The sequence below is a fragment of the Cuculus canorus genome, chromosome 1, assembly GCF_017976375.1.
Source record: "Cuculus canorus isolate bCucCan1 chromosome 1, bCucCan1.pri, whole genome shotgun sequence".
Classification (NCBI taxonomy): domain Eukaryota; kingdom Metazoa; phylum Chordata; class Aves; order Cuculiformes; family Cuculidae; genus Cuculus; species Cuculus canorus.
This window is the reverse complement of record NC_071401.1, coordinates 79,941,553-80,006,797: the sequence shown is the minus strand read 5'-3', so window position 1 is coordinate 80,006,797 and position 65,245 is coordinate 79,941,553. Positions and strand designations below refer to the sequence as shown.

The following is a 65,245-nucleotide window of genomic DNA, read 5'->3' as shown; positions in this document are numbered from 1 at the left end:
AGTAAAGGGATCTGATGAAGCCACAGAAGAACCATTTGGAAGTAGGACAGCTCAAAAGCGAAGTCCTCAGTACTAGAATCCCTGATCCCTAGTGAATATGTACCCTCATTTTTTAGCAAGCAGACAAACATTTTTGAACACTCTTGTACTTTCCATATAGTTTAAATAATATACATTTGTCAAGTCCTGCTTTCTCTAAAACCATGGATAGCTTAAGGAAGGAACATTTCCAGCATATCTTTTATAGTTGAATGTGTACTTACTCAAATTGATTTGAAGGAGTAAAGATTGCTCAGAGGGGTTCTGGGGTTTTTCTTCTTTTTTGCTGCTAATTTATTTTTCTTTTGCTCATTGAGGGTAAACAAGACAAATTTTTGTGAAATCTATATCCTAGTGCAGTTACAGATGAGTGTATTAATTTCTAGAAAAGTTTGTGCTATTGGTGTCAAATTTATTAAATAGCAATATTGGGATAAAGCAATATGAGAAACTTCATTAAGTATGAAGATCTACAGTCAAAGTCAGAATAGGGCTATCCTGAGTTTTCAGGGTAATTTTACTGTGTTTTGTAGCATAATTTATTCTTTGTTGTGCTAACTCTCACTGCATAAACACAGTCAGGGTCAGGTCATTCCATACCCTGGAGGGCAGACCACTTTTTACATACTTAACTTTAAAATCCACGAAAGAATAATGAATTTACAGGGATCTACACACAGTTGCAAAGTTAAGTGTGTGCAGGATAATTACTGCAAAATGGATAGCACTGCAAAATGGATAGCACTGTAAAGATTTGCAATAAATGAGTGTGCCAGATGACACTGGATCTCAAAAATTAAAATACAGTTTTCTATTTCAGTGAATTGTCATTGAAGCTTTAATGGAAGAGTGGATCTTTATGAAGGACCTAAACGAAAAGTCATCATCTAAAAAGTCAAACAACTTTCCTAGTTAGAAGAAATGTCATGGAAAGAAAATTAAATACAAAGAAAAGATAAAGCTAGGAAGAAGAGCTAAGCAGGATGAGTGGGTATGAGTTTTGCAAAATCCTTCAAGATTTAAAAATATGTGAGGATTTAAAAATATGAAGGAATTTATCAGCTTTCAGACAAATGCATTTCTTCTAAGTTATTCATATTATAAACATTTCAGCAAAGGGAGCAAAGGTGCTGATATTGCATGGTAATATTAGAGATGCTTGAAATTTGCAGTACAAAACCAATCTCTCCAGGACATTCAGAGAACAGATGTTCAGAGGCAATGTGCTGCTTGGAGTACTTACAAATCAAAAGCGTATGAGAAATGTTATATCTGCTGATGTTCACAAGAAGCACAGATTCTCTTTTGTGGATTTTTTTTTTATGTCAGCTCTAGTAATCCTTGATGATCCTATAGATAAAATCCTAATAACTTATTCTGAGAAAACTCAGAAGAGATATGCAGCTGGAAAGTAATTTAGTTATCAGCATTTCCTAATGAAAAAAGAAAAAATGTGAGAAGCAGGGCTTCTGAAGTGTAGTTTCCTCACAGTTCTCTCTTGTCCAGATACTTGTGTGCCCACAAGGGGTTGAAGAAAGACCTTAGACTGTCCCCAGTAAGAATGCTGTCTTGGTCTTTCTCTACCTTTACAACACTGGCAGAAAGCCTTAGTCAAAAGGTTCTTTCCTTCTGGAGACTTGAAGGCACTGGTATTAACTTTCACCTAATGCAGTCACTCAAGCCAGTGCACAGCAAACTCAAAACATCTTTATTGAAATATTTTTTTCTTCCTTGATAGATCCTTCTGTTTTCTCTTGCTTTCTTCAGTCCAGATGACTACTGACGGACTGTTGATCCTTATTCCCTTTCCTCAAGTTCTGTCCTACAAGCTGGGCAGGTGAGTGTTGTGTAAATTGAAGAACTTGCATGAAGCTTCTCCTGGAAATTTAGCATCATATGTAACCGGGAGAAAAAGCAGTATAACTGCCATAGCAGCTATTAGCCAAATCTTACGTTATCAGTTAAATTAAAACTGAGAAACAACTTAATGCTCAGACGGAAGAAATTAGCATCCAGTTGGCAAGGCAGCTATATTAAACCAGATACCAATCTCAGCACCACCAGAATTAATTAGGAGTAATTGCAGTCTACTTCTGCACTGAAAAGAGTAATTTTTTTTATGATGGTGTATTTTCTTATCTTTGTGTTTGATCCTTTAAGATTATAATCACAATTTTAAATGTTACTTTCGTTTGATTACTGAAGATGGTATCTGAGGATAGACACCATTGTATTAGGACTGTTCTAGATAAAACATCCTACACAAAAATAAATACTGAGATTAAAAGATCAAGTGCCCCAAAATTAGGAACTATCACAAGTAAAATAGCCTACACAATGTTATTCCTGTCCCGTTATGGGCACAAAGGCTAATGAATCAAAGGTAAAAATGAATTCTTTCATATTCAGCTGTATTTGCTAAATAGTGATGGAACACAACAGATTATCCACTCTTTGGTAGATGTGACCTTACTGTGTGAAAATATACATAGGCACAAAAGTGCACTTTCTTTATGATTATGAGAAAATACTTAGCAATAAAATTGCAAAGAAGAAGTAAAAGTAAAGCATTGTAACTTCTCTTTAAACCAAAATTCTTTCCACAAGGTCAAAATAAAGGGCAAAAGCTTGAAGTGTGTGTGCTCTCACAAACCTCACAGTGTTATAATACATTTAGCAAGCTGCTTCTGATCTGACTTCTAAAGGTATGGTGATTTTTAGCCATATTTCTGAATATAGCACACTTATACTTCTGTAATGATAAAATACCAGCAAGAAAAAAAAAATATCTTCTTTTCTTTTGCAATTCTTTTGCACATCTGTGCAAGTTTAAATAACTAAGTAGCCACTGGAATAAGAATAAGGCCCACAGTTGCTGCAGTGAATTAGGACTGTAATTGAATTAGTGTATGCGCATCTCAGATCAGAAAATAGATGAAATGCAAAGGCTGTTGAGCTCGCGTAGAGCCTTGCTGACTATATTCCTCATGAGTAAAGATACATATCAACACACTGCACTAATGACAGGGCTGGTCTGTAATGAAGTACCTCACAGTAAACAACAGCCATATGCTAAAGAAAGGGGAACGCGGGGTGGGGGGGATTTTGCTGTTTCATTTTTTCAATACTGCTCAAGACATTAACTGCAGAAAATAAAGCACCTTAAAAGTATCAATATAAATTTCCTCACAGTGCTGATATTATCAGCTATCGTCTTTCCTCTCCAATGTATTTGTTTGCCCAATTCTGCTGGCCTTTTCCTTCTGCTGTTTGACAGCAGAAGCTGAGGATGCTACTGTCTACCAGTATTAGTTGGTAAACAGATGCTTTTCAGAGCAACAGCTGCACTTCCACAAAAAAAACACTTTAGTTTTCTTTTACAATTTTACAATGAGATGAAGCAGTTAGAATGCTTTGGAGATAAAGGAGCTCATGAATAATTTACTTGGCACCTTTATGCTGAAGTATGGCTGTCTTCATTAAATAAAATTGCCCCCTGTCAAGGGCAGTGAGAGGGTTTTGGGAGGAAGGCAAAGTTATTTCCTTTTGAAGCCCCAGATATTGACAGTTGGTGGCAAGGTGGAAATTAATATCAGTATTATTTGGCAACTTTTTATTTATTGTTACCATTTAGACCATTTCAATGTAAAACTCACCTGGGCTCTGTACTCTGCGAATTAATGCAAAGGAAAAAAAACTTCAGCAGGTACATAGGTTGCAGATGTCTATGTCCAGAGAAAAGGAACAGATTGTGCGTGTGTTTACACAGATGGCTAAAATCATATACTGCAGTACATGAAGTATTCTATCCATTTTTTAGTATGAAGTGGAGCTGGCTTAGCAGGGCCAGTGCCCCGAAGTGGTACAGCTCTTGAGCTGCTTTGTGAGCACCGGCCTCAGCAGGGCTTTGTTAGGATCCAGCCAGATCCTTGACCTTCCTGTTCTTTGTGAGGCAGAGCATAAACTGCAGGCATTTATCACTCTTGCTGCTGTCTCACTGGCAGCACTGTGAGAGGCGTCACTTTGGTTCACTGCAGCAGAGCACGAATGCCAATCTGGCTCTGAGTATCACAGGACGAGGATGGAAGGTGCAGTCTTTCTCTGGAGGTTGAGAAGGCTGTGGGGAACTGAAGTAAGACAAGAGCCTGTTGCTCTCCCCCAAAATACCTGTGTGCTTGGACCCAGAAATGTTTCAGCCCTCAAGCATGCCCATAAAGCTCATACAGCACAGAAAAGTTACAGCTGGCAGGTGCAAGGGAACAGGCAAATATCGTAATTGGGTAGCCAATTATGTATTTAATAAACTGCTCAGACAGAGAAGCTGGAACAAGGACCACAGCAAAGAATGGTCCTAAATTGCCAGCAGAAGCAGCACATCTCTTCAGTCAGGGTCTGCCAGGAGGGAGATAATATGGAGAAAGCCATAGCAAGGTATTGTGAAGAAATAAGTCTTTCTTATTTTCCTTCTATTAAGTTTTAAAAAACATTTTTGGGGAGCTGGTTGAAAAGTAACAGTGAGCCTTCCAGCCAGGGAACCTGCAAACAACTCTGAAGTAAGACAGGGTGAGAATCTGCAGACTACCTCTTCAGAAGAACTCCACATGCAGATGACTACTACAGAATTACAGATGCCTTGCTAATGTTGTATTACTCACCAGCAAAGTTGATTATACTAACGCAGAAAAAGGCACTAATATTCCACACATCATTTCAGAATAATCCTGTGTCAGTAGAGCCCCCTGGAGAGAGGATACACAATCCTCATTAACAAATTGTTTCTGCTTTCCAGTCAACTCTGATGTATGCATAGATAGCTTGACCACTATAGGTACTGAGTAAAAGAGAATACGTGCCCATACTGCAATCAATATGTGACTGCAGATTGCAGGGACAGTCTGGAGTTAATTTCTGGGAAGATGATTTGGAGAAAGATCTTGCAGCAGCTTGGTGTGGCCAGCTATGCAAATGTTTACCTGGATGGTTAAAAGGGCTTTGGAGCAAGACCTTCTATGCTATCTTTAACTGGTGTTCAGTGTATCTACTCAAATTATACTTACGTCTTTGGCTTCAGGGTAGAGATGCCATGAGCTATGTTACCTGACCACGCTCCCACGGCTGGTGAAGAAAAGGTGGAACTATAAGTCACAGAGAAGTCACTATAAGTCACTAGAAGTCTCCCACTGGATATTTTTTTTCCAGTTTCCACCTTTGATGGTATGTACTTGTGCATATTTCAAATAACTGCAGCCTTCTAGAAAAACCTAATCCATTGAAAAGAAAACTCTACTTAAGTCTACCCCGGCTAGATAAAAGAAGCATAGCTGTTCACACTGAGCAGCTTTTGACCAGCTTTAATGGTCTCTCTTCTACTTGCAGACACTTTTTGATGACGGTGCATCACTGCTATTTTGAGTACTCTTGAGCTTGACGCACTACAAAGAATTTTAGTCATGATGATTCAGCTGCATTGTTGTTAGCAGCTTTAGTATGGACAGTGTTGCCAACAGAAACCTCAGGGGAAAGGAGAATGGACACGATACTGAGAGAAATGGAAAGCTGTTGACAAATACAGCTCTTAGGAGAATTAACTGTGCTAAGCAAGGATGGAAAACTTCCTGCAGCTCCCTTGGTATGGGCAAAGTCATTCCCTGGGTTTTCAGATTGTCTGGTTGAAGCAAAGAACGCTATGGGAAGCTGCTGAGTGATAGTGTCTGGCAATGTTTCCACAGGAAAAATACAGCGGAAAATAACTGCAATTTCTTCCATGAGAATTTTCATCCTCAGTGTTCTGTGTATTTTATGCTGTTCATCTATAGCAGGGAATGGGAAGTGCAGCACTGCTTTTTTCACTCAAGCTCAGAACTTCTTTGGTCTAGTGCCTTTTTGCTGGTGAATGGTTTTCCTCCCAGCTACATTTCCGTTAAGGTGTTCCATGGCCTTTGCATACTCTCAATTACAATTTATTAAATCCTAGGGAGGCCTTTCTTTTACCTCTCACTGAAAACAACTCATAATTTGCAAGAGAAAAAAGTGGCACCTGCTAAATTATGGAATTGGTGAACTTCTAGTTTTGCATTCTTGACGCAGATTTCCTAACTCAACATTTTGAAAGTCACATTTCAAGGCAAACATCAAATAGTATCTCCTTTTTGATACAGTGGAAAGGACAAAATTTTTCTTAAGCTGGTAATGGGTAACTAATGGCTATACTTCTGGAAAGAATGTATGTGAGCAGCCTATCTATTCTGAACACCCTTATCAGAACTTCCAAGGGGCTTGTAAAGTATGACAAAAAGCCGTGGTTCAGTAATTACTGTGATGACAGACTAGAATTCCAAGGCTTGTGTGCTTTTTCATTTAAGAAACAGTTGCAGTGATTTAAGATGTTGCCAATTCTTACTCCTCTCCCTGCCCAGCCACAGTTATTTTTTCCAAACTTCTCAGAAGTGATGTTTAATTGTTCCTAAGCCAATATCATATGAAATCTGGAAGTTCAGCATCAACTGCCTCTCATAATAATTTGGGGTCTGTTACTAGACTACTAGATTTCACATCAAACCGCCTGAAGGGCCATTTTGCTTTACTGACTCAACAGGGGAAGGTGTGGAAAAATGTGGTTATGTTCATGTCTGGCCAAACGACAACAACAAAGACTTGGTGAATAACAATCTATATTGTTGCAGCTATTTATTTATTGAACGTGTACCTAAGACCTAAACTACAGTTTCGCAAAACCAAAGGGAATACGTGTAAAGTTCACAGCTAATCACCACATTCATTACTACATCAACATTTTTTAAAGTGCTATGTAATTTTAGTGACTACTAACTGTTCGCAAGCCATCTTAGTAAACCTAATCAAATAAACCAATCATTCGTAAGCATCATAAAACAAAAAAATACTCCTTTTGGCTTCATAGCCTTTCACTACTTGGCTAGATGTATTTGCTGAAGATGAAGCTCCTCTAGATTGATTCAAGCCAGGATGACAAATTCCGTATTCCAGATGATAAAATATTTTCCATCAGGCAAAGATTAAAACCCAGAATTATTATCTTTCAGAGACAAATCGCTCTCTCATATTGGCAAATCCTGTCTTGTGACTAAAATTTGTTGGAATTTGAACTGAATACCCTTTATTTTCAGACATAATGATTGTCAGTTTGAGCTTGTCAATAACTTAGAATAACTTAAAAAGTGTCAAAACCTAGTGTGCTCAATGTTAGGAGAAAATAATAAGGCATAGATTTTACAAGGTCATTAACAAAATTTCTTCACATGCACTAACAATCGACAACTTAGAAAAAGGTATGAAGGACTTCATTTTATTCTGCAGCTGACCTACCATGGTATATCTTCATCCCTGAATAAATGCATCAAGAGGAAACAGCTTGGAATATGTATTTGCAAGGGTTACAATAGTCATCGTTAAAGTGGTTTTGTACTCTGAATGATCTGCTGAAAGAACTTTGAGCTTGAATGCTTGTCTTTTTATTCCAGTTATGCTACTAAAAATTTTTACTTCTTTGTATAAGCTTTGTATGTTCATGTAAGCTGTGAGGCATTCCCCCACCTTCTTCTCTGTAATATTGGGAGAAATAGTGGTTGAAAAACAGGAGTTGCAGCCTTGGGCCAAAGGAAATTATCAAGGCATGTGAAATGACTTTCAGTTGACTTCATTGCAGAGTGATAATTATTTACACTCAAATGATGAGCCTTCAGGTAATACACTTGAATGTAAAACTTGCACGCAGCACCAAGATTTCCGGGGCCATACCCCCAGAATCTCAGTACTCTAGCAAGCTATGAGTTTTTTTCCAGTGAATGGTTTGCCATCACAGGTTGTAAAGATATGTAATAGAAATACTAGAATTGGTCTGGATGGAAATGTGAGTGCAAAAGCATCAGAAGAAAGAACGGAGCAAGTGACAAAGCTACATCACACTGGAAGAGCCATTTCTCTTTCTATTATCTCAACATTAAGATAGACTACAATCATAAAGAAGCAAAGAGAATGGGCAAACAGCCTTTCTGTAGAATCATGGAGTATAAAATAAACAAGGCTCTAAGGCAAAGATATAGCTGTTGACTTCGGAGGCTATAAAAACCTGTCCAAGCCTGTTTTATTGTCACTAATGAAGAGGAACACAAGAGACATAGTGAGGACCTGACAGCTATTTGCTGTTGACATCCATATGACATATAGGTGATCCTGGCAAAACTGCTCGGGCATGCACATGTCTTAGTGCTTGCAAGTCAGTGAGCATGAGAGTGTGAATAAGCAGAATCTACTTGCTTAGAGGACTGTAAATTAAAATCATGTTCTGCCTGCCTATGGTCTTGCATCATCTTTTGTTGCACTAACAGCCTATAAGGACCATGCGTCTCCTGTTGTATAGTACTATGTTACGGGCTTACTTAATGGATTTGCTATTCCTTGAGCAGAATGGCTCAGAAATTCTGTTTCTGTTCTCATGACACTCCATTCAGCAATTTCAAATTCAGGTAATTCTGCAAGAATGGAAGTTTTCCAATATAAATAGCAAGACAAACTTAGTTGATGGTCTTGAAAGTGAATTCTGATAAATTTGGAAGGAAATGTATGGCAAGATTGCCTATGCAGAGCAAGAGCTGGCTCTATTAACTCTGTTGGTCCCTTGCAAACCAATATCTTGAATTGCAGTGACCAGTTTAGCTGATGTTATCATACAGCTGTGTATGGCCAAATGGCTGTATGCATAGCTGACGACATGAATTCCTGCAAGATTTATGCTTTTCTTTTTGCTCGGTCAGACCACTTGAGTTAAAAGTTTCAGCACAACTAGAAGTAACTATTCTTGTGTGAACAGGAACTTTAAGGCAATATTCAATAAAGTGATGCACAGGAGATTTTGTTTAGAGAGGGTGCGGCCACTTTGTGGCACTCAGTGGTACAGAATGGACAGAGATGCCGCTGTCACAGTACTGATTCTAGTGATACTGTAACTGATCAAAGCTGTTATAGCGTATATTTAAGATGAAAAGATTGCACCTGATTTAACTTATGGGAAGTATAAATTTCACCTTTTTAGACTAATTCTTCATTTCACTTGTCTTTGCTTTGTCAAAACAAGGAGTAACTTCATCTGCATGTCTCTGAGTAAAAGAACACCTCTTAACATCTAGGTAAAGGAGCTGAAGGATAGGGACTCTACAGATGTACACGACCACCCCTGCCAGAACCTGAGAAGGAAAAGTCATTACTGAAAGGGATGTAGAGAAGAACAAGAACAGAAGACCAACAGAAAATTAACGAACTCTATGAATTGCTGACAACCTGACAGCAGCATCTGCAGAGGATATAATTTGCTTTAACATTAGACTCCCAGTACCACTAGTTCCTGTTGCAGAATCAATCATAAAGAGGATAACCATCACTGGCCTTAAAGCTACCAACAAGACGCCTGGGAAAAACAGAGTGATTACATCAGTCTCTCAGCTCATCTTTCTGCTACACTGCTTTCCTCCCTCTGCTTGCTAATCAAAATGCTGGTAGGAAGCATCACTATCTTGTGCAATACTGTGTTATGGACTTATTTAATGGGTTTGTCTTTTTCTTGAGCAAAATGGCACAGAAATTCTCTCACAGTTCACCCTTCAGCAAACAAACCTTATCTCAGGATATCACATGAGACAGCATCTTTTAGCTAAGGGAGCTGTGTTTCTTCCACGTCCCATTGCTTGTCCTTTCCACATCTGCTTCTTTTTAGGGAAAACTGGACGGTTTTGCTGGAAATCAATGCACACACGAACTCAGATACTTCATATCTTAAAAAATAATCTAGAAATACACCCACTTATCCACTTCCACAGAACTCCACAGCACTCACTGGTGTAAAACTTGGTTAGGTATGTCTTCACCAAGGTCCAGGCATGGATATACTCTGAGTGCTTCTAGCTTTCACTTTCCCACGAGGAAAATTAGTTCACAGCATGCTGTAACCCCTACATGTATTATGTTAGTTGCTATGTATCATATTCACTAACATTTGTAAGAAGTTGCCTTCTCTTTCTTTTCTCTTAGCTCAGGAACAATAACTGTTCCGAAAGGGGTTTCATTTTTATTCGTTTCTTTTAGCACAACTTCTTTTTGCTGGTTAGAGTTTCTGAAGCGATGCAACATGACCCTGTTAGCATCTTAACATGACCCTGCTGGAAATCTGTGCCTTCCACTGGAAGTCTGTGTCTTTTGCAGAAAGAAAATATAGTGCGCATTTTGAAGGCCCTACTGCATTGTGAACTCAGAGAAACAAGAATCCTGAATAGTATTGGACCTTTCTGTACAGCAACAAGTCCCAAACCAGCTTGCTGCCCAGCACTTGCAATACTTTGGTGGCAGCAGCTGATCACTTGCTCTCCTCTGAGACAGTAGGTACTACAGCACTCCTTCAAGCTTCCTGCAAGCTACTGTTGTCCCAGAAAGAAGGGGCAAGCTGCTATCTGAAAAAAAAATGGCATATGGCATATTGCCACATGTTGCCCTACCCACTCGGAACCGATCTTTACATAGACTTAATTTTGTATTGTTATGTGAACAACACAATGCCATTATCAGTTGCTTAGAAAAACATTACTCAAACATTATGTATTTAGAGGATTCTATTCTACTAAAACAGTTTCATTGTCTTTGTACCACATTTTTTAAGCCCTTTGAAGAATGATTTACAAGTGTGACCTGACACTTGTAACATGCGGTTTAGTGTTCTTTTAGCCATTCTCAGGAGGAGGGTTCTGTGCTTTTAATTTTAGCATGACTTTGTTTTATTTCTTGCTATTAAGTGCCTATGCTGCCTTTATATTGTATTACAAAGGCTTTGCTGAATAAATGTGCCTGGGGTTTGTGGTGAAGTTTATTGTCCTTAATTCTTGCAGACGCTCAGTCCAAATGAAACTGGGATTCTTCTGTGACCACCCTCTCTGACCACCATCTCATACGTGTCAGAGCACTACAGGAGAGGCTGTCGGTAGCTGTACCAGTCCAAGTCAAGCCTGAGTGAAGAACCAGGTTTTATGTCTCCAGCACCCTCCTCTTCCCTGTGGTTAATCGTGAGAGTGTGTTGCATTATCCCTTAACAACTTGTGGTAAATTCTTCCCTTCCCCTCAGCATATGGAGATGGGAACGTTTCCATATTTCTGCCGACCACCTCATCTCTTTGTGTTCCACATGTTACCAGAATATTTCTTTTCTGAACTCTTCTGTAGGATTTGAAAATGTTCTAGGCCTCCCTTAATAAAGCACATACAAGATCAAGAGTATAATGCCCTAGATATTTCCATTGCAGAGCCAAGTAAGTGGGGAGGAGGGACTGATGAATGACTCTGTGGCTACATAGGGGAAAGAAGTAAAAGTGTTTCCAAATGTTCTGTTAATATCTGTAACGTATTTTCAAAAATTCTCACATTTCAATCAAAATCCCCTGAATTTCTGACCTTCACTATCTTTAACTCTTTGTTTTCACATGCGGCACTGCCAAAATGCTGAGTAAGCATTTGAGATTTCCCTTCAATAAGCCATTCCAACTTACAAGATGATTATTGTGAATCTAGAAACTTTATCCTGAAACAGGTGCAATTTCACTGCAAATACTAAGCAAAGCATATAACGCTTCCTGAGTCACTGAGGCATAACAGATGATAGGATACCAGCATACGTAAGACAAACAAGCAAAGAACACGTGAAAATCTATAAAAAAAAAGCTGTATTCCTTTAAAAAAAAAAAAAAAAACCAAGATTGTGTCTATAAAAGAAGCAGTACCATGCTATAGGAGTGGATCTGTAGAGCAGAGCAATTTGCTTTGAGGACCTTGATACCATGATAAACATATTGGCAGGGGGAGGGTTAAATTAGTTCAGATTATCTCTTGTTCTGTACATGTGTCCCCTCAGTAGCAGATGGAACATATTTCTGATTTAGTTTCACTCAAAAATAATCCAATTCACATGCTCTGTGACCAATCTACAGTGTAAATTAATGTGCACTAAGTAGGGACAACCAACAGGTTTTACTTTGAAAGTTCCTGGTGCAAACTAAAATGCTAATGTTAAGACCAGAAGACTTACAATCAGGGTTCTGGTGCAACTCTTTTGGAAGGTAACCTAAATTAACCAAAAAAGTGTTATCTGAAAAGTTATCTATCCCTTTTTCCCCCTACTTGCTTGTTTCTCCTGGCCAGAGCTCTACCATAAGCATAAACAGTGCCACTTTGCGTGTCTTTCAAACTCTCTTTCTATATTATCTCTGCTAACCGGGAGGTTGGAAGCATGATGAGAACTGTACAGTCCCATATTCCTGTATTCAGCTGTCTTAGTCTCAAAATCTGAGTAAGACAGATCTTCAGGACACCAACTCTTGTCTTCCTATGGTATCTGCAGAGTGGTGACAGAATCAGGTACTGACCTGTGACTGTTGTATGCACATGGAATGGTAGCACATAACTAATAACAAAGCAATCCTGGCATCCGATGTATAACCACGTCACTCTTCCGAAAATGAAACCAGGTTATTCACACTCTCCTCAATCACCCATGTGCAAAGATTTTTAAAGTGAGAGGTACTAAAAAATGTCTTCTCGCCCAGAAATACATTGTCACTTAGTCTGCGTTTGTATCCCTAAGCCTTGCCAAAAAAAACAGGTCCTTCTTAAGAAAGAGGGCAGAGATGTTATGTTGACAACCATCACTACCCTACTGTTCCCCCAATGTACCTCACAGCATAGACTAAAGGAAAAACACAAAACAATAAAGCCAAATGTTAGCATTCCGGGCATATGGCTAGAAACCTGAGATAGGATTAGTAGTCAGCAGTTCTGATTCCCTAAATTACTTTAGCTAAGTTGCTTAGACCCTGTTTACATTAGATTTCCAGCTGTATGGAGAAATAGTTCAAATATGAAAGCTTAGATTTTTTTCTAAAGCCCCTAGTGTTAGGGATTTCCTCGGTTGATGGATGTTCAGTCTCAGACACCTTTTAAAGAGGCTTTCTGCAGTATCTCAAATCACAAGATGCTTTTAAAATTCAGCTTTTATTTAATTGAATCCAGTTGTGCTGCCTCTCAGCAAAGCAGTAATATTGTTAAAACCTTTCTCCTTTAAAATAAACTCTTTGAAGAATATTTTAAATGCATGTCAAATAAGGTGTCAACAGTGTTCCATGATACTGGGAGTCCCTGTTCACATATTCGGCTCAGAGTCTTCCACTGAAGTCCTAGTCACACAACCCATTTATACCAGTAACTAAGTAGAAATTTTAAAGCTTTCCTCCCATGTCAGCAAATGAAAGCAGGTAAATGGAGTTTTCACCTTCTTTCTCAGTTTCCTCTTCTGCAGAAGGCAGACAAAGGGCAGAGAGACAAGACTACGGCCATTCAGAGAACGGAACACTTCAGATACAGCAGGAAATGAGCAAAAAAAAGCTAACATTATTGACTTGAATGGCCTGTGGTGCAATCTCACAATTGGTACAAACTACTCTGAAACCTGACCCTGAATGGAGCCATCCCTGCTCTTGGGCTTGCCTCTTGCCATGTGCTCCCCATGGTGCCAGGTTTAGGACGAGGAAGACATGGAGTCAGTATGCTTAACTTAATCATCTGGCTGAAAACCAACTTTACTAAAAAAAAAAATGAATCAACTAGACTAAGGACCTCATTCAGGTCCCCATCAACCATGTGAATGTTAGTGCTGACACAATGGCAGGTGCAGAAGAGTTGCTACCAAAAGGGGAGATGAGACCTACTCCTTTTAGCATTATTATGGTCTCAGATTGGGTTAAGCTGTTCATAAAAGCGTATTCTGAAACTTACCACAAAATGGCATTAACAGCACAATGAACTTTGATCCAGCCCACTGGGAATGCAAGACAGATTGCTAATTGTGGAACATGTTCAAGTACAGTTCTGACCTGACAGTGCAGTGTAGCTATATTTCTTTTATCCCATTTCTGAATGTGTGGCTACACCTCTTTATCTGCAGACACCACTGGGATTAATTAGCATAAACAGCAGCAAAGTTCATTTTCTGGATACTCCTAAGATGATTGGGTACCCACCTGTTCTGGAACTGACTACAGAAATGAAAACAGGCACCAACCTGGTCTCAGCAGATATTCTGTCTGGATGTTCCTTCTTCTCTTATATGATATCCCTAACTCACTGTGAATTCATAGTTAAACTGGCAAGAGCCCCTGCCTTTCCAAAGTAAAAAGCTGTATGGCCATCTGACCTAACAACTATCCACTACTACATACTCTGTGCAGTACTGTGGTTCTCAGTATTCAAAATACTTGGAAAGAAGATATAACATTCAAGATCTCTAGAGCTTCAGAAGACTGCACCTGAGGGCGATCTGCCATAATGACCAAGTAAATCAAACAAAACAAACAAAAAATCTTCACTACCACCAAAACTGATTAGTATGTGAAAACAGCTTGGCATGGTTCCTGTCCCAGCAGATTCACCTCTGAGATACACAGAACCTTGAAGATAATGCTGTTATTTATTGCTTTGAGTCTCAAAAGAGTGAGAATGAAGAACAAAGAAAGAAACCATATGGTGACCTCAGAGAAGCATCTGAAAAACAAGGCCAGGCAGCTCAGGTGGGGCAAGACATTCCCAAAGATTAGAAAGCAAGAGCACTTTCCTTCACTGAATAATTCTAAAGGCTTTTAAGCCCCAGAGTGCAAGATGAAGAGGAAATGGATTATAATAAACATCTCCCTTTTACTTTCTTTGGCACAGAAAGCTTAGACTTTCCTGTGCTCCACAATGCTTCAGCACGTCTTTGAGAGCAGCAGTTCACCTCAACTCCTTTCCATATAACTGAAAACAGCAGCTTCTGGATTACAGTCTCCTCTGATTCCTATGACCTACACACAGGCTTATTCCTGCTCCCCAGGTTCCTCTGAGATCACAAGAAGCGGGGGCAAGGCAACAAGCAACAAAGAACTCCACTGAGCGAAATGCTGGAAGGTTCAAAAGGTAGATGTCTCCTTCCATTTTATTGAAAATTGCCCTGTTGGCACTCATTTAAACATTTATACTTTTAGGAAAATAAAAGTGTTTGTTGCACAAAATTGCAGATCTGCTACTTCTGTCAAAAAGCTGAAGTATTTTCTGCTAAGCAGAATATTTTCTGTCATTTCTTTTAATATACCTACAGGTCTGCAAACTCCACATATGGGCAATAATCTGTCCAGGTCAGTAGGCTGCAGAACTACAGCAGACTATACTATGAAAGCACATGTGGCATCCTCTTGGAAATGTATAGCATGCATATTGCAGCACTGATTCATAAGATGACCTGTTAAAAACCACTCACACCTTCTCCTGCTCCTCAGTTAACTCCACCAGTTCCACTACTCTGTGTGTGCCAAGCCTGTTATGTTGATATCTCTGTCTCAAATAATTTATCTGCCATTTATATGGAGTTATTAAAAAAGAGCATAGAAAATGCTAAGCGAATGTCGCAGTGCACAGAAATAGCCCAACAAGCCTACGTGTTGAGGTAATGCTGCCATGTCCATGGCAAGCAACAAAAAAATGTTTGGCAGGGTTGGCTTTCTTCATCTGGGTTTAGTGCAGTGTTAATGTTATATTGGGGCGGGAAGCGGGGGGGCTTGTTATATGAGAACAAGCTTAGTTTGTGCATTCCTACATCAACATAGTCTACATCAAAGGTAAAGCACTGTATATTCCTGAATACTGAAGGAGAATTCTTTCCTTCTCATTCGCAGCATGAAGTTCAATGCAATCCACAATGGTTAGCTGAAAGTGTGGTGATAGTTAACCAAAACATGCAGATCATGGTTCCCACTACAGTATCCCAATAGTGGGAACAATGCCACCTAGAAGGTGCAAGAGAAGTATTTGTCTACTAGACTGGATATAATCCGAGTGAGTCATGTCTTCCCCTAAGTACTAACAATCCTACAAATGCACTTCATTCATTTCAAAGCCAAAGCTATCATTTGCACATGGCTATGCAGCATACATATGTTGTGTATGAGGATAAAAACAAAGCCAAGCCTATTTAAAAGTGAACTGCCAGAGACATGCTGTTATTAGACAAATCCCAAACTGCATGTCACAGAGAACAAGAACATCCAAGACACTGCAACACTGCTACAGCTCAAGATATTCTATGACAACTGGGCATTGGTTAGGTGTGATTTATACTGGGAAGATAATAATACAAAGAAATATTGGATGAGTAGTGGGGACAATAAGCACAGTCAAATTTCAAGAAATTCTGAATGGAAGTTTGCATCAATGAAACAGAGGAATGCTTTTCTTATCTGCATTTTTTATGAAAACGGTGCTTACTTCCAAACAGGCTATCAGACTATGCACAGATGGTAAATATATTACAGAATAGTAAGTGCTGAGGCTGCTACTTTACTTTTCCAATGGGCAATTTTGAAGTTTTGTGCAAGCTTGATTTTCTTTAAACAATTTTCTGATAGAGATGGTAATTCATAGTAATACCTACACGTACTTGCTGAGTTGTGCTGTGAACATCCGTCAGCTCTGCATAATGTATGGGAGACATACGCATCAGAAAGCCAGCTAACTCTTTGCAGAGTAATGAATTGGCACATGTGTCTTCAAGCTGGAAACTAATAAGCGCATATAATTCTTTGCAAGTATATCTGGCCATTTGAAGCATGTTGCAGCACATACAACTGAGGATGCAGGAGGCAGATTATTGTTTTTACTCAAACGAAAATGCAATATTTCATGCTTACGTTTGAAAGAGGTATAGATTAATAAAATCAAGCGTATGATTCCAGTCACTCTTTTGCTTCAAAACTAATTTATTGTACATTTTACACATACTGCAATAATGAACAATGGCCTTGGATAATTACTTCCCTTACAAAGTGTGGAAATCAAAGGATATGTTTTAGATGTGTGGTCGCAGATATGACCATGCTGATGAATTGCAAATGACCAACATAAGAGTCAATGACGTGCCTTCTTTGATAGCTGTACACTGTTTATAAACTGTCTTTTCCATGACAATCTCAGTGGGAGAAAAGCACTTAATAGGATTTTTGGTGAGGGGATTTAAATTAAAAGAAAATGTGGCTGCGTGCAAGTATAGCTGCTAGCAAGGAGAAGAGACTTGAGCAGGTCATTTATCGACTTTTTTATATAGGTAGGCATGGCAGGTTTTGTTCACCAAAGTCAGTGCTAGTCCTGACAGCCCATTAGAAACCAATTGAATTTGCAGATCCTAAGCAGAGTCTATAAAAAAATCATGGAGAACTTGGAAGCAATTTCTCTCTTCACGTAAGAGTTCAGCCAAGCCCTACAAGACATCACTGAAAGGCAGTTTTGGTTATTGTTTTCCAAAATTAATTCACATTTCCCCCCATCATATTCCAGGTAAGCTGTGGCAAATACTGCTGCTTACAGCAAAAGGCACAAACAGCATCCCACCCAAATGCTCATACAGGGTCATTCAGCAAAAGCTAACTTAAAGCCAGGAAGTCTGACAGAGCTTTCCTTTATCCTTATCTGAGGTCTAAGTGATCAACGCTCTGTAACAGCACACAGATGCTGAAAGGTTCAGTCTTCACTCTCCACCATTTTAGGAAAGCACATTGTAGGAGTAGACACATACTTGGCAGCAAATACCAAAACAACTAGTAAGCGTTGCCAAAAGCAAGCTAGTAACACATCTTGTATCCTCAAGGCTCTGCGTCTGTGTTAACATGCTCACTCGTTCACTCCGAAGTAGTGGATTATTTTACAGCTTCCCATTAATTTAACAAAATCCCAGTTTTGAATAAGTAAGCCATGCATAGCTTTAATTCCAATTTGTGCAGGTTTGAGAGGAAGATTAATATATAGTTATTTAGCTTCTTCACTAAAAGATTTCTGGTTTTCAACACTGGCCAAAAAAGCAATGGTTCATTAGGGAAGGCTTCCCATTTGAGGAGCTGGCTGCCTGCCTCAGCCCTCTTTCCTGATTCCCATACTACAGCCTTCAGCTGCTATTACCAGCCTCTGACTCTCCAGCTTCTCCTAGACATAAACATTTTCCATAATTGGATTCCTTGTTTGAAATTCTGGAGTCCAGACCATAGAAGGCTCAGCCCATGAAGAGTGTCCTCACAGAGGGACATTAAAAAGCACCGTCTCTTATTCAGCTGTGTGTTCCCCTCCCTCCTGACGCTACCTCTAGCTGAGCACAGTGAGCTCCACTACAGAGCTAATTTCCTCCCATTCTGGGACTCAAGGCATATGAGCCTTCTTGACACAGGATTCATCTCCCTGAGTTTAATACTGAAGCAAGAATTCATCTTAAGACTCTTAAGTCACAACATGGTAAGAAAACCCATGCAATTTGCAGGCAAAAAGTTCCTTTGAAGGTTTAGGTGGATTGTGGGGAATCTAACCTGATTCCTAACTGCCTTTATTTACATTATTCTGTCGGAAAGTGTTATTACCTGCCAGAAAGATCTGCCCTGGTTAAGGCAGTTACCTGTGGCAAGCACTATTCCTTCAAGCTGAATAGAAAGCCGTTGTATTAAATGGTCTTTTGGGTAGTGATAGCTGAAAGAGAGAACAGAAAGGCTGGGCAGGGTAAGCTTGAGCACGGTGACAAAGCCATACATTTCATTTGTATACGACTGCTTAAAAGAAGCTGTGTTACTCACTACAGTCGCAAGACAATACTACTTACCTTATTAGAATACAACAGGATTTTAAACTGTTGTTAACACTGACGCATATTATGAGACTGAGGATTCAATAATAGAGTTCAGCGTCTTCCATGCCCTAACTGCAACTAACAAATAGTTCAAACATGCATTTCTTCTAGAAAATTAAGCAACATTCTGTTATTTTCAGTACTGCTGCTGCAAAAATAGTAACTATTCAGCTGTGGCCTCTGTAACTATTTTTACCTACAGATTTCTAGTTGTAAATTGGGATTAATATCTACATTTTTAATATAATTTGAGGCTTGTTAGTTAAGGCACACTAAACACAGGTCAACTGTCATTCTTTGCTGCTAAATTTAAATTTGTTTCAAATGCAGATAGGCTGCCTGATAGCTGCTGGATCTCCAAGAAATTTCTATTTTACTGTGGAGTGTGGATCAGAGAAACAAACTGCTATGATGAGAGCCTGCACAGTTCCTGCATTGTCTCTCCTTTCGGAATGTCCTCTGATTTCTGTTCATGAAAAGTAATGCATGATTTAAGTAATACTACTACTGCGCCCATTTCCAAATTATAGGAATCATAGAATAGTTTGGGTTGGAAGGGACCTTAAAGATCATCCAGTTCCAACCCTTCCTGCCATGAACGGTGATACCTTCCACTAAATCACATCACTCAAAGCCTCATCCAACCTGGCCTTGAACACCTCCAGGAATGGGGCATCCATGACTTCTCTGCGCAACCAGTTCCAGTGCCTCACCACCCTCGCAGTAAAAAATATTTTCCTAATATCTAACCTCAATCTCCCCTCTTTCAGCTTAAAACTGTTACCCCTCAACCTATCACTACACTCCCTTCTAAAGAGCCCCTTCTCAGCTTTCCTGCAGGCCCCCTTCAGGTACTGTAAGGTCTCTATAAGGCCTCCCCAGAGCCTTCTCTTCTCCAGGCTGAACAAACCCAAATCTCTCAGCCTGTCCTCGTGTGGGAGGTGCTCCAGCCCTCTGATCATCACCTCATCTGGACTCCCTCCAACCGACCCATGTCCTTCCTTAGAGTGGCTGTAACAAGTGGGGTAGTTTAAAGAGGAAGGACAGAAGAATGCTTTTGATCTTAACGCACTCCTGAGCGATTTGGGGATTTTGCTTAACACCTCTAGAATTTTGAAGTTTTATTTTACCACTCTGCAAGGAAGACAAGGGTAAAAGAGAGCTGTGGGTAGCACTTTGGTACTCTGCCCTTCCACAGCAGCACTGGTGCGAGTGCTTCCTGCTTTGGCTCATGGTGGGGGGTCACCATGGGTCTGTGTTATTGCTGGGCATGGTGGAGGAGTACCAGTGTACTCAGGGGCACCATCCGAGCAGCAACACTGGCCATTGTCCCACCGTGATGCTCATACAGCTCAGGGAGTGGCCTCTTGGCAAGTTACCTGCCTGGCCAGGAATTTGGGGTGAAACAAGAGGTGGTTACTACTACAAACAGTGGAATGTTTTTAAGTAATTGTTTTTTCAGAAGCTAGACAGAATGTCCCTCTCACAGGACATTTATTTTCTTTAAAACAGTGTTTTCCAGACACTGTTCATTCTCTGGAGATGATAACGCCTTGTGTGAAGCATCACCTACAGGAAAGCTGGAGAGGGGCTATTGATAAAGGCTTGTGGTGACTGGATGAAGGGGAACTGGTATAAACTGGAGAGCGGCAGATTTAGACTGGACATTAGGAAGAATTTCTTCCCCATGAGAGTGGTGAGACACTGGCACAGGTTGCCCAGGGAAGTTGTGGCTGCTCCATCCCTGGAGGTGTTCAAGGCCAGGCTGGATGGGGCCTTGGGCAGCCTGATTTAGTGGGAGGTGTCCCTGCCCATGGCAGGGGGGTTGGAACTGGATGGTCTTTAAGGTCCCTTCCAACTCAAACTGTTCTATAATTCTATGATTTTATGTTCCGTGCTGAGCTGCGGTCTCTGCTGCGATCCCCTCTGTTTGCAGCCTCTCCCCACCCCAAACGCAAGGGCGGCTCCGAATTAGCGAGAGATTTGGCTGCTGTGAAGTTCATAATAACATTAAAATTAGTCCTGGGAAAGTAACGGAATATGCATAAGATTTCTGGGAAAGTTTATACAGATGCATGTAAGCGGGAAACACACTCTGTCCCAGCTCTGGTCTGGCTGCACACGACGGACGGAGATCGCTCCCTCGCGTTACCCAGCCCTGATAGAGGATGCTCGCTTCCTAAAACTCCAAAACGAACCTCAGGGTTCGATGCGGGCACTTTCTCACTCAGGGGCAAAGGCAAGACGCCGGCACCCCGAGGCTCTCACAGGCCGGGGGCGCTGCTTTGCCTACAGCACCCCCTGGCGGCCCCACCGACGGCACGTCGAGCCGGGAGGAGGTGGGGGTGGCACTGCCGCGAGCCCCGTACAGCCCCGCCCCCGCTCCTGATTGGAGCGCCCCCCAAAGCCCCGCCCGCTCCGCCCCGCTCGAGCGCTCTCCAGCGCCTGACTGGAGAGCCTCTCCAAGCCCCGCCCACCCATCCCCGCCCCCGCCTCAAGCTCCGCCCCGCACTCCACCGCCCGCAGTGCGCGCAGCACGCCCCCAGCGCGTGATTGGAGCGCTCCGCCAAGCCCCGCCTCTAGCCCCGCCCCGCGCGCCACCGCCCAGCATAGGCTCAGCATGCCCGAGCGCCTGATTGGAGCGCCCCCTAGGTCCTGCCCTCCCACCAAGTTCCGCCCCCCCAAGCTCCGCTCCAGCGCGCCCCAGGTGTCTGATTGGAGAGACCCAAGCCCCGCCCCCGTCAAACCCACCCCCGGCCCCGCTCCCGCGTTCCCCAGCATCTGTTTGGAGAACTCCGACAAGCCCCGCCCCTCAAAGCTCCGCCCCGTTCGCCAAGCTCCGCCCCTAAGCCCCACCCCCGCGCTCCCCCGCTCAGCTCCTGATTGGAGCGCTCCGCCCTTCCGAGCCCCGCCCCCGCCCGCCAAGCCCCGCCCTTCCCCGCGCGCCAGCGCCTTAGCTCGCCCCCAGGGCCTGATTGGAGCGCTGCGCCAAGCCCCGCCCCGCGCGCGCGCCCTCGCGCCCCTTCCGGCCTCTCCCATTGGCTGCCGCCCTCCCGCGCGCGCGCGCGCGGCGGCGGGCTCTGTGGTGGCGCGTGCGCGGCGGCGCGGGAAGCGCGGGCTGGGCAGCCCGCGAGCCCGCGCTGCGGCGGCGTCGGGGCTCTCAGCGGCGGGGTCCTCGTTTTCTCCTTCCCTCCCTTTCTCCCCTCCCGCCTCTCACCCCTGCTCCCCACCCCTTCGGTACCGCCGGCCGCTGCTTCCCGCGCTGCGTCCCGCCCAAAATGGCGAGCAAGGAAGGTAGGAGACGACTCCCCCCCGCCCCGGCCGCCTCCTGTGCCCGGGCCGGCGGCAGGGCGAGGCCGCAGGTGCCTCCCCAAGGAGCTCCGCCTCTTCGTGACACCCTCTCCTTGCCCTCCCTTGGTTCCCTCCCTGGGCTCCGAGCCCCTGGCTCATCCCTCTCTCTCTCTTCCCGCAGTGCTGGAGGACACGGTGGAGGAGCGCGTCATCAGTGAGGAGTACAAGATCTGGAAGAAAAACACCCCCTTCTTGTACGACCTGGTGATGACACACGCCCTGGAGTGGCCCAGTCTCACCGTGCAATGGTTGCCCGATGTCACCAGGTGAGAGGAGGGAATGGGCGCCTGGAAGGCGCCAGGGAGGCACAGGGCACTGCTTCCCATTCGCTTAGTTTGCAAAGTGGGAGCTGAGGTTGCGTGTAGTTGCTTGTTTTGCTGCTCTCACTGCTTCTGTTAACAGTGTCTGTTAAGTGACTAGAGGATAAAAACCATGGAAGACAAGAATAATTTGGGTTAGACTGCGCTTTGCAAGCTTGTTACACTTTATTTTACTTGCAACTTTAAAAACCCTTTGTGCATGCAGAAACTTTGAGGAAAAAGAGTCCCATGTTGGTACTTCATAGACCTCTGCCTGAGAGGGTTGAGGTTGTTCAGGCTGGAGAAGAGAGGGCTCTGAGGAGACCTTATAGTGACCTTCCGGTGCTTGAAGGGGCTACAAGAAAGCTGGGGAGGGACTGTTGACAAAGGCTTGTAGTGATAGGACGAGGGGTATGAACTGGAGAGGGGCAGATTTAGACTAGGCATAAGGTGGAATTTCTTCACCGTGAGAGTGGTGAGGCACTGGCACAGGTTGCCCAGGGAAAGTGTAGATGCCCCATCCCTGGGTGCTCAAGGCCAGGTTGGATGGGGCCTTGGGTAGCCTGATCTAGTGGGACGTGTCCCTGCCTGTGGCAAGGGGATTGGAACTCAATGATCTTTGGGGTCCCTTCCAACCCAAACTATTCTGTAATTCTGTGATTCTATGTCATGAGGTGTAAAGAAAGAAATCTTTCTCAATTTCTTGATATATGAGGCCTAACACGCTTCTCTAGTTAATTCTGATCAGAGAAATCTGTGTACGAGGTTAGCGTTTTCTTGAAAACTGTGTTTCCTCATGAACACTACAAATTACTGTTATGTAGAAGCTATAGTATCTGTATTTGATTTTATTTTATTTTTTAAGTCATGACTTTATTTAAGAGGATGTTGGTCTACGAATGGTGCTTCATTTCCTGGTTTTGTCCATGGCTCACTCTTGACTTCACATATTTTAATTTTCCCATTCTTCCACTTCATCCTGGAAATTGTGGGCTCGCTGGTTAATTTGTTTCAAAGTTTTGAAGATGAGGGTAGAGTCTCTTCAAGTGCCAGCTACTGTAGAACTTAAATTGTCAGAGTAACCACTTGGAGCTCCATAAAGGTAGTGAACAAGGACTAGGTCCCTATTGTTGTAACAACTAGGTCCCTCCTGTTTGGTTTTGGGTTTGAAATACCTTATATCTAAAGTTCATGGAATAATCAGAGGATGATTTCTTTCCCCTTTAAAATTCCACCTTACTTGTGTGTTGTTGTACGTGGTGGTTAGATGATCACCTAATTTTGTGTACCGGAATGTTGAGGAAGATGCTGAGCAGCGTGAGCTAACTAGTTACGGCACATAGAAAATGAAGTGGGGATGCGAGGGTGTAGAGCCCTTATTAGGAACACTTCTGCTTTCCTCGTATTTTGCAGATTGACCTAATATTCAGTTTAAAACCTGGTATTTCCAATTATCCAGTGTCAAAATATATAAGCCATTTAAGGCAAGGACTGTCTCTTTGTATGGCACCTGACATGATGGGACATCTGTTCCTGATGCAAGTAAGTGCATGTGCATCGTGTGTTTTTTGTTTTGTTTCGTATTTTTCTTTCCCCTCCAAACCTATGATGGATACCTTGGAAGTGGTGTAGTAATACCTACAGTGGCTTATGATTGCCCAAAAGATTCCTGTTTCCTTGGACTTAGACAGTGTAATTAGTTTGTCACTTTCAAGAATGCAGAAGTTGCTTGGTTTTGACTGTTCAGATTTTTCCTCTCAGAGATAAATGCCACTTTCCTCCCAGCCTTTCACTTATTATTTATTATTAAATGTAAAATTTAACTGCCAGAAGACAAATTTTACTCTAGTTAGATAGAATTCATGCTGTGTTTAAAAACAAGCTTCTGAAATAAAATAATAAGCGGTAAAAGTTTCTAAGAGAAGTAACTAAGTTAGGTTGCCACTTGTCCTCGGTATTTGTGTTTTATAGAATGTAGTATTGGTTGTTTTCTAAATCAGTCCTGTGTGACTTGTAGGGGAATGAAAGACGGAAGTAGGTATTGGTGTCACCTTTAGTTATTTTGCAAATTGTAATTGTCCCTTTCGAGCCATAGTGGCAATATTTACTAATGTCTATTGTCACTCTTGTCTTGCTGGTTGTATCTTTGGCTTGCTTATGTCAGAGTCTAGTTCACCTTATTACACAAAGCTTTTGCAACAAGGGAAGGGATCTGTTACGTGACGCTTTCTTTTCTAGCTCCCTGAAGAAGTTTGGATCTTGAGTGTTATTGATGCTAGCTACCACACTTCTGGAACTGAGCGTGTAATTTTATTCCATGCATTTATTATTCTAAACAGGCCAGAGGGAAAGGATTATGCTCTACACTGGCTGGTTTTGGGAACACACACGTCTGACGAACAGAACCACCTGGTTGTTGCAAGAGTCCAGATTCCCAACGATGATCAGTTTGATGCTGCGCAATATGACAGTGAGAAAGGAGGTGGGCATGCATGCATTCTTGCATTATGTTTTAGCAGTAGTGTTACTGTTTTATTTAATGGTATTCCAACTCTGTGTTAAGTACTAAAGCTGATACACAGTTATCAGTTCACGCTAATTCTAGGTCATTTCTTGTGACTAAAAAGAGGACACTTACTGCTTCAAGAGAACTTGGGGAACATTATGGCATACGATCTGTATTAGCATCTCTACTAGCTTTGTCAGTTGCAATGAAAACTGATACACATCTACATCAAATTGAGGCTAAAACTCTGAAAGAATTCATATCATTGAGGATTCAAAATATCTTAAGTGTTAGTGGTGTTGTGTCATATGGTGCTAGACTTCCATAGGTTTTATGTTATGATAAGATGCTTACCGTTTCTTGAAGTGGGAGAGATGGCATGAAATGCTGTTTCAGCCTTTTAAAATAGCTCATGTGATAAACTGATCTTTTTCATACAAATGTAGAGTTTGGTGGCTTTGGATCTGTGACTGGCAGAATTGAAACAGAGATTAAAATTAACCATGAAGGTGAAGTAAACCGTGCTCGTTACATGCCACAGAATCCTTGCATCATTGCTACAAAAACACCGTCTGCTGATGTGTTGGTTTTTGACTACACTAAGCATCCTTCAAAACCAGGTGAGTCAGACTCCTTGAAGTTAAGCAAAATGCCTCTTGTCATTGTGTCGTAAACTTTTAACCATTAAAGCATTTAACTGTAACTGGGAGGAGAGGTTACGGGCTCTGGAATCCAAATCAGAAGGCCTGTATCTTCAACAACTTTAACTGCCTAGTTATGCTCATTATCATAAAGAGATTCATGATAGAAGCAGCAGTCTTGTAAGCGGATGATTTATGAAATGTTATTGTTGTAATGGAAACCAAGTTCGTGGGTGATAATGATGCTCTTGCAAATTGATGTGCAAGGTAAAGCTAAATAAAAGGAATTTCCTATCTTTCAGACCCAAGTGGAGAGTGTAATCCTGACCTCAGATTAAGAGGGCACCAGAAGGAAGGCTATGGTTTATCATGGAACTCAAATTTGAGTGGACATCTTCTCAGTGCATCCGATGATCATGTAAAAATCACATCTTTTTACCTCTTAAAAAAACCTCTTTACCTCGCAACCAAACAACCCCTCCTACTTTACACTGTAATAGGTAAATAGAGAAAAGCTGAGTTAGTGTAGCTGTATATTGTTATCTGGGGAATCTGTCACATATTATAGTTACAGTTCTAAGGGCTGTCAGTTGACTTAGTCTGTAGTCAACAACCAGTTCTTTGTGACATTCTTGATAAAGTAAGAACAGAATGTTTTCATAGTTGTCTGCCTGAAGAAACTATTGTGCAACAAGCCTTTAACTTGGGTTTGAGACCATAAATTAGTAAGACTGTCAAAGATCAGTTGAACTAATAGCTTACACATTTCCTTGTGGGCTTTAAAAGTATAAATTGCTTTTGTGACCTTATAAGTAATCCTTGAGCCTTGAATTTGCAGAAGACTGATTGATGGCTTGGCTCAATTCTCACGGCATATTAAGCATTCCTTTTAAAAGCAAAGAACTGTTTCAGGAGTGTCATCTGTCTGTTTATAATAGGATTATTTATTTATTTGAAAGATAATAACCAGACTTTGTGTAACTTTAGAATGTGACTCTTAATTGCAGACTGTATGTTTATGGGACATAAGTGCTGGACCAAAGGAAGGCAAAATTGTTGATGCAAAAGCAATCTTTACTGGGCACTGTGCGGTAGTAGAAGATGTGGCATGGCATCTGCTCCATGAATCTCTATTTGGATCCGTGGCTGATGATCAGAAGCTTATGATGTATGTTGGAGTTAAATAGTTTCTGGATAATGCCTGCTGTGTGTTGTCAATGGACCAGTCCAGAGCACCTGGATAAAAAAATGTGAATTCTGACTTGATTTTATGTCACATTTTTGTGCAATCAACTATAGTAATGCTACAGAATCACAGAAATCTGTGTGTCACTTAATATGTTCACATTGTTTGAAAATAAGATGCAATTAACGTGTCAGCTTCCTGGTGTGAACTGCTTATGTACAACAGGCACAAAATACTGAAAGCTTATGGAATAAAAACTGTAGCTTCAGAGTTGGGTTTAGTGATAGAGTAGTCTCTTAAACTAATGTGCAATGTAATGAAAAAGAACCTCCTGTGAAAACTTTTGTTTGTTCACTCTTGCTCTCTCCTCCCTGCCCCTCCTACTCCCCCAAACCCTTCATTACAACAGTTGGGACACAAGATCTAATACTACGTCCAAGCCAAGTCATTCTGTAGATGCTCATACAGCCGAGGTCAACTGTCTGTCCTTCAATCCTTACAGCGAATTCATTCTAGCAACTGGTTCTGCTGACAAGGTTATTACTTGTGTATATGTTATAATTTAAAGCATTCTAGATGGCGGTTCTGTAGCCGTTATAGTAAAAACAATTTCTTGTTACTCCTCCCAGACGGTGGCTCTATGGGACCTTCGGAACTTAAAACTGAAGCTCCATTCTTTTGAGTCTCATAAAGATGAAATTTTTCAGGTGGGTAAACTTTTCTCACAAGCTGTAGCAAAAACTAGAAGAGTACTGACTTAGACAAGAACATGTACATCTTCATACGGTGACCCACCACAATAAACAAGTCTCTGTTAAACATGGAATAGTGAATCTTGTTTCAAAAAATACAGACAATACCACGTAGTTTCTTTCTGCCTTTCCTCACTTGACTCTGAAGCAGGTAGTCAACGGCTTATTGCTATAAAGGTACTGAGAGTTTGCAAGTGCCTTCAGCACAGGTAGGAGGTTTCTCTAAAACATCCTGCTATAGAGAGCACTTGGGTTCAAATGTGATGTTATGAACTCTGAGTATTTAGTAGGTGCAAGTAATAGTGAATTTTAGACAATTAAATTTCATAATACAGTAAATCTATAACAGTGAAATAATGTTGGCTGTTCAGTTTGAGAACTCTTAAGACTTTAAAGCATTCTATTTGAGCATACATCCTTTGTGCTGGAAGGAACTATTTACTGAGTATAGTTGTTGAAAATCAGTAGCCAGGTGCTGGTGATGGTTATTCAGGATATGCTTTAGAAATCAGTAGCTGCTCCAGTCAGGTTGTTTTCCCTCAACAGGTTCACTGGTCTCCTCATAATGAAACAATTCTTGCTTCAAGTGGTACTGATCGTCGGCTCAATGTATGGGATCTAAGGTGAGGAGCGGTTCCTTTCTTTTGATATATTTGAGCAGGTAGTTAAAAAAAAAGAAAATGCCTGCGGACATGCTTTATTTGGGAGACTTGATTTGTGCTGTTCTCTAGCCTTTCTTGCCTGCTTAACTCAGACCTGGTCTTCCGGCTATACCAGAAGCAGCACAGTGCTTCTGATATTACTTCACTGGGAGGATTTTGTGCTGATAGAGTTGTTTTCTGTTGTCTTTACTAAAAGGTGATTTCTACCTCCATGTGCTTCACAAGTTAGATTCTGTTTCAGTAAGGCAACACCAAGCAGTTGATATTTTATAGCAGTGACAAAAAACAATAGCAAAAGTAAATACTGGAAACAAAGGCTAGGAACTGTTAAGTGAAGCTGATATGAGATGCCATTTTAATTCTATATTAATTAACATATAATAAATATATAGTTTAATGATAATTAAATCTAGCATAAACTACTTTTTTTGCAGTAAAATTGGAGAAGAGCAGTCTGCAGAGGATGCGGAAGATGGTCCTCCTGAGCTGTTGGTACGCTTTTGTTCAGGTTTCAGTCTGCTGACATGCTATGTGCTGTGTGATGCCTTATGACTGCATTACTAAAACTGCAGCAATTTATAAAACTTTTCACCTCCCTGGTTTTCAATAGTTTGCTCTAACTTGCAATAGGCTTCATCTGTTCACTTATGAAGGTAGTGATTTCTTTCAAAGCTGTACTGGACATTTTTTACACATCTTTATTGTTGCACATATTTACAGTTTGGCCATGTGCTTGTCGATACTTTTCTGTAACTAAATTCATGTAAAGCCAAGGCCTCAAATTGTTTATCTTGTAGTAGACCAGTTAGGTCCCATGTAGCTAACCTTACTGATGCAGAATGTACAAAGTCTTATGCTTTGTTTTGCTTCCTTAGGAAAGAATTAAAAATGCTTATAGTTTGGCTTCCCCTTTTCCTGTGTACCTGTGTAAGTGCTCATATAATTACGTGATGTAATGGATATGAAATATGTCTGGATTTCAAAGCCCAACCTTGTGTGAAGTAGCACTGTTTTGAGGTTGTCAGTCAATTACTGCAATAATAATGGGAACTGTTGTATTAGATGCTGGCTCAGCAATTGCATTTTTGTTCGTAAGCAACAAACGGAATGCACCATTTCACACACACCTTTACGTCTATATTGTGAATCTCTAGCAGCAAGTTTTTCTTCTTTGTGTAGTCATCGGTTTGATGAATTTAACTTCTGAATCTTGTGTTCTAACAGATTTCTCTCTAGAGATTAGATGACTTACTAAAGCTTGTGGTTTTGGTTTTTAACAGTTCATTCACGGAGGACACACTGCCAAAATTTCAGACTTCAGCTGGAATCCTAATGAGCCTTGGGTAATCTGTTCTGTGTCGGAGGACAACATAATGCAGATATGGCAAATGGTGAGTGTCACAACAGCTCTTGAGTTGCTCTGAAGCTTGTTGCATAAATGAAACTGAAAGGACTTGTTCCTTTTAGGGCAGCTTGTGCCTTTAATGACTGAAAGTAATCTATCCTGTGTTACTTCTTACACTGTTTCATTGGAGAGTACAACTTTCAAAAGAAAACAAAGACTAAAACAACCTGAATAAATGCCACTGCTGGCTAATTCCTGACTCCAAGTCTTAGGTACTAGTTAATATTAAGAATAAATGTGGCAGTTGTGAAATTACATCCAATACTAGCCAAATCTTACTTTTCCCTCTGTTCCCTGCACGTTGAAACAAGATGCCTTTTAATTCTTCAGCTAGTTCATATTATTTTGCATTACAGGAATTTGATCAGTTATCTTATAAATGTGGAATAAAGTCACTTGGAAATAATTTAAGCTAAAAAAAAATGTAACAGACTTAAATGTGCATCATAAGTCAAGGACTTGGGTTTTTTATGCCTGTTGTTTAACTTCTTTTCTATGATCAGACTGACGTTGAAGTCCAAATAAAATGTTCGTGGTAAGGCTAATGGTTCAGTAGTGGACGCTTATGCTGCTGAAATAAAGCAATGTGAGATGACAACTGCTGAAGTCCAGCCTCTGTGTGCACATTCCTAAATTTAGTTGCCTTTTAAGAAAAGGCAGGGAGAAGATCCCTTTATGGAGGGGAGGGATGTCTATCCCTTCTTGGTATTATCACATTTGTGTAGAAGGTTCTTTAAAAACAATTGTGTCTACCACTTGTAATGTAATGTTTTATGTCTTTAGGCAGAAAACATTTACAATGATGAAGAACCAGATATAGCAGCAGCCGAATTGGAGGGTCAAGGAACATAACTTTTCTTCTTTAAGGAAATACTGGGCATGACATAGTAATATAATTTGATTACTGTATACATTTAAAAAAAAGCCCCCCAAAAAACCCAAAACCAAAAGATTCCAAGAAACAGAAACCTGGGCATAAGCTTTACTTCAAAATCAGAATACTCTTAATCGGGCACAAGAAGCTTGTATAGTCAAGTTGTCATGGGATACCCTTGGTTGTTCGGGCGCTTTGAGCTATTGTATACTGTACAGCAATTAGTGTTTAGGGCAAATAAGTATTACTTAATATCTATGTCTATATTTTTAAACAAACTTAATGGACTCCTGTAAATAAAACAGTCAAATCCTCACTCTTCTCGCACAGAAAGTACACAAAAAAAAAAAAAGTTTTTATTAATATGTAAAAAGAGCTTTTCACTTTTACACGACACTTTTGGATTGGCTTTGCATAAATAAAACTTGTTAAATAAAATATTTGGTGTTTTTAATGTCCATTGACATAAAGTGAATGCCTTCTTGCCTCGATACTATCTATTTTCTGCATGGTAATAAAGATATGTTGTTCCTAGTTTAGAACTTAACTTGCAATTAGAGGTCTGGGGAGATGAAAGTTGTCTCAAGGGGAAAAACTTGGAATAGATAACTTGGATCCTTCCCAAACAGAATGGGTATAGAGTTTTAGGGAATACAAGTTCGAGTATGAATCTTGAGCAGATTCAAGTAACAACATGTTGAGTTGAATTTTGGTTTTGGGTGGTGATTGGGGTTGGTTTTCTTTTGGTGTGGTGGTGGAACAACTGTCCTTTAACATTTCATTGTCCTGGGTGCGAAGATGGCAGCGTGCTCTCAGCGAGGTGGTATCGCCTGTGTGGTTTGCAAAAGCCCTCCTGTAGTTTGTGGGTTTTTTATTGAAATGTTGTGAGGCAATCGGGCAAGTGTCTAAAATACGTTAATGTCTGAACAGATACAAGGCAAACATAGCTGGCTTCTAAACCTCTGGCTGACCAAAAAACTAGAGAATGTGGGTGATGTACCAGTAAAATATCTCCATATTTACCATGGTTCTGCAGACAAGTTTTATGACCCTGGGACTGTCAGACAAACCAAAGTTGACAATCTAACTTGAGTTTAAATTAAAGCTTTGAGTTACTTAGGACAGGGCTCAGTTAAATGAATTGTTGGCTGTCTTCATCTTTCTGCTGAAACTGAAAAAAATAGCAGACTTTGGTGACCGATACTGAAAATGGCTTTTTTTGGTGCTGAAAATGTTATTTCTCTTGATCTATATCTTGCTCTTGTCTTTGCTAACATGTTAAAACTCAAGCAGGCTTCTGGGCTCAAGCTGCCTGTCTTTAGGTACCTGTACTGGGTCTGGCTGGGGCGGAGTTCACTTCAGTCCAAGAAGCAGATATGGTGCTGTGTTTTGGATTAACAGCTAGGAAGGCTTTTGATAATGCACCTGGGCTTTAACTGTTGCTGGGTGGTGCTTGCACACCGTGTAGGGGTGGGCGCAAGGTGAGAAGAGGACACAGCCAGGACAGCTGACCCAAATTGGTCAGAGGTGGAATATCCATCAGCATATGTCATGCTCAGCGATAAAAGTGAGGTAGAGGAAGAGTGGGACCTTCCATGGTGGCCATTGCTTGGAGGCTGGCAGGGCATCGGTCTACTTCTGGGAGGTGGCAACGATTTCGTTCACTCCCGACCCCTCCTTCTCTCAGCCACCTGTTAAACTGCCTTTCATTTATACCTGTGAGATTTTCTTCCTGTTCTCTCTCCTGTGTTGCTGTGAGCGAGCAGCTGTGTTGGTGTTTTGTTGCTGGCCAGGGCCAACCCACCAGTTCACCATTCATGAATTGAAAGCTGCTATTTGAGGTAAATACTTCCGTTTTTGGAGGAGTGATAGTTTTGACTTCGTTCTTTCTGTGTTCTGTGTGGAAATTTGGTAGGCTGGACACTCCCTAGATCTACTGGACCAGTGTATTTTTACATCTCATTTTTAAAAGCCCTGATATTTGGGAGCAAGGTGGGAACAAACAGGAGAGTTTTGACAAAGAAGCTAGTTCACTTTCACAAGAGGGGTACCATGTAGTAGGACTGTAGTACTGGCTAACGTTCAGCTACAGCCACCACTTTCCAGGACAAGAGGAGGCAGCTGTTGGCTGAACTTTAGTCGTCTGTGGTTCAGCATCTTGTTCCTCAGGAAGGCGTTCTCCTGTGTGTCACTGAAAGGACTGACTTCCTTCCATCATGTGCCCTCTGGTCGTTGTCTGCAGCAGGTTATCCCCAGGCTGGTGCTGTGTGGGAACAGCAGTGAAGCTGTGGAGCAAAGGTATTGCTGACCCCCCTGTTTACCATTTGGCTAATTCAGCCAAAAGAGTCAACCTCTGGTGATAAGGTCTTGGCACGTGTAAGCAGGCCAGCAGTTTTCTTTACCTCACAGGAAGGGCTCCACAATGGCATCGAAGGGGAGCTCTGAATGTGAATGTAATTTGCAAGTGACAGTGATAACCATTAAACATGTTGAACTCGGAGATGATTTTTGGTCAGGTCCTACTTCCTTTTGACTTTTGTACTGACATGCAGAAGCTCTTGAAAATAGGAGGTGAAGAGGTAAATGTCCTCACTGTTACTGGAAAAACAGAAATGCTTCCTAGAGAGCACAATGGTGGCTCTTCTAGGTACAGATACAGCTGTGGGCTGTTACATGGCCCCCCTTCAGCACTTCAGGGAGACCTACTGGCTACTTTGCACCAGCATGTACAGCGCAGCTCATCGCTGTAATGGGTGATTTCAGTTTTGTGTGTCTGTTGTGGTTGGAATTGTTGACTTAAGTCTTCTTAACTGCCTCTCTCAGCAGAGAGCAGGAAGGAGGAGTGAACTACTAATCGCAGCTCTCTTCTCATTGCTCTTCTTAGGCCACTTGCTTTTCATTCCTCTCCTGCTGTTACCAGGCCCCCTCCACATTGTAAGCATTGGGTCACTGTGAATAGACATGCCTCCTTCCACACCTTTTTCCAGGCTGGTCCCTCTGAAAGTGATGTAGGTAGGTGCAAAAGCATTTTATTCCCATGGGAGGCTGAGGTGCTGTCAGTGTTTAGCAGGTAGGGGGCAGCTGGAGAAGATGTGCTAAACAGCATGAAAACTCAGAGCTGTTGGAGAACGGCTTGGCCACTACCTGATTAACCGTGCTCTGGTCTAGCTGGTGTTCATGGGGATAGAAACACTAAGATGCTGTGCGCAGGAAGAGGAGACAAATGCTTTCTCTAAGGGTGGTTTTGGTTTGACTGACAGGTGGTGAGGTGGATCTGCTGAAGGGAGCAGTCTGGTCTGATAAAGGCAATGCAGCTGCTGTGCCAGTTTCTGTCTCCAGCTATCTGCCTGGCTATCCACCTCCGGAAATCTCTCAGGCTGCCTCAGTGTTACGGGCCCTCCTGGTAGATAGGGATGCACCCACTACCTGCTCTTACGCAGCTGAAGGGCAGCAGGATGGGTTCATTATTATGGAACAAAATAAGAGCATAGTGTCATTATCTTTACTCTACTTGTAGTTCAAAGTGCTGCAATAAATACAACCTCTGGGTCTCTTTTCCTCGAGTCTGAATTGCCTTTCACAACACATGTATGCACATGCCTGCCCTCGATAGTGGCAACCTTGCGCAAGCCGTACATAGGTGGCTATAGGATGGCTCTGTCCCACAGCCAGGTCACAGGGCTAGTCTTTATTTTAAGAGTCGGCCTACATTTTGTCGATTTAAAACTTTCCACTGCTGAGTGAGAATGTGCTGCTGGGGCCATTTGTTTTTTAATTTGCAAGTAGTTTTTTTTCAGTACTCTTTTTTTATTGCCTGAGTAGAATGTTTGTGAAACATTGGAAGGTCATCATAGTTAAACCTATTCTTAATAGTTTAAGAACTGGTCACCTTCATAGTAAGTAGATTCTGCTCACGTGCTGCAGTCAGTAGTAGGAATAATGGAATTTGTAGTCTAAAAAAAGTCATAAACCAGTCAACCTGTACAAGGTGATGTTTATTTATTTATTTATTGCATTAAACAACAGCTGCTTTAGGTGTACTTCACAGTACTGATGGAACATCCTCAAGCCCACTGAGTTATTCCCGCGGGTTGGTACATGCTGGGAGAAGAACAAACAGCAGACTTTCCATCTACTGGCCTTTCTTTTCAAGGGAACTGTGTATAGAGTTTTGAGACTTATATTTTCATGTTATTTCCAGAAGTGCAGGGTTAACAACAACTATAGAAGGTAATTTAATGTGAAAAATCACCAGTATAAGGTGACTCATTTGTCCTTAACACATACATATTTGATGCAACTTTTCAGCATAAAAGGTATTTTTTCTCTCCAAGGCTTTCAGCCTGCACCAAGGAAATGTAAATTCTCTCATTTTTTGTACCAAATTACATGAATGACAGCGGAACTATGAATTGTAAACTTGCTATTTTAATTCATCAAAGTTTCCAGAAGTTGAACAATAAAATCTTCAGCCCCGCTGTCTCATCAGACCAATTGAGTGCTTCAGACGATCAGTCGGTAGCCGAGGACAGCACTGTTGCATGCTTCCAGTGCCACTGGTGTAAGGGTAGTTGTAATAAGGCCAAAGCACGTTACTGGGCTGCATCACAGATTTGTTGTTTGCACTTTTCTTTCTCAAGAATGTGCTGGTTCGCATCGCCAGCTCCTCTGAATGTAAACTTGAACAGACATACCTCTGTGAGGGGCTGGAAGTGGTTAAAAGTAATTGATGCTGAATATTTTAGGAGACATATACTTTACAAAACAGAAAACAGATCGTGTGTAACATTTCTTCATTTTGCCTTAAAAAGCAATTTCCAGGGTCTTCCTTTACTGTGTATGAAGAACTGCACTTGCTTTACTTGTACTGCTTTTCTTGCTGCATGAGACTCTTGAGTGTCAGCATATCGGGCGTTTTTTTACAGTCATGTGGTTTACACTATACTTCATTCTCTTATTTGTATACCTACTGTACCTTTTCAGTTAGCACTGAAACAGCTAAACAAAGGACATGTGTTAAGTGTGTAAATTCTCCACAGGGAATGAGCAGTACTTCGTCAGCACCCAGTTACCTTTTGCTCTCCAGCCACTAGAAAGTCCGATGTGGTTGATTCTTTCTAATTTTCACACCACCAGCTTCTGTCCTGTGAATTTCAGACTCAGAGCTTCCCCTAGTCCAGGCATGGCCAAACATGCATATAAAATGTTAACCTGGTCTTTCAGAGCTGCGTAACTACTCTCTGCTTTAAACATCAAGCCTGCGTTAAAACGACATCCTGGATAAAAGGGTTAGAAGAGTCAGTGACCTTCTGCCAAGAAATAGCAGCAGCACAGTCAGAGCCGGGAAAGGCTTTGATGAGCAGGATTTATAAAATAGGCGGCGTGACCAAGATCAAATGGTTTTAGATGAATACTGGTAGCAGAGAAAAATACCCAACCACCCCAGCCCAACAAATGACATCTTTTAAATACCAGTTAACCAATCCTAGACTTGGCAGAACTGAGGTAGTTATTTTGACTCGCCACCAGGATCTGTATTTGGTGGAAGTGATAGTGAACTAAATCACTACAGATTATCTCAGCGTGGAGAAGAAAAGGCTCTGAGGAGGTCTTATAGTGACCTTCCAGTACCTGAAGGGGCTACAACAAAGCTGGGGAGGGACTGTTCACAATGGCTTGTAGTGATAGGACTATGGGGGAATGGGTATAAACTAGAGAGAGCGGCAGATTTAGACTGGACATAAGGAAGAATTTCTTCACTATGAGGGTGGTGAGGCACAGGTTGCCCAGGGAAGCTGTGGCTGCCCCATCGCCGGAGGTGTTCAAGAACAGGTTGGATGGGCCTTGGGCAGCCTGATCTGGTGGGAGGTGTCCCTGCCCATGGCAGGGGGTGCGAACTGGATGATCTTTAAGGTCCCTTCCAACCGAAACTATTCTATGATTCTGTGACTCTATGATCATTACACGACTGTAGTTAGAACTAAGGTTAAAATCAAGAGTCTTGAATTCATTTTTTAATGAATTCAAATGGGTGTCAAAGTCAGCAAGATCAATAATAGCTGGCAGAGGTAGATGAAACTGAGTTAGGCAGTTAGAAGAAAACACATCCTTCTTTCAAGATGTCTAATGAAAGAAAGAGTGGATAATGGGAAATATAAACGTAGAAAAATAAAAGTAAAATTCAGGAAGTAGCAAAAAAGGTACTTCTGAGGAATAACTTAAAGGCCTAAAAGCAAGTATCTTTCTCAAGTACTTTGCACTTGTCCACCTGCCAGGCAGATGAAGTCCCAGCAGCGGTGGAGTGACGGGCTCAGAATGTAGCTGGTGAAAGAGGCTGTCACATCAGAGGTACTACTCAGAATACCTCAGCTATTAACTGTTGTGCACCACCACACTTATCTCTAGCAAAAGCTTGCAAATTTGACCAGTTTTTATAGGAATTAGGAGGACTCTTGGTGACCAATGATAGGACCCAGGGAATGGTAGGATGACATACAAAGGGAGGGTTAGGTTGGGTATTAGGAGAAGGTTCTTCACCCAGAGGGTGGTGGAGCGCTGGAAAAGGCTCCTCAGGGAAGCAGTCACTGCACCAAGCTTAACAATATTCCAGAAGCATTTGGACAATGCCCTCAAACAGGTGGTGTGAATATTGGGTTTGTCCTGTGCAGGGACAGGAATTAGACTCAATGATCCTTGTGGGTCCCTTCCAACGCAGGACATTCTACGATTTTATGACTTGGAGATCCATGGAACTACTGCTAACAGTAGATTCCTATATTACAGAATAACTGCATTCTTATAGTATGCGCCATAAGAAAGGTTAGAAAGAGATGCTTACACAGGGGGAGAGGAAGCACCTTTTGTGGAGACAACTCAGATGTGAGGGAACATTTTGATGGAGCAAAAAAGACAGCAGCTGAGACCTTCAGGAAATCCAGGCACATTTCCTGACTTGGCACAAGCCCTAGAAAAGGTTCAGGGGTAGAACCAATCTTGCTCAGCTTTTATAGAATGGGTTTCTTCAAAAAAGCAAAGAATTTAACTTAAATTTAAAAAAAAAAAAAAGGAATACAATCTTCAGAGTCACACAGCACATCACAGTATATTGTTGTAAACAAAATTTTATGTGCTACCTAGTAAAAGGTATACACGAGGGAAAACTGAACACAAAACCAGTTCTCATAAATGTAAGGGAAGTTGCCAAACATTAAGGAATGTGCCCCAAAAAAACACAAACAGAACTCTTTGCATCCTTAGGAAACTGGGAGGGAGTTGTACAAATGACCACATCTCATATGACAGAATGGGGGCGCTCGATGAAGTTACTAAACAACCTGATTTTTAAGAGATTTTTCCACACTGCACCCAACCAAATTACGGTACATAAAAATTTTGGAGACAAGCAGCATTCGAAGCAGGCAGCCACAGGTTCAGCACTCCGTGGTCCAACACACCTTCCACCTCATGAGGTTCCCAAAAGGAACTGACAGTAACATGCAAGTCATCGATGTGACCCTGGAACAGCCCCCTCCTTGGGGAATTTCACTGGAACAATACGCTTGAACTCAAATTTCGCATCTTTTAATTTTCATTCTTGACTGTTCGAACAAATACAATGAGTTCAGCAGATCCAGTTAGGAGACATGAATATGTTAAAGAAAAACTCAGAGTCCAATATATTAAGCATACTTATTTACTTAATCTATACAGAATCGAGTAGATAAAATTTCAGATTCACATTAGTGAAAAATCTCTACAAAATGTTTTTGAAAAGCAAAACAAAGACTGCCTGTTCATTTATCATTTTCCTCATGAAAGCAGACATGGGTTGTAAAAATAAAGCAGTGTGTTTAGCACAAACTAGATTTCTGCATCACTTTTTTCACAGTTATTTCCATCTACAGTCCAAAGAGGTAGATTTTTCTGCAACACCTGAGAATTGAACTGTAACGTAACCAGGTGTAACGAAAGGAAGGACAAAACATTAGAGATACAGCCCTAACTTGCTCGTGTATGCATACGCACATTTGGGTCTTGCTTCACATATAGTTTAGCTTTTTGCAGCTTAATCATGGTCAAACTGTCAGATCAGGCCCCAGAGTTTTGACAACCAGACGTCCTTATTTCAGGCTACATGACTTTACAACCCCAGTTAAACAGTTAATGGAAGAGGGAGAAAGGCATTAATACAAGTTTACTTAAAAACCTCACTGGAGCCAGTTTGGCTGCAGACTGGCAGTGCTATAGCCTGCGGTATGGCAGATCAGTTTGAGCTGAGCTTATCCCTCATATAAATTCATATTTATTTTGTGTTTTAAAACGCTCTTCAAGCAATGCATGAACCTGTATTGACTGGTTTTGGGAAGCAAAGTAGAGCTCACCTTGGCCAGATAAGTTTATACAATAATGGGTATGGTTAAAGGTAAAGAGAAATGATATCCCCGTTTTAAAAGCCTTTCACTTGGGACATTCTGCTTCATTTACATATTAAATCAGTAACAAATATAGTTGTATTGCTGTTCTATACATCTGTCATGTCTCTAAAAGCCCTTGAAAATATTCTTGCAGCAGGGTCCAAAAATTCACACTTGCCTCCATATAGAAAGAATTGTTAAAGATACAAATGTTCAAATAATAAATTGTAAAAATAGAAAACTGCATGTCCTACCTTGCTGAGGGCACGATGCATCAGATACAAAGTTTTTCACTTTTCCTCAGGAAAATTACTTCACACTTAAGTGTTAGCTGAAAACCAGTTCTTACAACAACTATTTTTTAAACAGTTTGGTTCTAGAAAGCAAGTAATTTGAAAAGTGAATCTGAAACTCCTTTCCTGTATTTTTTATGCCATATGGTTAGCATGATTAACATTTCAAAGCTCTGAGTCTAACTTGACTGACTGCTCATCGCTACCTTCTTTTCATGCCTGCCCTGTGCTTGGACCACAAACACAAAACCCGCACAAATTGAGGAGAAAGATGGCCAGCTTCTCGTTTGCTCTGTAATTTAAGAAATGTCAGTTTTGCAGTTGCTCTCAATCGTATGAGCTAAAACACATTTGCCGGGCTTTACATAACCTTACTCTCTTTCACAGACAGCTACGTATTATCAATGTACACTACTGCAGGCAAAGGATCAGGAGCTCAGCGCAGCCTGAACATTCAAGTAATTTAGCTACTAAACTGTCAAGGGCAGTGAGGGTGGGAAGCTCATTAGAGATGTGCTTGATTCCAGAAATCCTTCCCAAGTAAGTGCAAAGAACTTTTAAGTACCAGAAAAGGCTACCACGTGTTCGTGTTTCTTAAAATGACAACAACCAAAACTAGAAAGTAAATACATGGGAACTACAGTTAAGGGTAGCTTGTAGTTATTTCACACCTTGTCTTGCCATAAAATACACGTTGGTCCTAGTTTCTCTCAGAAAAGGAAGTCAAAATATGAATAGCAAATTTTCTAGGAAAAGACTACATGTTTTAAGGTTAATAATGAAACTCTGTGTGTGGTAGTCAGTGTAAAAATTTGAAGTACCATCTTTACCAGATAACCTAACTGGGAAGGCACTCTGCCAACTGGTACAGCTTCGAGGCTGAGTGTGCAAGAAACTCCACATTGTACTCCAGGGAAAGTATTTGAATCTGTGTGTTCAATTGACTAATGCTTACATACATTGCATACAAGGCTGTCAGAGAAAGTCTATATGCCACAGACTCATGTCTTCCATACCTCCGGCAGTGAATGTCTATTTTCCCAGCCCTTCAGATAATCCAGAGATTTGTCTAGACAGTAGTGGACTTCTGTAGTCAGGATAACCATGCAATGGACACACTGCAGCTAAGAGGGATGAACATGACCAACGCCTGTGCAATAGGCTACACATCTGCAAAATTCCACTCAGTAACGCTGCTGTACATTTTCTCACACATTTATATTTAGCACGTTCACAGGTAGGGCAAATAGTCCAAACTAACCTTTACAACACAACCCTGAGAAATCTGCAAAAAGTTGTACACCCTGTTTCACCAGCTGCAACTTTATGTATTTCAAAGCTGTTTTTTTCATACCACAAAGGACATAAAACCCTTTAAATGTATTTTTTACTGTATTCTAAACCTTTACTTTTTCATTCATATATATGAAAACATACTAGAGGGGAAAGCTGACATTTTTACTGGCCATTAGACACCCTTGTGTAGATAAATTTACTGGGAAAATTGGTAATCTTTAGTATACTGAGTGGCAAATCAATGAACAAAACCAGAATGCTGTTCTTTAAACCAAAAAGAAGTGACACACTGTCACTATTTTCCCCAGAACGATGTTATATCTGTACACGGTCCTCCATGACAGTGATGTGTTGTGGGGAGGAAACGCACATGCATCCTTTTATGGAAAAATATTTTCTTTTAAAAAATGAGGCAGATGTGCAACACAGTTGTGGAAAATTTATAGTTTAAGCTATTTAAAGCTGCTATGCAGCTTCCTGTACCACATAAGTCCAGTAGTTCTAAGAAAATACAGATATGGTAGAAAAAGTAAGAAAATTTCACCACAAAACCAAATAGTTACCACCAACAGAGAAAGTTATACACAAAATATATCTCTCAATACAGTGTTTACACTTCATTTTAGTCTACAGATTCAGTGCTAGGAACAGGACTTGCTGAGACAGTCTTTTCAGAACTATTTGCCGCACACGATTCCACATCAGGTTGGATTCCTGGTTCCATGTCAGTAGGAGTTCCCAGCTCCTCATGGGAATTGAGTGTGCAGGACTGCAACACTTGCACAGCTAGATCCACATCTGCTTCTCTGAGAGAAACCTGCTCCTTAAGGACTTCCACCTTCTCATTCAGCTCGTTCCTTTCTGTCTGAAGGGCCCTGCATAGCTTCTCCAAACGCTCCAGTTTTATTTGAAAGCCCTTGTATTCTTTATCTCTTACTGTTTTCTGAAGTACAAAAGAAAATAAAAGCTCTGTGATGCAAGTATTTTTTTCTTTTTCTGAAATTAATGAGAAGAACGACCACTAATTTCATCCTGATTATTAAGTCTTAGTTAATCCAGTAGGTTAAATTCCAGCTGCACTAGAGCAAATCTGTTCAGAATACTTGACCACTACACTTGAAACGATTTGTCCAAGAGAGTAGCAGCAGACATCTTTATAAACAAGCAATGAGAACTGCATAACTACATAATGATAATTGCAAGGAAGGGCTGTGTATCGGTGAGAATTCTGATATGAAGTATAAAGCTGTCAATTACAACCCAAATACTGGCAACTACAAGGAGCAGACAGGCACACAAGCGAGAAATCTACACTCCGGCAGCAGAATCCAGGTCAGAAGATACCATGCTCATGGCTTTCCTACCTGGCTCCTTAAAAGGAGAAAGCTAAGCAGTGCTATAGCAGAACCTATATGACCTATCATGTTTTTACAAGGTCGTAACAACCATACTTGACCAAGACATCAGACAGCGTAGATAGACCTCTATACCTATACCTGTGCTTTAGCTCCTCTCTTGCTCACCGAGAATTAAGTAATGGCACCTCATGACCTCAAAAGCAGCAGCAATGCAGTAACTGATCCCTAACGCAAGTGTTATTTCCTTCACATCAGTCTTGTAGATTTAAAATAAGTTCCATTGCAGCACTGATTGAACTTTGCTGAACATATCAAATAGTCAACTCATTCAGCTTGTATGATTTAATGTACATTATCCCACCAATTAAACTGTATCCAAGGAAAGATGAGGCTGAACTTCTTGCATCATGAGTTTAGATTTATAACAGCTTTTCATTTTCCAAGTCCAATGAAAACAATCCAAGCAGAGGCTACTGGGTGTTGTTTCCAATTCTCTAAAACTGAAAAACTGTATGGAATTTCTCTAGGACACAGACTGGTTTTGCCACACCACTGCTTAAAAGATAATTACCTCTTCAGCCATTTGCAGAAGAGCCTTGTTGTTGTTTTCCCATTTCGTACGCCACACTATGGTTTCCTTTTCCAGTTTCTTAATCTTCTTCGTCATCTACAAAATATAAATAAAAGACTCAATTTTGTGGCTTGTGTTGCAATGTAGGTAGGTTTACATGAGTAATTTGACTTCTTAGCATTATTTTCCAAGGCACTTTCAACACATTACTTTACAGAGAAGTCTTCGTGCACAAAATCAACCCCCCAAATACAGATTCTTCATTCAAAGGAAACAAGGTAGATTCTTAAAAGAAACAGACTAGTGACCTTCGAGTACAACTAACAAAAAGCTCCACGAAAAGAAGTTTTAAAACTTAAGTAAAGCCAAAAAGACCAGAAAATAATGTATGACTTCGAGAAAATACTGAAATTGGGATTTAGATATTATGCAAGCCTGTTAAAAAACAGATTTACATTTCTCTTCCATAATATGACAAATTATACTCTATCTTATGATCCACATTAAATATCAAAATACTCCATACATTTTCAGAAGACAAACACTGTTATAAAAGCTAAAATGCATCCCAGTAACAGCATGCCTTTTTATCTTACTTTTTATCAAACTAAGAGATCCTACAAGTACCTTCTCCATTTCTTGCCTGAAGGTTGTAAAGAGTTCATTACTTTTTGCCATGGTAGTCTGGAATTCTTCAAATTTATCCATATAAAGAGAGAGCTGTTGGAAAAGAGGCAGGAACATCAGTCTGAACAGCTGTATATAAATATAAAAATATTACGTTACAAGGCAAAATTAAACTCAATATAGCAGACGACATGCTTCTTTTTACCATTTTTTATACTATCTTATGATTTCCATTTGAGGAATATGCAGACCTTGTCTGAAAACATGCTATTCAAGTTATATATAAAGGAGAAGTAAAAAGGATATTATATTTAATATATGTTGAAAGACATCACAGCTAATCAATATCTCATTTTTGCTTCCCACTGAACCCCCCCCCAAAATCTGTGAACATATACATATACAGGAAATTCAGCACATTGTTAGTGAAATAAACTTGGGGAAGACCTACCTTTCCACCTTGGACAGCCAAAACTAACAACTCAGGCTTTCCTATATTCTAGCCTTTGTAGCAGTAACACTAGTAGTTTAAAAGGGTACTAACTCCAGCAATTCCATGTTTAGCAGCTTCCAGTAACAGTACTCTCTAGATGTATTAAACAGTTAGTACAAAATGCCAAGTCTTTACAATTTATACTTCACTACTGAAATAACCTACTGTAAATTAAATTAAAGACTTAATTAAAAAAATACCAAGTACTTTTCACAAGTAGTGTATTGCATCTGATGAATGATAACATGTAGGTTTTTTTATATGCTGCATTCATGACAATCACAAATCTCTTGGTGTTTTCTTTTTGGAACAACTGTTATTGGTGACTATTAAAAAGGATACCTGCTGCTTCAGCTGAGCTTCCTGTTGCTTCATCTGTTCACATTTGTGTCTGGATTCAGTAGCTTCTTTTAGCAGCTAAAAAACAACGCAAAAAGCCACAAAATGAAGAAAGCACTCCCAAGAATGGCTTACATTGATCTATGATGAAAAATTAACAAAGGTTAACATTACCTAAGGGCCATTCAAACACGTTTTCTCACATGGGTTTTATTATTACTATACTTTCATATATATCATTGAAAGCATGTGCTGGCGTGCAGAAATTTTTATTGAGACATCTTTCTAATTGGTAGCATGAGTCAATGTTTCTATTTCTGTAGCAAGCTGGAACTGCTAATTTATAGGAGTCGTTCATTAACAAACTGTATGTAATTTAAACTTCTTCGTAACCTCTCATTTTCCACCTCCATTTCTCCAGTTGCTAATATTACCTTTACAGACTAGTCCAAACTGATTTTGCTTCAACTTGACACCATTTTGTAGGTTTGCCTTTGAAGTGATTTTCATCTCCTTATGATCCCAAAATTACGTTTTAAATATACAGAACAATCCAACGCTGGATGATCATTTTGAAACTACACAGGAAAAACAAGGCTTTTGCCTAGAGGTTAAAAATACTTAAGGAGCATAAAAAAATAAGTAATCTTCACCTAAGCAGTATTTTTTAATTGAAAGCAAATGTCTTGGAAGACTTCAAGTAAATTGCTTATTATCAACACACAAATAAAACATCTGGCCGAGTTCTGGGGACAGATAGTTGAGAAGAGCATATGCTACCTTCTGCATTTGTTATTTCTTATAGCATAAAACCAGAAGTTACAACTCTTGGCTACAAGAAAGTACCTTTGCTTTTTCACCTCAAGATATTTCCCAACCTAAGAAAAATCAAAGTTATACCAGCATATTTGCTGAGAAAATGCAAAACATCACTTGCCTGTAAATATGGACATTAGTATTGTGGTACCATACATGCACAAAACTTACACCTCAGTCTCACTGTTGAAATCTAGCCTAACTTTCAAAAGACTGACTCCTCAATTTTCTGTATTTGCTTTAAATCATGAAAAATCTGGTTTGGTGGGACTTGATATTTCTTTTAACATACATATAATTCACTTACAAACTCTCTTTCTCGCTGATGTTTTTCTTCTGCTTCTTTAATAAGCTGGGTAGTTTGCTGAAGTTTGGCATCCACAAGTTGCTGCTGTAGTTCTTTATGTTTGAACACTTTATCAATATGCTAAAGGAAGAAAGAAAATCCTATTAGTCAAACAAACAGTCCACTGAGCAGTTAAGGTGAGCGTACATGTCTGGGGAAATGCATGTTGTTTGGAAGGCTCATGCAAAAGAAAGCAGCAGAAGACTTTTACATGCCTTTTATTCTCCCTTTATCTCCACATATTATTAACTATGCTATTTTGTCCTTCATGGAAGCCAGATATTTTAGTAAACTGGCACAACACGGACCATCACTTCACAGCAGACATTTAAAAAACCCTATAACAAGGAGTCTACATCCTTTTCTTCTCAAGTTGGCGTATCTACCTCTAACCTGTATTGCACTTTGTTACTTCTAAAAGTGCTAGTCCTCACAATTAAAAAAAGCTCAAAATGAGCAAAATTTGCAACAACAGTTTATTCAGCTGATGAAATTCCACAAATTACTGAATTTTGCAGTCTTACTTCCATCTGTAAATTATCACAAGGCAGCTTCCTGCCTTTTCTCTTCTTCAAATTATGTCATGGTAGATCGAAACATTCCACAACTGCAAAAGGCACGGAACTAGTCTACAAAGAGCTTTTTAACTGATCCACATTTAAAACAAAAAGCTGAGAAATTATACTCCAAACCTCATTTGCCAACTCAGAACTAGCAAACTAAACTCCTTGAAACTTAGTTCTCTTTGACAAGGACAATTGGCTCTTTTCCACTACAGTAGCTCAGACTGGCTAGCTCTGGTGCCAATTAAAGCTAGCTCCGTTAGCCCTACGACACTGTTACTTCCATGACACCAGTCCAAACAGATTCTTAAAGCACAAGAGCTTACTTTGGTCCTCTAACAACAAGAGCTACATACACAAAGGAGCTTACCCAAAACACCCAACCTTAATGAGCCAAAACAAATAACTTGGGAATAACTCTTTTACCCCCTCCCAGTATAATGTGAAGAACTTCAAATATTAATACATATTTATGTTGGAAAAATCCTCTGGAAGCCATGTAGTCCACCCAAACCAGGGTCAACTTCAACGTCTGATCAGGTTGCCCACACCTTGCCCTACTGAGGTCTGAATACCTCTAAATACAGAGATTCCACAATCTCTGGACAACTTACTTCCATTTGACAGCTTTCATTAGGAAAGATTTTTTCCAATGCATCTTGAATGTAGATATGCAAAACCAGACAGGACAGGCAGGCAGTAGGCCAAACAGTTACTTAATTTTTTCACGTTAAAGAATAGAACAATAAAGTAAATAGAATAATTTTAAATATAAATAGGATGGCTCTAAATATTAGGGGTTTTCCCCCTTTATATAAGTATCTAATCCTTACAGGCAAGGAACTAACAGAATCCCATTAGAAGCATAATATAAGCACCTCTTCTCGCAGTGCATACTGCTCAATGAGTTTCTTCAGCTTTTCCCCCAGTTCAATGTTCTCCTGACGGAGCTTGGCATTATGGATACCATGTTGTTCCAGTTGAGCCTCTATTTCATTCAGCGTAATCTGGAAATGTGCAGTTGCTTCTTTCCGTTTCTCTTCTTCATCACGCGCTAGCTGAATGTTTCCTTCCTTTTATGAGAGAATATTAACATGTTCAAGTCAAATGATAAACATTTTTCACATTTTTGAGTCAGAAACAATGATAATAATTCACTTCTGTACAGTTTCAAGTTCTAGAGTGCTAGCATTAATATAAGCCACAGTCATATAAAATGCATGAAACAAAGAATATAGAAATTTAAAATTTAAAGAAATCTTGTTCTTAGTACTACCGCTATTACTCAGGGGCTCGTATTACAAGATGCTACATGAGTACCTTTGCAAGCCTAAGATTTACCCAGATGTTAAAACCAGCATGGATACTATAATGAAATTTCCTACAGTGAACACAGATAAGAATCTCTTGGCTCTTTTCCACTTCACTCTCATCCATTATATTCTGACAGAATTAAGCCGTTTTTTGATACCCTGCCATTTCATGCTGCTGTTATTTCACTTGTGCTATTTTTTCCAGCAGTCAGCAGCACTGCTCCCAGAAACAAATGGAACAAAATCACATACTGCAAGTAATATGAACTAGTTTGAGGGGGGAAATTAGCAAGTTGAACCTTCCCCGTATTCTTTACCTCAAAGATCAAGTACACTTATGCCACATGCCACTCACCTTCTGAATGGACAATAAGCAAAGCAGTAAGCAAAAAGAAGCAGTCCTGATTTTAAGCAGTAAAAAGTGAGGAAGATTTCCATCACCACTGGCATTGTAATTCATGCAAATAAACTAACCTTCAAAGTCTTGTTATGACGCTGAAGCTCCCGACAGAGAGATTCCAGTTTGCTACGTGCCAAAATGGCCTTGCTATGCTCACTCTGCAAGTGGACTTTCTCCTTCACAACCTGTGCTTGCTTCTTCTGCAGTATCTTCATCTGCTTTTGAACATTCCGGCTCTCCTCCAACTAGCATTAGAGAGTATATTTATTAAATGAACATAGGTGAAACTACCTTTATGCACCTAGATGAGCAGACTGAACAAAAACATTTCAGATGAAAGCAAGGAAGTCAAATAATTTCATTAAGACTCCCAAGTTGATCTTAAAGAGAAACTCCCATCATTCTATAAACAATACTAAATGCACAAGGACAAGACAAAAATATACAAATTCCAACTTAAGCAATTGCCTCTGAGGAACAGGGACCGTGGTCCTGTGACCATGGGCTATCAGCTTGCATTCAACTGGGTGGAGTAGCCCTGAGGGGTGGGAGTAGCCCTGAGAAACACATATGTGGCAGATACAATTAAAAGACAGCTGAGAGTAGCTTTTCAACAAGTCACAACTTTTTAAACTCTTATCTGTAAGGTACACACAGCTGTTTATCCAATAGGTCTTGGTTTTACTATCAAAAAGAGAAACCCCCAGAGTGGGTGTACAGAGCTCCTTCTTGTCAGCGGAAGCTCCTGCCAAAGGAAGCAGTAATTGATACAAGTTTTTAAAATGCTAAGGTATTTCAGAAAGGAAAAGACACAACTAGCAGCCCTGACAAATACTATTAAATACTATAATACAAATAGCATACAGCCCAGACTTTGACTACTTCAGAGATCTGTAGTCTCAACCATTTGAAGCAGAATTTTTGGTTTATTTCCTTTAGGCTGCCTGGGTGGTAGATGATAGCATTAAACTTCATATACAGTGCTGACCTCAATATCTATTCTCTGAATATCCAGTGAATAGAATTTCTTACATTAATACCTAGTTGAAAGCAGATTCCATTATATGTGATTTTTGGGCTCCCCGAGAAACCATATTATTTAGAGTTTGTTCTATTGTAAGGAAGGTAACAATGTTAAGTGTAACACTGCTCCTTATTAGATAGTGTCTCAGCCTCAGGACACCACAGGAAGAGAAGGCTGGTAACGAGGAACATCACCATGACAGAGAAGAATACAATGCTGGTTTTCTGAAAGAGCTCAAAATAATGCTGTAGTACAGAAGAAAGAACAAATAAATTAGGCCCTCTCCATGACAACATTAAATTAAATATATATTTAATCTAGTTTAGAGAAAAGGAATGTTAAGGGAATATTTTGATATCTAAACATAAAAAGCCCTTTTCTTGGGTGGCCAGAAAAAAAACACTTCAAGTGGCTGCGATGTTTGCATAACTATGAAACTTCAGGCCTGTAAAAGTATGCCAGTGTAAGAGATATCACCAAGGATGCAAACCTTCCTGCATCACAAACTGATCTCCTGATAGATTCCAAATTAGAAAAAAAAAAATTGTGGAAGATCTTTTGCCAGGAGAGAGGAATTCCTACCTTTATTGTACAGTCCTTTTCATGAGACACCACTGAAAAACCTGACAGTGAGCTTTAAAGATGATGAATCTTTAAAAAAAGAAAAAAAGCATTGTAGGTGCACTGTCATAAACAGTTCAAACCTCTGCTGGCATTAAAACTGACACCTATGCCAGTGGTTCACCACCACTATCATGAAGAAAAGAATGCAACTTAAAAGAAACACAACTAGATCCAATCTGAACTTTCCAAGGGGAACAGAGTACCTCTAGGACTAAATCAGCTAAAACTGAGCTACTGTTACACGTGGACAAGTGCCCACCCGAATTCCCAGCAGTTCTGAGCATCACAGGGGAAACAACTGGTTTTCTAGAATGGTGATTATGGACTGTGAATGCTTACTCTACCTAGACTATGGATATCCTGGGGAGGGGGGGGAGAGAGAGAACATAACGTGAACACACCTCTCCTGATCGCCAAGCTTCCTGAAGGAAATTACAATTTAATTCCTTTGGTCCAGCCATTCCCTAATTGTTTTGAAATCTTTCCTTCAATAAGACAAGTCAAAGTGACGATAGCGCTGACTGGTTTTTTTTTTGAAGAATCAAGGAATTCATGCCAACCTAGCTCCTCATGCAGGCCATCATCAGCACCACTGTGATTTGACATGGGAGCCGTTGCTCAAACAGAAAAGGCATCGCATGCACAAGCAACTGCTCATAGGAACTATTTAATCTACTGCCTTTTTCTCTCATAATATTAAATCTCAGTCTTAGGGGGGCTCCCCATCCTTGAGTTATACTATGCAAGTATTATTGGTTCACACTTAAATGATAGAGACTTCTTAGAGAAGCTACTGGTCTTGAAGGAAATTTACTCATGGGAACAAGAGCCTGTGAGAGAACAAGGAAAACAAAGCAAAAATGCAACAGACCTCCAAGGAGGATTTGGAATGTCCTCAACAAAACTAATCCAAGCCTATTGTTATGTAATTAGTATTGCCTTTGAATAAAAAAGCCTACCTGCTAGGTCATCCTCAAAGCTCTGGAGACATTAATAATCTCAAAGCAAAAATAAAATTATTTCAGAAGATGGCGCGTTATGTAGCCATTATATTACTTTCAGAAACATTTTCATATGTTATATATTTGACATCTACAGATGGAAAATTAAGCTTCTGTCAAGCTATTCAGTTCTCTTTAGTCTTACATTCATTTTATAACTAAAAAAATGTTGAGAAAACATACAGTATTTCCAGCCTTTCCATTCTTGTTTGTACCTGTCTCAACATGAACAAGTAAAAGCATTTTTGTCTCCAGGCACATTCTGAAAAGTAAACTTACGATCCTCTCCCCACTCCTTCAATTTTGCAATCCAGTTATGTTTCCTATTTGAGTTAGGGAATGCACTCAATGACCAACTATGGCTAGCATTTTGCCTATTTGGCTTGTTACTGAAGAAACATATACTTTTCTATCCATTCCTTTGCATGACCAGAAAAGCACAAAACAAAATTAAATCTAGATCTTTTAAACTTCCCATACCTCCCCAGAATCACTAGAGTTAAGTATAACTGAAGTTTCTTTCACCAAATCTCAATACCAAAGTCTGTTCTTTCCCTTTATTCTGAAGGGTATGAACTGTAAAATGCTAGCATAAAAGCTTTATCAACAGACATAAGCTAAGAAAATAACTACTCCTAAAAGAAACTCTTAGCTTTTCTGTTAATCCTAATGTCATGTTTAAACACCAAGTTATGAAAAAGTTATCATAACCTACTTTTCTTTGGATTTAGGCAGTCATGTAGAAGTGAAACAACTACATGCAAGTTTGGCTGAAGCAATACTCATAAGCCTGAGGTTTTTTTTTCTTTTCTCCCACCACTGAAATATTCAAAATCGTTAGCTGTCCTGTATTAGAAGTTCTTGCATTCCACAGTTAATATTAAACACATGAATAACTCCTGCTATCTTTACAAATTACTTACCAGATCAGCGTACTTCTTGCACAAAGCTGCCAGCTTTTCCTCTGGAGTAGAAAGCGTGTTCAAGGCTTGCATTAATAACAGAACTTCTTTTCCTATGAATTGGATGAAAGACAACCATATTGAGAAAAAGACATAGCAGAAAAGCAGCCTGTCTTCAGACATAAAAATACAGAACCATGAGAAATTAGTGCGAGTTAAGTTGTTCTGTGGTTTGATAGTTGCATAATCCTAACAGATGATAAATGGGAAGTTATCCCAGTAAGAATAAATTTGTCTTGCCTATGTGCCATGACACAAATTGGAGAGCAAAAAATATTTTTGTTTTATAATAGTACATATAAAAAAAAATCTGAAAGAGTGGAATTTAAAAGGTTAAGTTTTGCTAATAAAGGATATTCACACTAGTGTTTTTAATAAGCCTTTGGTATTTAAATATCAGCAGTGCTTTGGTAGCATTAAACACCACAATCCCAAATTTAAAAGTTAATCCAACAACTGGAAAGTTAAAAAAGCTGATTAGTAATTATCACATCTTTATTATTATTGATTATTAAAGTTCCTATAAAAATAGTATTACCAGCTGAAGGATTCTTACATATGCATTAAGAACTGTCTTTTCCTAAGCAGAAGCTCACATTTTCTCAGAATATCCTGTTAAAGATGAAAAGTTTTGGCTACAGAGTAAACCCGAGACAAAGACAGAGCAAATACATCGCTATTTTACGAAATATTTTTATTTAAAAATCAAAACGCCAAAAAGAACATACCCAAAGTTTTCTCTTTGTGTTTCTCACTCTCTGGATCTTGTTGGCCATCAGGTGGATCAGTACGGGCTTCTCTCCCAGGAGTCTCTTCACGAGACTCTTGAGAGCAGCACATGGACCCTGGGTGCGTTCTGTGCTTTGTGATATATTCAGCTTCTTCCAATGCACCCATATTTTCCAGGCTACAACAGTTGGAATGTGCATGCTGCAACGCTGTATCGGACAATTCATTGCACCTGCTGTTCACCAGCTGATCCTGGTTATTCATTCCCATCTCTTGAGATGCAGCTTCTTCCATTGCACCACCAACCAACTTCAGAGGGAAAGGAAGAAGTGGAAGTAAACACACAAGCAACTGCATTTCAAATGAAATCTTCCACCTTTCTTTTGCACAGACAAATAAGGGTAAAATTCCACTGTTAGCCAAGTTGATCAAGTTGATACTCACTGTTGTTAAGACAGGTATATAAATAACTGTACACAGAATGAGCCTAAAGACTGATGAAGAAAACAGCACAGAACAGCCCAAAATATTACTCTGTTATGAAACTACTTCATTATCTTGTCACTGCAAAAATGTTTATACTCTAGGAATTAAAAGTTCACATGGAAATCTGTTTTTGAAGCTCCCAAACTAATTAGCTATCATCTCAGCTGTGAAAGCACACAATCTTACACGAAAACATTCTCCCTCATAGTTCTTAAAAATAAAAAAAAATGCATCTCTCAAATCAACGCTAAGTATACTAAATCTGAAACTCAAGAGTTTAACTAGCTTTATGTACTGTTATTTGAAAAACAATGTACAGAAATTAAAACAGTAGGATGCCATTATTAAAAACAACTTCATTACATATTAGTTCCATAAAAACTACAAGATAACAGTGTTAAAATAATTCAAGGGACTTAATTCAAGAAAAAGAGAAGTAGAAATTAACCTGGTAAGGAGTATACTGAAATACATTGTTTTGATACCATAGATAGGGTAAGAATTTAAAATATTTTGATCAGAATGCTGAATACGATTGTCAGCTCGTGATTGGAAAAAATCTGTTGCTATAACAAGAATGATAAACAGGACCAGGATCACATCCATTTTTGAAATGTGAAAATTCATGTCTATGATATCATCAATAAAAATAAACATTAACTGGCTTCAGATTTGTCAACCAACTACCTAAGATTTTTTAACAATACATTATTTCTGCTCAATTAAACAGAACGTTCTCGAAACATTTCTTAAATTCCCAAAAATGTTTAATCATTTAACCAAAAAGTTAAACATCACCAGTTGTTTTAACACTGCAGTGGCATGTCCATATTTTGTAGCACAACAACTGATGATACCACTCTATAGCATATTAAGCAGCTACCAGGCTCATCTCTCAATCACTAGAACAACATTATCAATTTCTAGAAACATCTAAGACCAATGAGAACTTCAGGGGTGCCTGGTTAGGTGTTTGGGTTTTTTACTTTGTTTTGTTACACTAGAGGCTGGGACTCAGGAAAATACTTATAAGTGATCAGGTATTTTTCTGTCCATTTGCACTCCTACTATACAATGTGGATGCATAATTAAAAGTATGACAGGCAGTGCTTAAGACACTTTGCTGCCAAAATGATCATTCTCATTGAATTATTGTCACTGAAAAGTATATTTCCTTAAAAAGTCAAAAGCAATTACAAAACCAGCGTTTGCTTATATGCAGAGTTATGCTGTTCAAGTATGAATTAATTTCAGGTTATCTTATATTTTAATATTAAAAATGTACTTTTTAAAGCCAGAAGTTTGCACTGGGTTTTATATTTTGTTCAGATGGATGGTTTTCCTCTTCAAAAGAAATTAGCCAACATCAAAGGAACACAGCCAACACTAATAATATATTATGAGATATATTTCAACCTCTCATTTGTTCAGCATGCTTGGAAGTGTTATTTAAAAATCATTAAGCAAATAGATATATATTCTTTTTTCTTTTTACAATATTAATGCAACAGCTGAGTTGTTCTCTATACTTAAAGTAAGTTCCTTGCTACAGACCTTATCTTAAGCCAGATTAATTCTTGAGAAGATGGAAGTCATACAATACCTTTCATGAAAGACAACAAGCCTTTTAGCTGTAAATAATCTGTATAGGGCAACTTTTGACTCGTTTAGGAAGATTCACTTTGCACTGCTCTTTACAAGTGTGGAAATGATGCATCTGCTTTATGGACAAAACCAAACACATTGCAGTTCCCAATCTCCAAGCATGTACTTGATAACTGCCTGAAAAGGTAATGTAGTTATAAAACTGCTCTAACAAATAACCAACCTCAACATTTAACAGCTGACTTTTTAGAGCTGGAAAAATGCTTTTTTTTCTTCCTTAGATTGTCTTAAACTGTGGGGCTTCCATTGGCATGGGAAAGGCTCACCCTGCCCCATGTTTAGGCTCAGTTAAAACAAACAAGAAATGCTTCTTGATAAGAGACTTCAAAACGGCAGAGCTCACTTAAGACTTTTTGTAGGTACCAATGCTTTAAACCACAGCACAGATCTTCACTAAAAACCACGATTCACACAGAAGCTGAAGATACTGTGTCACATTACATTGACAAGGCAGGAAAGATCAGAGTTATCGGAACACAATAGGATACCAGAGTAGAACAGCAGTACCAACACAACAGCTGAAACCCGCAGTTTTTCCATCACATCAAATATGGACTATTCAAAAGGCAGGGCAAGTCTGCTCTAAACTCAAAGTTTCAGGTTTGGCCTAGTATTTCCAGACTTTCTGAAAACCATAAACAGAATCAATTTTGTTTTGAAAGCAGAGCACAAAATTGCCAGAGCTCAAATAAGCCGAGAAGGCTTGACTGGCTGTGGTTACACACTGAACAGCAGCAGTGCCCAAACTGCTCTATTGCTACCCTTTCATTCCCTTTTTTTCATATCTGCTTCTGTTGTGCAAACAGCAGCATTCGTGCAACACAGTTTATAGCCAGATCAGTACCTCAACCCAGTTCACTGCACAGCAATAAGCAATCCTGCCAACCAGACGTGCAAACACAATGGCTGGAAAGAAGCCAAAGCACGAGAGTCACTTTAAAAAAAAAAAAAAAGAAAACCATACCCAAAAGTCAGTCTAATCACAGCCAGAACAGAAAGAACTAAACAAAAAATACCTTATCCTAACCACAGATATGGCATTGCTTCAAATTCAGACAACCCAGAGATATTCCCTAGCTTTCATCTAAAAAATTCCAGTTTCTTGGGAAAATGAATTACTGGCAGGGGCATACAGTAAGCGGCCAGTAAGTTCCAAAATGCCCAACCCCACTAGCAAACCATCACAGTAACCTAAACCTGACAATTTAGAGCTGGGAATTAACATGCATATTCCAAAGCATCTGGAAGTTTCACAGAGTGAACACACCACCACCTCATTAATTCAGCAGAGCTTTTTGTAGAAGTCAAATTAGGTGTCAGTCCAATTTTTTACTGACAATTTCTCAGCTCTGAGTGTTCTCTATCCTTTGTAAAAAAACCCACAAGGATTCTCAGAATTGGATCCAGACTCATTCTCCAAGTCTAACAAAGAAAGCAGAAATAACCCATCAGAATACTGAACTGAAGAAAAAGGTTTGTGTCCAAGCATCTTGTACATCTCAAATATATCTGAAAATAATGACAGTGAAAAAAAAACAGAGCTTGTCAATCTTCTTTGGTTTTCTATTGAACATCGAACACATCCAAGATTACTGACAAGCAAGCATGCTCCCTGCAAAACCAAGACTCAGTGTGGCAGTAGACAGTTTTTGTGAAAATATCCAATTTTCATAGCTTAAATACATTTAAAACTTGGTGACCAAAGGTTAGAATACCGTATTTATAGAAGTGGTTCAACCAGCAGCTAGAACAATCTGGTAACATAAAACCAAAAATAACTAAAACAAACCCTAGTTAAATTCTATCAAGTTGCAGTCCATAAGTTCTAGCAAAACTGACAGCAGTGGCACAAAATACTAGAACAGTAATGTATTTAACCTAGATGAGAACGTGTTTGGTTTTAAACAGAGAAGTCTGTTGTTGCCTGACAAGGGCCACAAACAGCTAGATGACTTCCCGATTATCACTAACAAGGAATCTTCTGCATTAGCTGTCACTTCAGATATTAAAAACATAACCAAAGTCTACACAGTCTTATACTCAAACTGATTCTTAAAATACTTTAACTACAGATAGTTTCAGATTTGATCTGTATCAAGCTTCCTGTCGGAGTATAGCAATAATAATGTCACATTGAGAAGTACTAAACCACATCAGTGTCATTGAAATTACCCGCCCTTACAGAGACAATGGTCAGGAGAACCCCAGCTGTTACCTCCACCTTTTCAAATGTGCTCATCATACTACTGAACTTCCCAGTTTAACATTCCAGCCAGAACAGAGCACTTCCAACAGCACATTGTATAATAGTGCTGATTCAGTACTGACTGAATAAAAACAAAACAAAACCACCATACCAAAGACCTTCTACTGAAATCACCGCTACCTTTTCTAGTTGCTACCATGCTCTCTCAGCTTCCAGATAGCTACCAACCTCCAGCTTCTAACCAGTGTCAATGGCAGGTAGTTTATAATCTGAATGACAGAATTAGATTGTTACATACCACTTTCAGTCAAAGGCAAAAAAACACGGGCATGTTGCACAGATAATGTGCAACTTCATAAGATCACAAAATTATTTACTGAAATTCAAAACTCTGCTATTAAAAACAAGATACTCACCACCTACCTAGCTATGAAACCAGCTATTACAAGATGCTGACATTTCCGAATAAGCATATAATCTTCAAGCTACTTAAGAGAAGAGTTACAAACACCTGAGAATGCCTATAGGAGAATTACTGGTAACGCCACTCCTGCTCACCCCAGTTTTTGTTCAGCCTTCTGCTCTGTTCTGTCAATTTGTACCTTGATGAAAAAAGTGGCACATCAGGAAAACTCTACCTTACTTCATCCCTGAAAGATGAGAGCACAAGACAGGTATTCTATTTATGAAGCTGGCTATGATCACCAGAGACTAAACCAATTTTACTTCAAACAGTACTGCTTCAGGAACATACACTGCGCAGAAGGACAACACAGACACTGAGGCAGAACTTACCCTACCATGCCAACATGTACCATGAACGGACTTATTTTTTTATTCTAGTACCTACAAAAGTCTGTAGCATACAGGGCTACTTAAAATACACTGTGCTTATTACTGGTATTACACGTACTAAAGTCCCATTTATATTCCTGTGCACACATACTCAATTTTTCCCTAAAACGCCTCTCTGTACACCTTATTAAAAGAAATCATAAATAGAAGCTATACCACATCCTTTTTCTCCTCCACGTTAGCAAATTAGCCTAAAAAAACCCCAAACACTAGCACTAATCTATCAAAACTTCTACTTTCCCACAGTAACACTTGGTCTGTATTGTGAAAAGACTCTTATAACCTCTGCCTTTGGAATAACTAATACCTCAAAAAAATATCCTGGAAGCTTTAAAACAAACATATGGACATACGAGATTCTCACAATTTTAAGACAAACTAAATGTACAAGCAAGTACTCAAATTATTTGCTCAGCATGAAGCTCCAGGAAAGACCACTTACATGGTTCCACTGACTACATTTTCTAACCTATTGCACGTGCAACTGGACATAAAAGCCTTACATTCCTTATCCTGACCAACTACAAAAAAACAAAAAAAAAAAAAAAAGCCTTGTGGCAAAAGGTAAGTCATATTTATCATAAATGTTTATGGATTATAACATGTTTTAGGTTTCTTGCACCTCAGCAATTTACTTCTACCTGCTAACACAGGAAACTTTACTTTGAAAGTGCGTGTCATACATTTTTCCTCAGCACAGAAACTCAGGAAGATTTCATTTAACATAACTGTATTGTGCTGAAAAATCAGTAATTCTCAGTAGTAATTCTCTTCATGACATCTCCACAAAAATTGGTATTTTGGGATGTCACAAAATTTGGGTTTGAATTTTACAGCAGGTGCACCTTCATCCACTGGTCTAAACACAATAATTCAGATGCTTGTGACCACAAACTAGCTCATCAAGATTATTTCTCCATGCAATACTTCTCTATACTGTGCTCACTGACCTGAATGATCATGGAGACTAATAATGGCTTTCTGAAAATGTGATGGCCTCTGAGGTGCCTTCCTCACTGAGCAAAGGTCTTAGTTGTGAGATCAGAAAGTCATTTCCAACAAACATTTCACCCCATTCTGTCATTACATTAAAAATTATGTTCTATGCGCTCATTTATCTCCTTCCAAAATACTGGGCTGAGGCACCTGCAGTATCGCTCATCATTACTTTCAAAGCACTGCAAGGCTAGAAGTCTCAACACAGCAGGAAGACGATTAAGGAAAATCTGCTTTGGAAATCTGCATTTTGTCTTTGTAAAAGTCAATTCAGAGTCAATGTTTATAGAATTCCACTATTAACAGAACTGGCCTTACATTCAAGGTATGGGCTTTGATATTGGCTCATATACTTAGTTTCTCATATGACCCCTACTTACTTTTTTCAGTTATTCTTTCCATGCTTCTTGCTCTGCCTTTCAATGACCTCATGACATAGAAGGCATTCCTACTTTTAAAAACAGGTTTTCTTAATTTACCTCAAAATTACTCTCAAAGGAAAAGGGGGGAAAAAAAAAAAGGTTGGTTTTGTATAATTTTTCTTCTCTGTGCTCTGAAAAAAGATTAGAAAGATGTCTTCCCTGCTTCAGCTTAAGACAGTAAGAACACTTCGGGTAATTCTAGGAAAAAAATTACTGGAGGAATCCAAAGCTTAAACGGAACCTTTCAGTGCACTTGCATGCAGGGCAGAGACCTGCACATTTCAAGAGCTCTGGCTGGCAAGCATCTGAGACAGGTTCTAATTAAGAAAACATTTAATATAGCATGAATCACTTCCGCCAATGAGGTTCCACTTCCTCTTTACTACAAACCTAATAGTTTTCTAGTCATCCACAATAAGTTTCTGAAAAAGCAGGGTAGACAAGTTCTGAATTCCCAGTGCAAACAGGTCACAAGGAACCTAAAAATAAAGAAGCTCCCATGCACCAAGGCCAGGGGAAGGAAACATGCAAGGGATCGCTGAAGGATTTTTGATTTGCAAAGTTAAAAGCAAAAATTCCCTAGCACTCCCTGTCACATTTCACCTTCTCTAAAAAATTAGCTTCCATTTGACTGTGGGTATATGAAATAATACGGAGTTTTAGTTTGCTAAGCTTTTCTTTTAAAAAACAACATCATAGAATGGTTTGGGTTGGAAGGCACCTTAAAGATCATCCATTTCCAACCCCTATGCCTTGGACAGGGACACTTTCCACTAGACCATGTTACTCCAAGCCTCACCCAATCTGGCCCTGAATATCACCTGCTTCCACAGCAGACAGGAAAGTTACTTACAAGCCACTTCTGAGTGAAAAACTTTGGAAAACACACAGCAGAAGAGATGGTTTTTCATTGAGGAAAACTAGCTCCACGGCCTCTTAAACGCCCCTTCAACAGCCAAAACAACCAACCACCACCACAAAGCTACTGTTTCTGAGATGTTGTTATCCTTCACACCACAGAAAAAAGTTACCACAAAAAACACCACTTTGAATTTATAGATGAACACCGGATGAGACCCTAAAGCGGAACAGGGATTAACAAGACAGTTCTCGGGCTGATGGTTTGACTTGATGATCTTGTAGGTCTTTTCCAACCTTAACAATTCTATGATTCTGTAGAATAAAACACAGTATTGCTGATATTAACATATACAGATAGGTAGATAGCCAGCCAGCCAGCAGGTTGAGGGAGGTGATTCCGCCCCTCTATTCCTCTCTTCTGAGACCTCATCTAGAGTATTGTGTCCAGTTCTGGAACCCTCAACATAAGAAGGATATGGAGCTGTTGAAACAGGTCCAGAGGAGGCCCACAAGGAAGATCAGAGGGCTGGAATACCTACAATACGAGGACAGCCTGAGAGAGTTGGGCTTGTTCAGACTGGAGAAGAGAAGGCTCCAAGGAGACCTTATAGCGACCTTACAGTACCCGACGGGGCTACAAGAAAGCTGGGGAGGCACTGTTCACAAAGGCTTGTAGTGATAGGACTAGGCAGAAGGGGCATAAACTGGAGAGGGACAGATTTAAGCTAGACATAAGGAAGAATTTCTTCACCACAAGAATGGTGACACACTGGCACAAGTTGCCCAGAGAAGCTGTGGATGCCTTATTCCTGGAAGTGTTCAAGGCCAGGTTGGACGGGGCTTTGGGCAGGCTGGTCTAGTGGGAAGTGCCCCTGCCCATGGCAGGGGGGTTGGAACTAGCTTTAAGGTCCCTTCCAACTCAAACCATTCTATGATTCAATCCACATTTCGAGTCATTGCCACTTGGTGCCCGAGTACAAGTATTTTAGGCTCTCCCTACACAGACAAACAACCAGAAATGACTGTAGAATCATAGAGTAGTTTGGGTGGGAAAAGACCTTACATATCATCCATTTCCAGCCCCCTGCCACGGACAGGGACACCTTCCACTAGATGCGGTCACTCGAATCCTCATCCCACCTGGCCTTGAACACTTCTAGGGACGGGGGGGGCATCCACAAATCACCGAGGACACACGGAGACACCCAAGTGGGGAAAAAAAAAATTAAAAAAAAAAAAGAGAGAGAGATAAAAGGCCATTTTTATCTCTATTTCAGAGGTAAAGGGGCCCTCTCAGCACGCCGCGGTGGGGCGGGGGAGGCAGGGGGGTCCTCGCACCTCACCCCCCCACACACACACCTACCGGGCTGCGCCACGTGCCGCTCGCCCCAGCCCCGCGCGCGCCAGGCAGCGACCGCCCCACCCCCCGGGGTCGGAGGCGGAGAGAGGGAAGGAGGGAGAAAGGAAAGCACCCCTGTCCCCGGATGCCGGGACCCAGCCACAAACTCGCGGCTGCAAACGAACGGGGCCAGTGCCGGGGGAGGCGGCGCGGCGGCCCCGCCGCGATCACACGGAGGAGGCCGCGTGGAGAGGCGGGGAGCGAGGGCGGCAGCGACCGGGGAGCGCTCACCTGCGGGCTGCCGCTCGGGGCCGCCGCCACCTCCTCGTCCTCCTCCTCGCCGCTGTGGCGCCGAGCCCGTGGCGCCGCCGCGGTGCCGCCGCTGCTGCTGCCTCCTCCGCGCGCTGCCTCCGCTCCGCGCGTCGCCATGATGTGACGGCAGCATCCAAACAAGCTGCCCGGCCGAGGGGCACCGGAACCTCTCCCCCGAGGCCCCGCCCCTTTCTCCCGGCGGCAGCCAATCGTTGCGTGGGGCCACGCCCCTTCTCACCGCGGCAGCCAGTCGTAGCGCTGGGCTCCGCCCCTTTCTCCCGGCGGCAGCCAATCACTGCGCAGCGCCCTGCCCCTCGTGGGAGGTTGAAGTCCTCCCTAGGCGCGGTGGCTGAGCTCGCCGGAGGGATGCGGACTACGCTTCCCAGCGTGCCTTGCGCCCGTGGCCCGGCGGAGCTTGCTGAGGGTACTGCCGCGGGGATTGCCGGGATATGTAGTCCCGCGCGGGGGGGGGGGGGCGTGCATCTGCGGCGTTGTGAAGAGCCGGTCACCGAAGGAAACTTTGTCCCTTCCCTGCCTCGAGCTCTGTTGGCGTCTGCCTCGTCGCTGTTGCTGCGTGTGTCATTAAGCAGACGTCCGTCGGGAACCTGAGTTGCGCAAGGAAGCTTGGCCAGCAATTGCTTTGGACCCTGCAGCCGAGGCCGGCGCTGCAGGCAGAGCAGCTTCTTAGGCTGGAGAAACCACGTTGAGTCATAAGTGCTTCTTGTGGGCACGCGATGTGCTACACCCCTCACCTCAGCCAAGCCCTTCGCTTCTCTCTGTGTGGCTCCTGCAAGTGGGAAGGCTGCTCTAGGATCGGAGGATTGCTTCTTAGCATCATAGAATGCCTCGAGTTGGACGGGACTCACGGGGAACATTGAGTCCAACTCCTGTCCCTGCATAGGACAGCCCCAATATTCACACCATGCATGTGAGGGCATTGTGCAAATGCTTCTGGAATATTGTCAGGCTTGGCGCTGTGACTACTTCCCTAGGAAACATGTTCCAGTGCTCCACCACCCTCTGGGTGAAGAACCCTTTCCTACTATCCAACCTAAACCATCTCTGGCACATTAGTCGCCAGAGAGAAGACATCAGTGACTGCTTCTCCTCCTTCCCTGTGAAGAAGCAGTAAACTCCAATGAGGTCTCCCCTCAGTCTCCTCTTCTTCAAGCTGAACAGACCAAATTACTTCAGTCACTCCTTATATGGCTTCCCCTTTAACCCCTTCACCAACTTTGTGGACACCTCTGGACACTTCTCTAGCGGCTTTACAACTTTTTTATACTGCGGCATCCAAAACTGCGCACAGCACTTGAGGTGGGGCCGCACCAGTGTGGAGTAGAGCAGGACAATTGCCTCCCTTGACTGGCTAGCAATGCTGTGTTTGTCGCATTCCAGGACACAGTTGGCCCTCTCGTCTGCCAGGGGACACTGTTGGTTCGTGATCAACCTGCCGCCGACCAGAACCCCCAGATCCCTTTCTATAGGGCTGCTCTCTAGCCTCTTGCTCCCCAGTCTCTGTGTTTACCCAGGGTTGTCGTGTCACTGCTGCAAAACACAGCACTTGCCCTGATTAAACTTCATGTGGCTGGTGGTTGCCCAGCTCTCTGGTTTGTCCAGCTCTCCAATATGTCCAGATCAATGTTGGATGACAATGTATGTAGAAGGAAAGAATGAAGTCGCTGAGGCACACATGCAGTTCTTTGAACCTACTGTCAGTTTCACATGCACATGTGGGCCTTGGTCTTCTGGTGGACAGCTGTGGGATAACTTAAGACTGATGCAAGCAAACATCTTGAAAATACATATATTCCTGCTTTCCAGGGAAATAAACTTGACTTCTTCATAATACAAGGGGAACCCTATGTTCTTGTACATAGTTACTGTGGGGAGACCTTATAAGAGCCTTCCAGTACTTAAAGGAGGCCTATAGGAAAGGAGAGGACAGACTTTGTAGTAAGGGCTGTTGTCACAGGACAGGAGTAATGGTTCTAAACTAAATGAGGATAGATTTAGACTGAGTGTAGGGAAGAAATATTTTACAATGAGGCTGGTGAAACACTGGAACAGGTTCCCCAGGGAGGTAGTGGAGGCCCCATCCCTGGAAACATTCCATGTCAGATTGGACAGGGCTCTGAGCAACCTGATCTAGTTGAAGATGTCCCTGCTTCTGAAGGAGAGTTGGAATACATGACCTTTAAAGTTCCCTTACGATCCAAACCATTTGATGATTCTATGATACTCAGTAAAAATATCACTCTAAACCTCCCTAAACACGTGTTACTTCAGAGAATAGATAGAGTGGATATTTGTGTTGAATAAAGTATCTTCTGTGGGGCAGCACCTACTTAAATTATTTTCTCCTTCCATTCTGTGTGAGCCGACACAGGCAGGATGCAGGAACAACCACAAAACCACATATGAAATGCAAAGAGTAAATTTATTTTCATTACCTTGAAAACCAGGGTATCTCCAAAGCAGCACCCAGGCGGAGGCACACAAGTGGCAACAGAGGCACTGCAGACCTCAGTCCTTGCTAGAGCATCCGAACCTGCTGTTTTTCCCTGTGTATCAGGGATTCATGCAGGTATAGTTTACCTTTGTGCTTTGATCATTCCCACAGCAGTGCAGGAATCTCAAGCATGTTAGATAGGGTGCCTCCGAGTCTATCACAGACCTACGTTATCTCAATGCAGATGTTCTACTTGTCAAGCACACAAGACTAAACAACTATTAGTATGATATATGTGTTTTTCTACACTCCAGCTGCAGATCACTTGAGCATGTTTACAATCTTTTTGCCAACCTTCCATGATATTCCCATGCATCCTAAATCTATGCTTTTGAGAACTATTCAATTGCTAATTTCAAGACGAATACAAGCTTACAGTTTTTGGTATCATCCTGATCTTTAGATGAAGTTTTTATTCCCCCACATAGAATCATAGAACTATAGAGGGATTTGGGTTGGAAGTGAACTTTAAAGTCCATGTAGTCCAACACCCTGTGCCCTGGGCACGGACACCAACTAAATCATGTTGCTCAGAGGTCTGTCCAACCTGACCTGGAATGTTTCCAGGGATGGGGCATCTACCACCTCTCTGGAAAATCTTTCCCAGTGTTTCAACACCCTCATTGTAAAAAATTTCTTCCCTATATCTAGTCTAAGTCTACCCTCTTTTAGTTTAAAACCATTCCCTCTTGTCCTGTCACAACAGCACCTGCTAAAATGTTTGTCCCCATCATTCTCATAGGTCCTCTTTAAGTACACAATAAAATGTCCCCAGAGCATCCTCTTCTCGAGGCTGGTACCAGGGTTGCCCTGACCCAGATGCAGGACCTTGCACTTGGCCTTGTTGAACCCCCTGAGGTTCACATGGGCCCACTTCTCAAGCTTGTCCAGGTCCCTCTGGATGTCATCCCATCCCTCGGATGTGTCAACTGCACCACTTAGCTGAGTAGGAACGGTAATTTTTCAAGTGTTACTTTTGACAGGATAACCAATCTACAATGAAAATGAAGGCAAAAGGGAAATGGAAAAATGCAAACCAACTAAACAAAACAACCCAAATTACTACTGTTCTGCTTCATGGGATCCTAAAATTAAATGGGAAAATGCCTGGGGCCCAATGCAGACAATTTTGCAAACATGTACTGACTGAACATACAGCTAAAAATAATAAAAAAACCAAGATATCATAGTACCAAGTAATGGGAGGAGGAGTAATAAAGGAAATGAAAGCAGCATGTGTCAGCTGCGTGGTGCGCTCTCCTACGTGCTTGTTGCATGTGTTGCACCTCTCTTCCTGAAAACAAACTCCAAAGGTAAATGAGCTTTATAGAAAACTGTCACAAATTATTCAGGGCATGGAAAAACTCTTGTATGACAAGAGTGAAAAGTCTGAGTTCTTGGCTCAGGACAGTAACAAGTGAGACATGATGAAAGTCAGGGTCCTTTGTTTTCCTCTGTCACACAGAGGTAAGTTAAATCACAAAGTGGCATATTTAAAGCAAATAAAAATATTTTTCCCTCTAAAAAATTGCCTCCTTAACCGGAATACAGGCAGGGGGAGCAGGGAAAAACTCCAATGATCCCAGACGAAATGGTTAGAGACCTGCTTGGTCAATCAGACATTCACAAGTCTATAGAGCTGGATGGGATCTACCCCAGGGTATTAAGGGAGCTGGCGGAGGTGCTCACCAAAACCCTTTCCATCATCTACCAGCAGCCCTGGCTGACTGAGGAGGTTCCACTTGACTGGAAATTGGCAGATGTTATGCCCATTTACAAGATGGGTCAGAGGGAGGATCTGGGGAACTACAGGCCTGTCAGTCTGACCTCAGTGCCAGGGACGGTCATGGAGCAGGTCATCTTGAGTGCTATCTCACAGCACATGTAAGGCAACCAGGTGATCAGGCCCAGACAACATGGGTTTATGAAAGGCAGGTCCTGCCAAACTAAACT

The 65,245-nt window shown here is 40.9% G+C and overlaps 2 protein-coding genes across 2 annotated transcripts; one reads left to right on the top strand and one right to left on the bottom strand.

Annotated features, from left to right (window-relative positions):
* The first annotated feature begins 21,857 nt into the window (after positions 1 to 21,857).
* RBBP7 (RB binding protein 7, chromatin remodeling factor) lies at positions 21,858 to 30,903 on the top strand. Its single transcript, XM_009565559.2, has 12 exons — positions 21,858 to 22,087; positions 22,266 to 22,410; positions 24,783 to 24,925; positions 25,396 to 25,569; positions 25,893 to 26,008; positions 26,598 to 26,758; positions 27,186 to 27,312; positions 27,406 to 27,483; positions 28,075 to 28,151; positions 28,625 to 28,682; positions 29,471 to 29,581; positions 30,379 to 30,903. The coding sequence occupies exons 1-12, from the start codon at positions 22,072 to 22,074 to the stop codon at positions 30,445 to 30,447; spliced, it is 1,275 nt and encodes a 424-aa protein (XP_009563854.1). The 5' UTR covers positions 21,858 to 22,071; the 3' UTR covers positions 30,448 to 30,903.
* Positions 30,904 to 39,559: 8,656 nt separating this feature from the next.
* Positions 39,560 to 60,941, bottom strand: TXLNG (taxilin gamma). Its single transcript, XM_054066847.1, has 10 exons — positions 60,760 to 60,941; positions 51,638 to 51,947; positions 50,871 to 50,962; positions 47,373 to 47,543; positions 46,464 to 46,658; positions 44,984 to 45,103; positions 43,864 to 43,938; positions 43,029 to 43,121; positions 42,402 to 42,497; positions 39,560 to 41,415 (listed from the first exon to the last, which is right to left on the bottom strand). The coding sequence occupies exons 1-10, from the start codon at positions 60,895 to 60,897 to the stop codon at positions 41,095 to 41,097; spliced, it is 1,611 nt and encodes a 536-aa protein (XP_053922822.1). The 5' UTR covers positions 60,898 to 60,941; the 3' UTR covers positions 39,560 to 41,094.
* Positions 60,942 to 65,245: the final 4,304 nt, after the last annotated feature.

Coding starts and splice junctions, on each gene's coding strand:
- RBBP7 (XM_009565559.2), top strand. Junction 26,009..26,597: donor TCAGTGCATCCGATGATCAT/GTAAAAATCACA, acceptor TCTTAATTGCAG/ACTGTATGTTTATGGGACAT. Junction 27,484..28,074: donor ATAAAGATGAAATTTTTCAG/GTGGGTAAACTT, acceptor TTCCCTCAACAG/GTTCACTGGTCTCCTCATAA.
- TXLNG (XM_054066847.1), bottom strand. CDS start 60,897: ATGGCGACGCGCGGAGCGGAGGCAGCGCGCGGAGGAGGCAGCAGCAGC. Junction 46,659..47,372: donor GTCATAACAAGACTTTGAAG/GTTAGTTTATTT, acceptor CTCTCATAAAAG/GAAGGAAACATTCAGCTAGC. Junction 41,416..42,401: donor TTCTGCAAATGGCTGAAGAG/GTAATTATCTTT, acceptor TTTGTACTTCAG/AAAACAGTAAGAGATAAAGA.